The sequence below is a fragment of the Pan paniscus genome, chromosome 12 (assembly GCF_029289425.2).
Source record: "Pan paniscus chromosome 12, NHGRI_mPanPan1-v2.0_pri, whole genome shotgun sequence".
NCBI lineage: Eukaryota > Metazoa > Chordata > Mammalia > Primates > Hominidae > Pan > Pan paniscus.
The window spans coordinates 37473953-37546041 of NC_073261.2; positions in this window are offsets into that span (position 1 = coordinate 37473953).

Consider the following 72089-nt stretch of genomic DNA (forward strand, 5'->3'; position numbering starts at 1 on the left):
CCATTCCATTCCGTTCGGATTGACTCCATTCCATTCCATTCCATTGAATTCCATTCCCTTCAATTTCATTCCATTCCATTCCATTTCATTCCATTCCATTCCATTCCATTCCATTCGGGTTTATTCCATTCCATTCCATTCCATTCCATTCCATTCCATTCCATTCCATTCCATTCCATTCTATTCCATTACATACGTGTTGATTCCATTCCATTCCATTCCATTCCATTCCATTCCATTCGTGTTGATTCCATTCCATTCCATTCCATTCCATTCCATTCGTGTTGATTCCACTCCATTCCATTCCGTACCTTGCCATTTCGTTCGGGGTGATTCCATTCCATTCCATTTTATTCCGTTCCATTCCATTGCATTCGGTTTGATTCCATTCCATTCCATTTCTTTCCGTTCCATTCCATTCCATTCGGGTTGATTCCATTCCATGCCATTCAATTCCGTTCCATTCCATTGCATTCTGTTTGATTCCATTCCTTTCTTTTCCATTCCGTTCCATTCCATTCGATTTGGGTTAATTCCATTCCATTCCATTCCATTGCATTCCATTCCATACTCGTTGATACCATTCCATTCCATTCCATTCCGTACAATTCCACTCCATTCGGGTTGATTGTATTCCATTCCATTCCATTCTGTTCCATTACATTTCATTCGGGTTGATTCCATTCCATTCCGTTCCATTCCATTCCATTTGTGTTGATTCCATTTCACTCCTTTTCATTCCGTTACATTCCATTCCATTCGGGTTAATTCCATTCCATTCCATTCCATTCCATTCCACTCCACTCCATTCCATTCCATTCCATTCCATTCGTGTTGATTCCATTCCACTCCTTTCCATTCCATTCCATTCCATTCGGGTTGATTCCATTGCATTCCATTTCATTCCATTCCATTCCACTCGGGTTGATTCCATTCCATTCCTTTAAATTACATTACATTCAAAAATTTTTCATTCCATTCCACTCGGTTTGGTTCCATGCCAATCCATTCCATTCCATTCCATTCCATTACATTCGGGTTTATTCCATTCCATTCCATTCCATTCAATTCTATTCCATTCCGTTCTGGTTGATTAGATTCCATTCCATTCCATTCCATTGTATTCCATTCCATTTCATTCCATTCTATTCCATTCCATTCCATTCCATTCCATTCCATTCCTTTTCGTTCTATTCCACAAGCGGTGATTCCTTTATGTTACATTGCATTCATTCCATTCCATTCGGGTTAATTCCATTCCATTCTTTTCCATTCCATTCCATTCCTTTCCATTCCACTCCTTTCCATTCCATTCCATTCCTTTCCATTCCAGTCCTTTCCTCTCGGGTTTATTACATTGCATTCCATTCCATTCCATTCGGGCTGATTCCATTCCATTCCATTACATTGCATTCCATTCTGTTCCACTCCATTCCATTGCATTCCATTCCATTCCATTCCATTCCATTCCCCTCCATTCCATTCCATTCGGGATGATTCCTTTCCTTTCCATTCCATTCCATTCCATTCCATTCGGGCTGATTACTTTCCATTGCATTCCAATGCATTCCATTCCGTACCACTCCATTCCATTGCATTTCATTCCATTCCATTCCATTCCATTCCATTCCATTCCATTCCAATCCATTCCATTCCATTTGCGTTAACTCCATTCTTTTCCATTCCATTCCCTTCCATGCGGTCTGATTGCATTCCATTCCATTTCATTCCCTTCGGATTGGTTCCATTCCATTCCATTCCATTGCATTCCATTCCGTTACATTCCATTCCATTGCATTCCATTCAATTCCATTACATTCCTTTCCATTCCATTCCATTCCATTCCATTCGGGTTGATTCCATTCCAATCCTTTCCATTCCATTATATTCCATTCCATTCCATTCCATTCCATTCAGGTTGATTCCATTCCATTCCATCCCATTCCGGTTGACTCCAATCCATCCCATTCCCTTCCATTCCATTCGGGTTGATTCCATTCCATTCCATTCCATTCCATTCCATTCCATTCCATTCCATTCCATTCCATTTGTGTTGATTCCATGCCATTGCATTCCATTCCATTCCATTCTGGTTGATTGCGTTGCATTCCATTCCATTACATTAAATTACATTCGGTTGATTCTATTCCATTGCATTCCATTCCATTGCATTGCATTCCATTGCATTCCATTCCATTCCATTCTATTAGGTTTGACCCCATTCCATTCCATTCCATTGCATTCCATTCCATTACATTCCATTCGGGTTGATTCCATTCCATAACATTCAATTCCATTCCTTTCCATTCCATTCCAATGCAGTTGATTCCATTCCATAACTTTCCATTAAATTCCATTCCTTTCCATTCCATTCCAATGCAGTTGATTCCATTCCATACCTTTCCATTAAATTCCATTCCGTTCCATTCGATTCCATTCGTGTTGACTCCATTACATACCATTCCATTCCATTCCATTCGGGTTGATGCCGTTCCATTCCATTCCATTCAATTCCATTCGGGTTTATTCCTTTCCATTCCATTTCATTTCTTTCCATTCCGTTCAATTCTGTTTGATTCCATTCCTTTCCATTGCATTCCATTGCATTCCATTACGGTTGACTCCATTCCATTCCATACCATTCCATTCCATTTCATTCCATTTCATTCCATTCCATTCCATTCGGGTTGATTCCATTCCATCCAATGCCATTCCATTCCATTCGGGTTGATTCCATTCCATTCCATTCCATTGCATTCCATTCCCTTCAATGTCATTCCATTGCATTGCATTCCATTCCATTCCATTCCATTCCATTCCATTCGGGTTGATTCCATTCCAATCCTTTCCATTCCATTATATTCCATTCCATTCCATTCCATTCCATTCAGGTTGATTCCATTCCATTCCATCCCATTCCGGTTGACTCCAATCCATTCCATTCCCTTCCATTCCATTCGGGTTGATTCCATTCCATTCCATTCCATTCCATTCCATTCCATTCCATTCCATTTGTGTTGATTCCATGCGATTGCATTCCATTCCATTCCATTCTGGTTGATTCCGTTGCATTCCATTCCATTACATTAAATTACATTCGGTTGATTCTATTCCATTGCATTCCATTCCATTGCATTGCATTCCATTCCATTCCATTCTATTAGGGTTGACCCCATTCCATTCCATTCCATTGCATTCCATTCCATTACATTCCATTCGGGTAGATTCCATTCCATAACATTCAATTCCATTCCTTTCCATTCCATTCCAATGCAGTTGATTCCATTCCATAACTTTCCATTAAATTCCATTCCTTTCCATTCCATTCCAATGCAGTTGATTCCATTCCATACCTTTCCATTAAATTCCATTCCGTTCCATTCGATTCCATTCGTGTTGACTCCATTACATACCATTCCATTCCATTCCCTTCGGGTTGCTGCCGTTCCATTCCATTCCATTCAATTCCATTCGGGTTTATTCCTTTCCATTCCATTTCATTTCTTTCCATTCCATTCAATTCTGTTTGATTCCATTCCTTTCCATTGCATTCCATTGCATTCCATTACGGTTGACTCCATTCCATTCCATACCATTCCATTCCATTTCATTTCATTCCATTTCATTCCATTCCATTCCATTCGGGTTGATTCCATTCCATCCAATGCCATTCCATTCCATTCGGGTTGATTCCATTCCATTCCATTCCATTGCATTCCATTCCCTTCAATGTCATTCCATTGCATTGCATTCCATTCCATTCCATTCCATTCGGGTTGATTCCATTCCAATCCTTTCCATTCCATTATATTCCATTCCATTCCATTCCATTCCATTCAGGTTGATTCCATTCCATTCCATCCCATTCCGGTTGACTCCATTCCATTCCATTCCCTTCCATTCCATTCGGGTTGATTCCATTCCATTCCATTCCATTCCATTCCATTCCATTCCATTCCAATTGTGTTGATTCCATGCCATTGCATTCCATTCCATTCCATTCTGGTTGATTCCGTTGCCTTCCATTCCATTCCATTCCTTTCCTTTCCATTCCATTCCATTTGGGTTGATTCCATTCCATAACATTCAATTCCATTCCTTTCCATTCCATTCCAATCGTGTTGATTCCATTCCATACCTTTCCATTAAATTCCATTCCGTTCCATTCGATTCCATTCGTGATGACTCCATTGCATACCATTCCATTCCATTCCATTCGGGTTGATGCCATTCCATTCCATTCCATTCGGGTTTATTCCTTTCCATTCCATTCCATTTCTTTCCATTCCATTCCATTCTGTTTGATTCCATTCCTTTCCATTCCATTCCATTGCATTTCACTACGGTTGACTCCATTCCATTCCATACCATTCCATTCCATTCCATTCCATTTCATTCCATTCCATTCCATTCCATTCCATTCCATTCGGGTTGATTCAATTCCATCCAATGCCATTCCATTCCGTTCGGATTGACTCCATTCCATTCCATTCCATTGAATTCCATTCCCTTCAATTTCATTCCATTCCATTCCATTTCATTCCATTCCATTCCATTCCATTCCATTCGGGTTTATTCCATTCCATTCCATTCCATTCCATTCCATTCCATTCCATTCCATTCCATTCCATTCTATTCCATTACATACGTGTTGATTCCATTCCATTCCATTCCATTCCATTCCATTCCATTCGTGTTGATTCCATTCCATTCCATTCCATTCCATTCCATTCGTGTTGATTCCACTCCATTCCATTCCGTACCTTGCCATTTCGTTCGGGGTGATTCCATTCCATTCCATTTTATTCCGTTCCATTCCATTGCATTCGGTTTGATTCCATTCCATTCCATTTCTTTCCGTTCCATTCCATTCCATTCGGGTTGATTCCATTCCATGCCATTCAATTCCGTTCCATTCCATTGCATTCTGTTTGATTCCATTCCTTTCTTTTCCATTCCGTTCCATTCCATTCGATTTGGGTTAATTCCATTCCATTCCATTCCATTGCATTCCATTCCATACTCGTTGATACCATTCCATTCCATTCCATTCCGTACAATTCCACTCCATTCGGGTTGATTGTATTCCATTCCATTCCATTCTGTTCCATTACATTTCATTCGGGTTGATTCCATTCCATTCCGTTCCATTCCATTCCATTTGTGTTGATTCCATTTCACTCCTTTTCATTCCGTTACATTCCATTCCATTCGGGTTAATTCCATTCCATTCCATTCCATTCCATTCCACTCCACTCCATTCCATTCCATTCCATTCCATTCGTGTTGATTCCATTCCACTCCTTTCCATTCCATTCCATTCCATTCGGGTTGATTCCATTGCATTCCATTTCATTCCATTCCATTCCACTCGGGTTGATTCCATTCCATTCCTTTAAATTACATTACATTCAAAAATTTTTCATTCCATTCCACTCGGTTTGGTTCCATGCCAATCCATTCCATTCCATTCCATTCCATTACATTCGTGTTTATTCCATTCCATTCCATTCCATTCAATTCTATTCCATTCCGTTCTGGTTGATTAGATTCCATTCCATTCCATTCCATTGTATTCCATTCCATTTCATTCCATTCTATTCCATTCCATTCCATTCCATTCCATTCCTTTCCTTTTCGTTCTATTCCACAAGCGGTGATTCCTTTATGTTACATTGCATTCATTCCATTCCACTCGGGTTAATTCCATTCCATTCTTTTCCATTCCATTCCATTCCTTTCCATTCCACTCCTTTCCATTCCATTCCATTCCTTTCCATTCCAGTCCTTTCCTCTCGGGTTTATTACATTGCATTCCATTCCATTCCATTCGGGCTGATTCCATTCCATTCCATTACATTGCATTCCATTCTGTTCCACTCCATTCCATTGCATTCCATTCCATTCCATTCCATTCCATTCCCCTCCATTCCATTCCATTCGGGATGATTCCTTTCCTTTCCATTCCATTCCATTCCATTCCATTCGGGCTGATTACTTTCCATTGCATTCCAATGCATTCCATTCCGTACCACTCCATTCCATTGCATTTCATTCCATTCCATTCCATTCCATTCCATTCCATTCCAATCCATTCCATTCCATTTGCGTTAACTCCATTCTTTTCCATTCCATTCCCTTCCATGCGGTCTGATTGCATTCCATTCCATTTCATTCCCTTCGGATTGGTTCCATTCCATTCCATTCCATTGCATTCCATTCCGTTACATTCCATTCCATTGCATTCCATTCAATTCCATTACATTCCTTTCCATTCCATTCCATTCCATTCCATTCGGGTTGATTCCATTCCAATCCTTTCCATTCCATTATATTCCATTCCATTCCATTCCATTCCATTCAGGTTGATTCCATTCCATTCCATCCCATTCCGGTTGACTCCAATCCATCCCATTCCCTTCCATTCCATTCGGGTTGATTCCATTCCATTCCATTCCATTCCATTCCATTCCATTCCATTCCATTCCATTCCATTTGTGTTGATTCCATGCCATTGCATTCCATTCCATTCCATTCTGGTTGATTGCGTTGCATTCCATTCCATTACATTAAATTACATTCGGTTGATTCTATTCCATTGCATTCCATTCCATTGCATTGCATTCCATTGCATTCCATTCCATTCCATTCTATTAGGGTTGACCCCATTCCATTCCATTCCATTGCATTCCATTCCATTACATTCCATTCGGGTTGATTCCATTCCATAACATTCAATTCCATTCCTTTCCATTCCATTCCAATGCAGTTGATTCCATTCCATAACTTTCCATTAAATTCCATTCCTTTCCATTCCATTCCAATGCAGTTGATTCCATTCCATACCTTTCCATTAAATTCCATTCCGTTCCATTCGATTCCATTCGTGTTGACTCCATTACATACCATTCCATTCCATTCCATTCGGGTTGATGCCGTTCCATTCCATTCCATTCAATTCCATTCGGGTTTATTCCTTTCCATTCCATTTCATTTCTTTCCATTCCATTCAATTCTGTTTGATTCCATTCCTTTCCATTGCATTCCATTGCATTCCATTACGGTTGACTCCATTCCATTCCATACCATTCCATTCCATTTCATTCCATTTCATTCCATTCCATTCCATTCGGGTTGATTCCATTCCATCCAATGCCATTCCATTCCATTCGGGTTGATTCCATTCCATTCCATTCCATTGCATTCCATTCCCTTCAATGTCATTCCATTGCATTGCATTCCATTCCATTCCATTCCATTCCATTCGGGTTGATTCCATTCCAATCCTTTCCATTCCATTATATTCCATTCCATTCCATTCCATTCCATTCAGGTTGATTCCATTCCATTCCATCCCATTCCGGTTGACTCCAATCCATTCCATTCCCTTCCATTCCATTCGGGTTGATTCCATTCCATTCCATTCCATTCCATTCCATTCCATTCCATTCCATTTGTGTTGATTCCATGCGATTGCATTCCATTCCATTCCATTCTGGTTGATTCCGTTGCATTCCATTCCATTACATTAAATTACATTCGGTTGATTCTATTCCATTGCATTCCATTCCATTGCATTGCATTCCATTCCATTCCATTCTATTAGGGTTGACCCCATTCCATTCCATTCCATTGCATTCCATTCCATTACATTCCATTCGGGTTGATTCCATTCCATAACATTCAATTCCATTCCTTTCCATTCCATTCCAATGCAGTTGATTCCATTCCATAACTTTCCATTAAATTCCATTCCTTTCCATTCCATTCCAATGCAGTTGATTCCATTCCATACCTTTCCATTATATTCCATTCCGTTCCATTCGATTCCATTCGTGTTGACTCCATTACATACCATTCCATTCCATTCCCTTCGGGTTGATGCCGTTCCATTCCATTCCATTCAATTCCATTCGGGTTTATTCCTTTCCATTCCATTTCATTTCTTTCCATTCCATTCAATTCTGTTTGATTCCATTCCTTTCCATTGCATTCCATTGCATTCCATTACGGTTGACTCCATTCCATTCCATACCATTCCATTCCATTTCATTTCATTCCATTTCATTCCATTCCATTCCATTCGGGTTGATTCCATTCCATCCAATGCCATTCCATTCCATTCGGGTTGATTCCATTCCATTCCATTCCATTGCATTCCATTCCCTTCAATGTCATTCCATTGCATTGCATTCCATTCCATTCCATTCCATTCGGGTTGATTCCATTCCAATCCTTTCCATTCCATTATATTCCATTCCATTCCATTCCATTCCATTCAGGTTGATTCCATTCCATTCCATCCCATTCCGGTTGACTCCATTCCATTCCATTCCCTTCCATTCCATTCGGGTTGATTCCATTCCATTCCATTCCATTCCATTCCATTCCATTCCATTCCATTCCAATTGTGTTGATTCCATGCCATTGCATTCCATTCCATTCCATTCTGGTTGATTCCGTTGCCTTCCATTCCATTCCATTCCTTTCCTTTCCATTCCATTCCATTTGGGTTGATTCCATTCCATAACATTCAATTCCATTCCTTTCCATTCCATTCCAATCGTGTTGATTCCATTCCATACCTTTCCATTAAATTCCATTCCGTTCCATTCGATTCCATTCGTGATGACTCCATTGCATACCATTCCATTCCATTCCATTCGGGTTGATCCCATTCCATTCCATTCCATTCGGGTTTATTCCTTTCCATTCCATTCCATTTCTTTCCATTCCATTCCATTCTGTTTGATTCCATTCCTTTCCATTCCATTCCATTGCATTTCACTACGGTTGACTCCGTTCCATTCCATACCATTCCATTCCATTCCATTCCATTTCATTCCATTCCATTCCATTCCATTCCATTCGGGTTGATTCAATTCCATCCAATGCCATTCCATTCCGTTCGGATTGACTCCATTCCATTCCATTCCATTGAATTCCATTCCCTTCAATTTCATTCCATTCCATTCCATTTCATTCCATTCCATTCCATTCCATTCCATTTCATTCCATTCCATTCCATTCCATTCCATTCGGGTTTATTCCATTCTATTCCATTCCATTCCATTCCATTCCATTCCATTCTATTCCATTACATACGTGTTGATTCCATTCCATTCCATTCCATTCCATTCCATTCCATTCGTGTTGATTCCATTCCATTCTATTCCATTCCATTCCATTCCATTCGTGTTGCTTCCACTCCATTCCATTCCGTACCATGCCATTTCGTTCGGGTTGATTCCATTCCATTCCATTTTATTCCGTTCCATTCCATTGCATTCGGTTTGATTCCATTCCATTCCATTTCTTTCCGTTCCATTCCATTCCATTCGGGTTGATTCCATTCCATGCCATTCAATTCCGTTCCATTCCATTGCATTCTGTTTGATTCCATTCCTTTCTTTTCCATTCCGTTCCATTCCATTCGATTTGGGTTGATTCCATTCCATTCCATTCCATTGCATTCCATTCCATACTTGTTGATACCATTCCATTCCATTCCATTCCGTACAATTCCATTCCATTCGGGTTGATTGTATTCCATTCCATTCCATTCTGTTCCATTCCATTTCATTCGGGTTGATTCCATTCCATTCCGTTCCATTCCATTCCATTTGGGTTGATTCCATTTCACTCCTTTTCATTGCGTTACATTCCATTCCATTCGGGTTAATTCCATTCCATTCCATTCCATTCCATTCCACTCCACTCCATTCCATTCCATTCCATTCCATTCGTGTTGATTCCATTCCACTCCATTCCATTCCATTCCATTCCATTCGGGTTGATTCCATTGCATTCCATTTCATTCCATTCCATTCCACTCGGGTTGATTCCATTCCATTCCTTTAAATTACATTACATTCAAAAATTTTTCATTCCATTCCCCTCGGTTTGGTTCCATGCCAATCCATTCCATTCCATTCCATTCCATTCCATTACATTCGGGTTTATTCCATTCCATTCCATTCCATTCAATTCTATTCCATTCCGTTCGGGTTGATTAGATTCCATTCCATTCCATTCCATTGTATTCCATTCCATTTCATTCCATTCTCTTCCATTCCATTCCATTCCATTCCATTCCATTCCTTTTCGTTCTATTCCACAAGCGGTGATTCCTTTATGTTACATTGCATTCATTCCATTCCACTCGGTTTAATTCCATTCCATTCTTTTCCATTCCATTCCATTACTTTCCATTCCACTCCTTTCCATTCCATTCCATTCCTTTCCATTCCAGTCCTTTCCTCTCGGGTTTATTACATTGCATTCCATTCCATTCCATTCGGGCTGAATCCATTCCATTCCATTACATTGCATTCTATTCTGTTTCACTCCATTCCATTGCATTCCATTCCATTCCATTCCATTCCATTCCCCTCCATTCCATTCCATTCGTGATGATTCCATTCCTTTCCATTCCATTCCATTCCATTCCATTCGGGCTGATTACATTCCATTGCCTTCCAATGCACTCCATTCCTTTCCTCTCCATTCCATTGCATTTCATTGCATTCCATTCCATTCCACTCCATTCCATTCCATTCCAATCCATTCCATTCCATTTGTGTTAACTCCATTCTTTTCCATTCCATTCCCTTCCATGCGGTCTGATTGCATTCCATTCCATTTCATTCCATTTCATTCCCTTCGGATTGATTCCATTCCATTCCATTCCATTGTATTCCATTCCGTTACATTCCATTCCATTGCATTCCATTACATTACATTACATTCCTTTCCATTCCATTCCATTCCATTCGGGTTGATTCCATTCCAATCCTTTCCATTCCATTATACTCCATTCCATTCCATTCCATTCCATTCGGGTTGATTTCATTCCATTCCATCCCATTCTGGTTGACTCCATTCCATTCCATTCCCTACCATTCCATTCGGGTTGATTCCATTCCATTCCATTCCATTCCATTCCATTTGTGTTGATTCCATGCCATTGCATTCCATTCCATTCCATTCTGGTTGATTCCGCTGCATTCCATTCCATTCCATTCCTTTCCTTACCATTCCATTCCATTCGGGTTGATTCCGTTCCATTCCATTCCATTCCATTACATTACATTACATTAAATTACATTCGGTTGATTCCATTCCATTGCATTCCATTCCATTGCATTCCATTCCATTGCATTCCATTCCATTCCATTCCATTCCATTCTATTAGGGTTGACCCCATTCCATTCCATTCCATTGCATTCCATTCCATTCCATTCGGGTTGATTCCGTTCCATAACATTCAATTCCATTCCTTTCAATTCTTTCCAATCGTGTTGATTCCATTCCAAACCTTTCCATTAAATTCCATTCCGTTCCATTCGATTCCATTCGGGTTGTCTCCATTACATATCATTCCAATCCATTCCATTCGGGTTAATGCCATTCCATTCCATTCCATTACATTCGGGTTTATTCCTTTCCATTCCATTTCATTTCTTTCCATTCCATTCCATTCTGTTTGATTCCATTCCTTTCCATTCCATTCCACTGCATTACATTAGGGTTGACTCCATTCCATTCCATACCATTCCATTCCATTCCATTCCATTTCATTCCATTTCATTCCATTCCACTCCATTCCAGTTGATTCCATTCCATCCAATGCCATTCCATTCCATTCCGGTTTATTCCATTCCATTCCATTCCATTGCATTCCATTCCCTTCAATTTCATTCCATTGCATTCCATTCCATTCCATTCCATTCCATTCCATTCGGGTTTATTCCATTCCATTCCATTCCATTCCGGCTGATTACATTCCATTGCATTCCATTGCATTCCATTCCGTTCCATTCCTACCCATTGCATTCCATTCCATTCCATTCCATTCCATTCCATTCCATTCCATTCCATTCCATTCCATTCCTTACCATTCCATTCCATTCCATTCGTGTTGATTCCATTCCATTCCTTTCCAGTCCATTCCATTGCTTTCCATTCATTCCATTCGGGTTGATTCCATTCCATTAAATCCCATTCCGGTTGACTCCATTCCATTCCATACCATTCCATTCCATTCCATTGCATTCCATTCCATTCCATTCGGGTTGATTCCATTCCATTCCATGCCATTCCATTCCATTTGGGTTGATTCCATTCCATTCCATTCCATTGTATTACATTCCCTTCAATTGCATTCCATTGCATTCCATTGCATTCCATTCCATTCCATTCCATTACATTCCGTACCATTCCATTCCATTCGTGTTGATTCCATTCCATTCCATTCCATTCGGGTTGTTTCCATTCCATTTCATTCCATTCCATTTCGTTCCATTCCATTTCATTCGGGTTGATTCCATTCGATTCCATTCCGTTCCGTACCATTCCATTCCATTCGTGTTGATTCTATTCCATTCCATTCCAATCCGTTCCATTCCATTCCATTCGGGTTGATTCCGTTCCAATCCATTCCATTCCATGCCGTTCCATTCTGTTTGATTCCATTCCATTCCATTCCATTTCAATCCTTTTCATTCCATTAGTTTCCATTACATTCGGGTTGATTCCATTCAATTACGTTCCATTCCATTCCACTCCATTCCATTCTGATTGATGCCATTCCATTCCGTTTAATTCCAATACATTCCATTCCAATCCGTTCCATTATCTTTGATTCCATTCCATTCCATTCCATTCCAATCCCTTCCATTCCATTTCATTCCGGTTGATTCCACTCAATTCCATTCCATTCCATTCCCTTCCATTCCATTCGGGTTGATTCTATTCCATTCCATTCCATTCCATTCCATTCCATTCCATTAGGTTTGATTCCATTTCATTCCATTCCATTCCTTTCGAGTTGATTCCATGCCATTCCATTCCATTCCATTCCATTCTGGTTTATTCTGTTGCATTCCATTCCATTCCATTCCTTTCCATTCAATTAGGTTTGATTCCATTCCATTCCATTCCATTCCATTCCATTCCATTACATTCCATCCGGTTGATTCCAATGCTTTGCATTCCATTCCATTCCATTCCATTCCATTTTATTCCATTCCATTGCAATCCATTCCATTCCATTCCATTGCATTCCATTCCATTCGGGTTGATTCCATTCCATTCCATTCCATTCCTTTCCATTTCATTCGGGTTGATTCCATTCCGTTCCATTCAATTCCATTCCATTCCATTCGAGTTGATTCCATTCTATTCCACTCCAATTCATTCCATTCCATTCCATTCCATTCCTTTGGGGTTGATACCATTCCATTCCATTCCAATCCTTTCCATTCCATTTGAGTTGATTCCATTCCATTCCATTCCATTCCATTCCATTCCATTCCATTCGTGTTGATTCCAGTCCATTCCATTCCATTCCATCCCATTCCATTCGGGTTGATTCCATTCCATTCCACTGTACTCCATTCCATTCCATTCCATTCCATTCCATTCCATTCCATTCCATTCCATTCCATTCCATTCCATTCGTGTTGATTCCATTCCACTCCATTCCATTCCATTCCATTCCTTTCGGGTTGATTCCACTGCATACCATTTCATTCCATTCCATTCCACTCGGGTTGATTCCATTCCATTCCTTTAAATTACATTACATTCCAAAACCTTTCATTCCATTCCACTCCGTTTGGTTCCATGCCATTCCATTCCATTCCATTCCATTACGTTACATTCGGGTTGATGCCATTCCATTCCATTCCATTCCATTCCATTCCATTCCATTCCATTCCATTCGGGTTTATTCCTTTCCATTCCATTTCATTTCATTCCAGTCCATTCCATTCTGTTTGATTTTATTCCTTTCCATTTCATTCGATTGCATTCCATTACGGTTGACTCCATTCCATTCCATACCATTCCATTTCTTTCCATTCCATTTAATTCCATTCCATTCCATTCGGGTTGATTGCATTCCTTCCCATGCCGTTCCATTCCATTCTGGTTGATGCCATTCCATTCCATTCCATTGCATTCCATTCCCTTCAATTTCATTCTGTTGCATTCCATTCCATTCCATTCCATTCCATTCCATTCCATTCCATTCCATTACATTACATTACATTACATTACATTACATTACATTACATTCGGTTTCATTCCATTCCATTCCTTTCCATTCCTTTCCATTCTATTCCTTTCCATTCGGGTTGATGCCATTCCATTCCATTCCGTTCCATCCCATTCCATGTGGGTTGATTCCATTCCATTCCACTGCACTCCATTCCTTTCCATTCCATTCCATTCCATTCGTGTTGATTCCATTCCACTCCATTCCATTCCATTCCATTACATTACATTACATTCGGGTTCATTCCATTCCTTTCCATTCCATTCCATTCCATTCCATTCCATTCTATTCCTTTCCATTCGGGTTGATGCCATTCCTTTCCATTCCATTCCTGTTGATTCCATTCCATTCCATTCCATTCTGTACCATGCCAGTTCGTTCGGGTTGATTCCATTCCATTCCATTTTATTGCGTTGCATTCCGTTCCATTCGGATTGATTCCATTCCATTCCATTTCATTCCGTTCCATTCCATTCCATGCGGGTTGATTCCATTCCTTTGCATTCCATTCCGTTCCATTCCATTGCATTCTGTCTGCTTCCATTCCTTTCTTTTCCATTCCGTTCCATTCCATTCAATTTCGGTTGATTCCATTCCATTCCATTAAATTCCATTCTATTCCATTCCATTCCATTCCATTCTTGTTAATACCATTCCATTCCATTCCATTACGTACAATTCCATTCCATACGGGTTGATTTATTCCATTCCATTCCATTCCATACCATGCCATTTCTTTCGGGTTGATTCAATTCCATTCCATTTTGTTCCGTTCCATTCCATTCCATTCGGTTTGATTCCATTCCTTTCTTTTCCATTCCGTTCCATTCCAATCGATTTGTGTTGATTCCATTCCATTCCATTCCATTCCATTCCATTCTTGTTGATACCATTCCATTCCATTCCATTCCGTACAATTCCATTCCATTCGGGTAGATTGTATTCCGTTCCATTCCATTCCGTTCCATTCCATTCGGGTTGATTCCATTCCATTCCCTTCAATTCCGTTCCATTCCATTACATTCGGGTTGATTCCATTTCACTCCTTTTCATTCCATTACATTGCATTCCATTCGGGTTGATTCCATTCCATTCCATTCCATTCCATTCCATTCGAGATGACGCCATTCCATTCCATTTCATTCCATTCCATTTCATTCCATTCTGTTTGATTCCATTCCACTCCATTCCTCTCCATTCCATTCCTTTCCACTCCATTCCAATCGGGTTGATTCCATTCCATTCCATTCCATTCCATTCCATTCCGTTCCATTCCATTCCATTCGGGTTGATTCCATTCCATTACATTCCCTTCCCTTCCATTCCTTTCCATTTCATTCGGGTTGATTCCATTCCATTCCATTCCATTCCATTCGAGTTGATTCCATTCTATTCCACTCCAATTCATTCCATTCCATTCCATTCCTTTGGGGTTGATACCATTCCATTCCATTCCAATCCATTCCATTCCATTTGAGTAGATTCCATTCCATTCCATTCCAATCGTGTTGATTCCAGTCCATTCCATTCCGTTCCATTCCATTCCATTCGGGTTGATTCCATTCCATTCCACTCCACTCCATTCCATTCCATTCCATTCCATTCCATTAGTGTTGATTCCATTCCACTCCATTCCATTCCATTCCATTCCATTAGGGTTGATTCCATTCCATTCCATTTCTTTCCATTCCACTCCACTCGAGTTGATTCCATTCCATTCCTTTAAATTACATTACTTTCCAAAACCTTTCATTCCATTCCACTCGGTTTGGTTCCATTCCATTCCATTCCATTCCATTCCATTCCATTCCATTCCATTCCTTTCAATTCTATTCCATTCCATTCGTGTTGATTAGATTCCATTCCATTCCATTCGATTCTATTCCATTCCATTTCATTCCATTCTATTCCTTTCCATTTGATTCGATTCCATTCCATTCTATTCCACAAGCATTGATTACTTTCTGTTACATTGCATTCATTCCAATCCACTCGGGTTGATTCCATTCCATTCTTTTCCATTCCATTCCATTCCTTTCCATTCCACTCCTTTCCATTCCATTCCATTCCTTTCCATTCCAGTCCATACCTCTCGGGTTGATTCCATTCCACTCCATTCCATTCCATTCCATTCCATTCCATTCCATTCCATTCGGGTTGATTCCATTCCATTCCATTTTATTCCGCTCCATTCCATTCCTTTCGGTTTGATTCCATTCCATTCCATTTCATTCGGTTCCATTCCATTCCCCTCGTGTTCATTCCATTCCATTCCATTCCATTCTTTTCCGCTCTATTGCATTCTGCTTGATTCCATTCCTTTCTTTTCCATTCCGTTCCACTCCATTCGATTTTGTTTGATTCCATTCCATTCCATTCCATTCCATACCATTCCATTCCATTCTTGTAGATACCGTTCCATTCCATTCCATTCCGTACAATTCCATTCCATTCTTGTTGATTGTATTACATTCCATTCCATTCCGTTGCATTCCATTCCATTCGGTTTGATTCCACTCCATTCAATTCCATTCCGTTCCATTCCATTCCGTTCCATTCGGGTTGATTCCATTTCACTCCTTTTCATTCCATTACATTCCATTCCATTCTGGTTGATTCCATTCCATTCGTTTCCATTCCATTCTATTCGGGATGACACCATTCCATTCCATTTCATTTCATTCCATTCCATTCCATTTGTTTGATTCCATTCTACTCCATTCCATTCCATTCCATTCCTTTCCATTCCATTTCTCTCGGGTTGATTCCATGCCATTCCTTTCCATTACTTTACATTCCGAAACCTTTCATTCCATTCCACTCGGTTTGGTTCCATGCCATTCCATTCCTTTACTTTTCATTCCATTCCAATCATTTTGTTTCTTTTCCGTTCCATTCCATTCCATTCAATTCCATTCTATTCCATTCCACTCCATTCCTTTCCGTTGTATTCCACTAGCATTGATTCCTTTCTCTTACATTGCATTCATTCCATTCCACTCGGGTTGATTCCATTCCATTCTTTTCCATTGCATTCCATTGCTTTATATTCCATTCCTTTCCATTCCATTCCATTCCTTTCCATTCCAGTCCATTCCTCTCGGGTTGATTCCATTCCATCTAATCCCATTCCATTCCATTCTGGATGATATCATTTCATTCCATTCCATTGCATTCCATTCCCTTCAATTTCATTCCATTCCATTCCATTCCATACCATTCCATTCGGGCTGATTCCATTCCATTCCATTCCACTCCATTTCATTGCATTCCATTCCATTCGGGTTGATTCCTTTCCATTCCATCCCTTTCCATTCCATTCCAACCCATTCCATTCCATTTGAGTTGATTCAATTCCATTCCATTCCATTCCATTTCATTCGGGTTTATTCCATTTTATTCAATTCCATTTCATTCCATTCCATTCCATTCGGGTTGAATCGATTCCATTCCTTTCGACTCCGTTCCATTCCATTCCATTCGGGTTGATTCCATTCCATTCCATTCCATTACATTACATTACATTACATTACATTACATTCGGGTTGATTCCATTCCATTTCATTCCTTTCCATTCCATTCGGGTTGATTGCATTCCATTCCATTCCATTCCGTTCCATTACATTCCATTCCGGTTAATTCCATTCGATTCCATTCCATTCCATTCCATTCCATTACGTTGCATTCTATTCCACTAGCGTTGATGACTTTCGGTTTCGTTCCATTCCATTCCATTCCACTCGGGTTGATTCCATTCCATTCTTTTCCTTTCCTTTCCATTCCATTCCATTCCATTCCATTCCACTCGTGTTTATTGCATTCCATTCCATTCTTTTCCATTCCATTCCCTTCCATTCCATTCTTTTCCACTCGTGTTCGTTCCTTTCCATTTAAATCCATTCCATTCCATTACTTTCCGTTCTATTCCACTAGCGTTGATGACTTTATGTTTTGTTCCATTTCATTCCAATCCAGTCGGGTTGATTCCATTCCATTCTTTTCCATTCCATTCCATTCCATTCCACTCGTGTTTATTGCATTCCATTCCATTCTTTTCCATTCCATTTTCTTCCATTCCATTCTTTTCCACTCGTGTTCATTCTTTTCCATTAAATTCCATTCCATTCCATTCCACTCGGGTTGATTCCATTCCACTCCATTCCATTCCACTCAGATTGATTCCATTCCATTCCATTGCATTCCGTTGCATTCCATTGCATTCAACACTGTTTGAATCTAATCCATTATATTTCATTGTATTCCATTCCATTCGGGTTGAATCCATTCCATTCCATGCAATTCCTTTCCATTCCATTCCATTAGATTCCTATCCATTCCAATCGGTTTTATTCCATTCCATTCCATTCCTTTCCATTCCATTCCATTCCATTCCAGTAAATTAAATTCCATTCCATTCCATACCATTTTATTCCACTCTGGTTGATTCTATTCCATTCCATTCCACTCCATTCCATTCCATTCCATTCCTTTGCATTCCATTAAATTCCATTGCACTTTGTTCGTTTGCATTCAATTCCATTTCGGTTGATTCCATTCCATTCCATTCCATTGCATTTCACTTGGGATGAATCCATTTCATTCCATAGCATTCCATTGCCCTCCATTCCAATCCATTCCATTTCTTTCCATTCCATTCCATTCCATTCCGTTCCAATCATTTCCATCCCATTCCATTCCATTCCATTACAGTCTGGTATATTCCATTCCGTTCCATTGCTTTCCAAACCATTTCATTTCACTCCCTTCATGTTGAATTCATTCCATTCCTTCCCATACCATTCCATTCCATTCCTTTACATTCCATTCCCCTCGGGATGATTGCATTCCATTCCATTCCATTCCATTGCATTCTATCCCAATCAATTCCATGTCATTCCATTCCATTCAATTCCCTTCCATTCCTTTCCATTCCACTCCATTCCATTCCAATCCTTTCCTCCCTGCTTTATTCCATTCCAATCCATTTCATTCCATTTCTTTCCTCTCCATTCCGGATGATTCCTTTTCATTCCATTCCGTTATATTCCATTCCATTCCGTTCTATTGCTTTCCATTCCATTCCACTCAGTTTGAATCCATTTCATTGCATTCCATTACATTTGATGCCAGTCCATTCCATTCCACTGCATTCCAATCCATTCCGTTTCACTCGCGTTGATTCCTTCCTTTCCATTCCATTCTATTACGTTCCATTGTTTTCCATTCCATTCCATTCCATTCCATTCCATTTCAGTTGATTCAATTCTAACCTACGTTGTTCCATTCCAATCTGCTTGAATCCATTCAATTCCATTCTATTCCATTTCAATCTATTGAATTTCGTTCCATTCTTTCCACTCAGGTTGACTCCATTCCATTCCATTCGATTCCTTTCCATTCCATTGCATTCAGCTGCACTCGGGTTTATTCCATTCCATTCTCTTCCATTCCATTCCTTTCCTTTCCAATGCTTTCGTGTTGATTCCATTTCTTTCCATTCGATTCCATTCCAATCCACTCGGGTTCATGCCATTAAATTCCATTTCATACCATTCCATTCCATTCAATTCCACTCCATTCCATACCATTCATTTTGATTCCATTACATTCCATTCAATACCATTCCATACCTTTCCCTTCCATTCAATTCCATTCCATTCCATACCATTCATTTTGATTCCATTCCATTCCATTCCATTCCATTCCATTCCTTTCCATTCCATTCCATTGCGTTTCATTCCATTCCATTACATTACACTCAGTTTGATTCCATTCCATTCCAATCCATTCCATTCCATTCCACTCCATTCCTTTCCATTCCAGTTAATTCCATTCCAGTCCATTCCATTACATCATATTTCATTAAATTCCACTCGGGTTAAATCCATTCCATTACATTCAATTCAGTTCCTCTCGTGGTGATTTCATTCCATTGCATTCCATTCCATTCCATTCCATTACATTACATTACATTACATTCCACTCGTGTTCATGCAGTCCCATTCCATTCCATTCCTTTCCATTCCATTCCATCCCATTCCATTCAATTCCATTCGACTCGGGTTGTTTCCATACCATTTCATTCCATTCCATTCCATTCCATTCCATTCCATTCCATTCCATTCCAATGCACTCCAGATGATTCGATTCCCTTCAATTCCATTCCAATCGACTTTGGATTTTTCCATTCCTTTCCATTCCATTCCAATTGAATCCATTCCATTCCATTCCACTTGGGTTCATTCCATTCCATTTCATTCCATTCCATTCCATTTCATTCCATTCCAGTACATTTTATTCCAGTTGACTCAATTTGATTCGATTGCATTACATCAAATTTGTTTCTACTTTTGTTGATCCATTCCATTCCACTCCATTCCATTCCATTCCATTTTTTCCACTCAGGTTGATTCCATTCCATTCCATTCCATTCCATTCCATTCCATTCCATTGCATTCCATTCCGTTCCATGCCATTCCACTCGGGTTAATTCCATTCAATTTCATTGCATTCCATTCCATTTCATTGCATTCCATTTCATTCCATTTCAGCTTATTTCTTTCCATTCCATTCAATTACTTTCCATTCTATTCCTTTCTATTCCCTTCCATTCTTTACACTCAGGTTAATTTAATTTCATTGCATTCCATTCCATTCCATTCCATTCCATTCCATTCCATTACAATCGACTTTGTTCCCCTCGCGTTGATTCCATTCCATTCCATTCCATTCAATTCTCTTCAATTCCATTCCATTTCCTTCCACTGGGTTGATTCCTTTCTATTAAATTCCATTCCATTCCATTCCATTCCTTTCCATTCCATTCCATTCCCTTCTGGTTGATTCCAGTCCAGTCCATTCTATTCCAATCCAGTCCATTCAATTCAATTCCATTTCTTTTAACTGAGGTTGATTCCATTCCATTCCACTCCATTCCATTCCATTCCATTCCATTCCATTCCATTGCATTCCATTGCGTTCCATTCCATTCCATTCCACTCGGGTTGATTCCATTACATTCCAGTTAATTTCATTCCATTCCAATCCTTTTCGTTACTATCCACTCGGGTTAATTCCATTTCATTCCATTCCACTCCATTCCAGTACTGTCCATTCCATTCCATTCTATTCCCTTCCTTTCCATTCTATTCCAGTCCATTCCTTGCCATTCCACGCAAGTTGATTCCATTCCATTCCAATCCACTCCAGTCCACTCCATTCCATAAAATTCCATTCCATTCTGTTAAACTCGGGTCGTTTCCATTCCATTAAATTCCTTTCAATTTCATTCCATTCCATATCTTTCCACTCGGTTTGAATAGGAATGGAATGGAATCATCCCGAGTGGAATGCAGTGGAATGCCATGGAATGGAATGGAATCAACCCTAGTGGAATGGAATTGGATGGAACCAAATGGAAATAAATCAACCCGTGTGGAAAGAATGGAATGGAAGGGAATAGAATGGAATGGAATGGAATGGAATCCACCACATCGGATTTGTAAGAAATGGAGTGGAATGCAATGAAATGGAATGGAATGGAATGGAAAAAACCCCAGTGGAATAGAATGCAGTGGAATGGAATGGAATGGAATGGAATGGAATGGAATGGAATGGAATAGAATCAACTCCAATGGAATGGAATGGAACGGAATGGAGTCAACAATTGTGGAATTGAAAGGAACGGAATGGAATGGACTGGAATGGAATCAACAGGAATGGAAGGGAATTGATTGGAATGGAATGGGTAGGAATGGAAAGGAATCAACCAGAATTGAATGGAACATAATGGAGTGGAGTGGAATGGAATGGCATCGAATCACGCCGAGTGGAACGGAATGGAAAGGAATGGAATGGAATGGAATCAACGTGAGTGGAATGCAATGGAATGGAATGGAATGGAATACAATGGAATGGAATAAAAGCGAGTTGAATGGAATGGAATGGAATCGAATGAAATGAAATGGAATGGAATGGAGTGGAATCAACGTGAGTGGAATGGAATGGAATGAAATGGAACGGAACGGAATGGAATGGAATGGAATGAACCTGACTGGAATGTAATGGAACAGAGAGGAATGGAATGGAATCAACGCGAGGGATATGGAATGCAGTGGAATGGAAAGGAATGCAGTGGAATGGAAAGGAATTCAATGGAATGGAATGGAATAAACGCGAATGGAATGGAATGGAATGGAATGCAATGGAATAGAATGGAATAGAATGGAATCAACCCGAGTGGAAAGGAATGGAATGAAATGGAATACAAAGGATTGGAATCGAAGGGAATGGAATGGAATCAACCCGAATGGAATGGAATGGAATGGAATGCAATGGAATGGAATGAAATGGAATGCAGTCAAGTCGAGGAGAATGGATTGGAATGGAAGGGAGTGTAATAAAATGGAATGGACTGGAATGGAATCAAGCCAAATTGAATGGTAAGGAATGAAGTGGAATGGAATGGAATGGAACAGAATAGAAAGGAATGGAATGGTATGACACGGAATGGAATCGACTGGTATGGAAAGGAATGTAATGGGATGGAATGGAATGGAACGTAATGTAATGGAATGGAATGCAATCAACGCGAGTGAAATGGAATGGAATGGAATGCAATGGAATTATTCGGGGTGAATTGGAATGGAATGGAATGGAATGGAATCAACTGGAGTGGAATGGAATGGAATGGAATGGAATCAAGACGGTTGGAATGGGATGGGATGGAATGGAATGGAATGGTACGGAATGAAATGGAATCAACTGAAATGGAATGGAATGGAATGGAATGCAGTAGAATGGAGTGGAATGGAAACAAGCCGAGTGCAATGAAATGGAATGGAATTGAATTAAATTAATCTTAGTGGAATGGAATGGAATGCATTGCAATGGAATGGAATCAACCCGAGTGGAATGGAATGGAATGGAATGGAATGCAATGGAATGGAATGCAATGGAATGGAATGCAATGGAAAGGAATGAAATCAACACGAGTGGAATGTAATGTACTGGAATTGAACAGAATGGAAACAACCAGAGTGGAATGGAATGGAATGGAATGGAATTAAATGGAATGGAATCAAACCGACAGGAATGGAATGGAATCTAATGGAATGGAACGGAGTGGAATGGAATGGAATGGAAAGGAATGGAATGAACTCGAGTGAAATGGAATAGAATGAAATGAAATTGAGTAGAATCAACATGAGTGGAATGCATTGGAATGCAAAGGAATGGAACGGAATGGAATTGAATAAACCCATGTGTACTGGAATGGAGTGGAATGGGATGAAATCAATACGCGTGGAATCGAATGGAATGGAATGAAACGGAAATGAAAGAACATGAGTGGAATACAATGGAATGAAAGGGAATGGAATGGAATGGAATGGAATGGAATGGAATTAACGAGATTGGAAATGTATGGAATGGAATGGACTGCAATGGAATGGAATGGAATGGAATGGAATGGAATGCAATAAAACCGAGTGGAATGGAATGGAATGGAATGGAATGGAAAGGAAAGGAAAAGAATGGAATGGAATCAACCCGAGTGTAATGGAATGGAATGGAACGAAACCGAAAGTCATCAACGCTAGTGGAATACAACGGAACGTAATGGAATGGAATGGAATGGAAAGGAATGGAATCGAATGGAATTAACCGGAATGGAATATATTGGAACGGAATGGAATGGAATGGAATGCAATCAACCAGAGTGGAATGGAATAGAATGAAAAAAGATGGAATGGAATGGAATAGAATGGAATGGAATGAACGCGATTGGAAAGGACTTCAATGGAATGACATAGAAAGGAATGGAAAGGGATGAAATGGAATGGAATCAACCTGAGTACATTGGAAAGGAATCTAATGGAAAGGATTGTAATGGAATGGAATGGAATGGAAAGGAATGAACACAAGTGGAATGGAATGGAAAGGAATGGATTCCACCCTAGTGAAATGAAATTGAATGAAGCGAAATCAACTGGAATGGAAAGTAATGGAATGAAATACAATGGAATGGAATGGAATAGAATAGCATCAACACGAATGGAATGAAATGGAATGGAATCAATGCGCGGGAAATGGAATGCAATGGAATGGAAAGGAAGGGAATGGAATGAAATGGAATAAACGTGAATGGAATGGAAAGCAATGGAATGGAATGGATTGGAATCAAACCGAGTGGAACGGAATGGATTGGAATGGATTGGAATAGAATGGAATCAAACTAATTGGAATGGAATGGAATGGAATAGAATGGAATTTAATGGAATGGAATGGAATGGAATGGAATAGAATGGAATAAAACCGAGTTGAATGGAATGGAAAGAAAAGGAATGGAATGGAATGGAAGGGAAGTGAATGGAATGGAATTTTCCCGAATGGAAGTGAAGGGAAAGTAATGTTATGTAACGGATTGTAATTGAATTAAATGGAATGGAAATGAGAGGAATAGAATCAACCGGAGTGGAATGGAGTGGAATGGAATGTAATGGAGTGGAACGGAACGGAATGGAATCAACCCGAGTGACATGGAATGGAACGCAATGGAATGGAATGGAATGGAGTGGAATGAAATGGAATAGAATGGAATGGAATAGAAAGAATCTGAGTGGAATGTAATGGAGTGGAATTGAATGGAATGGAGTAGAATGGAATGAAATGGAATTAAATGGAATCAACCCGAGTGAAATGGAATGGAAAGGAATGGAACGGAAAGTAATGGTATGGAATGGAAAGGAATGGAATGGAATAGAACGGAATGGAATGGAATAGAATCAACCTGTGTGGAGTGAAATGGAATAGAATGGAATGGAATGGAATGCAATGGAATGGAATGGAATGAAATGGAATCAACCCGTGTGGAATGGAATGGATTGGAATGGAATGCAAAGGAAAGGAAGATAATTGAATCAACCCGAGTGGAATGGAATGGAATGGAATGGAATGGAATGGAATGGAATGGAATGGAAAAACCCGAGTTGAATGGAATGGACTGGCATAGAATGGAATGAACTCGAGGGGAATGGAATGGAGTGGAATGGAACGGAAAGGAATGGAATCAACCAGAGTGGAATGGAATGGAATGGCGTGGAATCAACCCAAGTGGAATAAAATGAAATTGAATGGAATGGAATAGAATGGAATGGAATGGAATGAAATGGAATGGAGTGGAAGGGAATCAAAACCAATGCAGTGGAATGGAATGTAATGGATTGGAGTCAACAATAGTGGAAAGGAAAGGAATTGAATGGAATGGAATGGAATGGAATGCAATGGAAAGTAATGGAATAGAATCAATTCGAATGGAGTGGAATGGCATCGAATGGAATGGCTTGGAATGGAATGAAATAGAATGGAATGGAAAGGAGTGGATTCCAATGTAAAGGAATGGAATCAAACCGAGTGGAATGGAATAGAATGGAATGGAATTGAATGGTATCAACACGTGTGGAATGAAATGGAGTGGAATGGAATATAATGAAATGGAATGGAATGGAATTAACGCGAATGGAAAGGAATGGAATGGAATGGAATCAACCCGAGGGAAATGTAATGGAAAGGAAATGAAAGGAATTGAATCAAGCCGAGAGGAATTGAATGGAATGGGCTGGAATGGATTACAATGAAATGGAATCAACCCGAGTGGAATGGAAAGGTTTGGAATGGAATGGAATAGTATCAACGCGTGTGGAATGAAACGGAATGGAATGGAATATAATGAAATGGAATGGAATGGAATTAACGTGATTGGAAAGGAATGGAATGGAATGCAATCAACCCGAGGGAAATGTAATGGAACGGAAAGGAAAGGAATGAAATCAAGCCGAGTCGAATTGAATCGAAAGTAGTGGAAAGGAACGTAATGAAAAGGAATCAACCCGAGTGGAATGGAATGGATTGCAATGGAATGGAAAGGAAAGCAATGTAATTGGGTCAACCAGAGTAGAATTGAATCGAATGGAATGGAAAGGAATGGAATGCAATGGAATGGAATAGAATGGAATGGAATGGAATGGAATGGAATGGAATGGAATGGAATGGAAAGGAATCAACGCGAATGGAATGGAATGGAATGGAATGGAATAGTATGGAGTGGAATCAAACCAAGTGGAATGGAATGGAATGGAATGGAATGGAATGGAAAGTAATGGAGTGGAATGGAATCAATCCCAGTGCAATGGAATGGAATGAAATCAACCGGAGTGGAATGGAATGTAATGTAGTGGAATGGAATTGAAAGGAACGGAATGGAATGGAATGGAATGCAATCAACCCGAGTGGAATTGAGAGGAATGGAATGGAATGGAATGGAATGTTATGGAATGGAATGGAATGGAATGGAATGCAATGGAATGGAATCAACCTGAGTGGATTGGAATAGAATGGGATGGAATGGAACGGAATAGAATGGAAACAAAACGATTGGGAACGAATGGAGTGGAACGGAATGAAATGGAATGGAATGGAATGGAATAGTATGGAATACAACGGATTGGAATGGAATAGAATCAACCTGAATGGAATGGAATGGAATGGAATGGAATGGAATGGAATGGAATGGAATGGAATGGAATGCAATGGAATGCAATGGAATGGAATGGAATGGAATCCACCCGAGTGGAATGGAATGGAATGGAATGGAAAGCAATAGAATGGAATCTAATGCAATGGAATGGAATGCAATAGAATGGAATCGAATGCAATGGAATGGAATGGAAAGGAATGGAGTCAACACGTGTGGAATGTAATCTATTGGAATGGAACAGAATTGAAACAACAAGAATGGAATGGAATGGAATGGAATGGATTAAATGGAATGGAATCAACCCGAGTGCAATGGACTGAAATGGAAAGAATGGAATGGAATAGATTCAAACCGAAGGAATGGAATGGAATCTAATGGAATGGAATGCAATAGAATGGAATGGAATGGAATGGAATGGAATGGAATCAACATTAGTAGAAAGGATTGGAATGAAATGGAATGGTATATAATCTGCCCGAATGGAATGCATTGGAATGCAAAGGAATGGAATGGAATGGAATGGAAACAATCTGGGTGCAATGGAATGGAATGGAATGGAATGAACTGGAATCAATCCAAGTGGAATGGAATGGAATGCCATGAAATGGAAAGGAATCAACCCTAGTGGAATACCATGGAATGGAAGGCAATGGAATGGAATGGAATGGAACGGAATGGAATCAAGCAGAGTGTAATGGTAAGGAATGGAATGGAATGGAATGCAATAGAATGGAATGGAATGGAATGGATTGGAATGCAATAAACCCGAGTGAAACCGAATGGAATTGAAAAGAATGGAATGGAATGGAATGGAATGGAATGGAAAAGAATGGATTGCAATGGAATAGAATGGAATGGAATCAACCCGAGTGTAATGGAATGGAATGCAATGACATAGAAAGGAATGGAAATGAATGAAATGCAATGGAATCATCCCGAGTGCAATGGAATGGAATCTAATGGAATGCAAGGGAATGAAATGGAATGGAATGGAATGAAATGGTAACAACACGAGTGCAATTGAATGGAATAGAGTGGAACGCAATGGAATGAAACCGAGTGGAATGGAATGGAATGGAATGGAATGGAATGGAATGGAATGGAATCAACCCGATTGGAATGGAATGGTATGAAATGGAATAAACTGGAATGAGAAATAATGGGATGGAATGCAATGGAAAGAAAAGGAATAGAAACAACACGAGTGGATTGGAATGGAATGGATTGGGATGTAATAGAATCAAAACGAGGGGAATGGATTGGAATGGAATGGAATGGAATGGAATGGAATGGAAAAACCCGAGTGGAATGGAATGGAATGGTATTGAATGGAATCGATTGGTTTGGAACGGAATGGAATGGAATCAATTCGACTGGCATGGAATGGAATGCAATGGAACGGAATGGAATGGAGTCGAATGGAATGGAATGAACGGAATAGAAAGGAATAGAAAGAACCTGAATGGAATGGGATGGAGGGGAATGGAATGGAATGGAATGGAATGGAATGGAATGGAATCAACCCGACTGGAATGGAATGGAATGCAATGGAATGGAAAGAATGTAATGGAATAGAACGGAATGGAATGGAATAGAATCTACATGAGTGAAATGGAATGTAATGGAATGGAATGGAATGGAATGGAGTGGAGTGGAATGGAATGGAATAGAATGAAAAGGAATTAACCCATGAGGAATTGAATGGATTGGAATGGAATGGAAAGGAAAGGAAGAAAATTAAGTAAACCCGTGTGAAATGGAATGGAATGGAATGCAAAGGAATAGAATGGAATGGAATGGAAAAAACCGGAGTTGAATGGAATGGAATGGAATAGAATGGAATGGAATCAAACCAAGTGGGGTGCAATGGAATGCAATGGAATGGAAAGGAATGGAATGGAATGGAATCGAATTAACCCGAGTTGAATGGAATGTAATGGAATGGAATGAAATTGAAAGGAACGGAATGGAATGGATTGAAATGAAATAGAATAGAATCAACCCGAGTGGCATGGAAGGAAGTGGAATGGAATGAAATGGAATGGAAAGGAATGCAATGGAATAGAATGGAATGGAATGGTATAGAATCAACCGGAATGGAACGGAATGGAATGGAATAGAATGGAATGGAATGGAATGGAAAGGAATGGAATCAACACGAGTGGAATGTATTGTATTGGAATGGAACAGAATGGAATCAACCAGAATGGAATGGAATGGAATAGAATGGAATTACATGGAATGGAATCAACCCGAGTGGAAAGGACTGGAATGGAAAGGAATGGAATGAAATGAAATCTAACCGACTGGAATGGAATGGAATCTAATGGAATGGAATGGAATGAAATGGAATGGAAAGAACATGAGTGGAATGGAATGGATTGAAATGGAATGGAGTAGAATCAGCATGTGTGGAATGCATTGGAATGCAAAGGAATGGAATGAAATGGAATGGAATCAAGCCGTTTGGAATCGAATGTAGTGGAATGGAATGGGATGGAATCAACACGAGTGGAATGGAATGGAATGGAATGAAACGGAAAGGAATCAACCCGAGTGGAATACAATGGAATGGAAGGGAAGGGAATGGAACGGAATGGAATTTAATGAACCATATTGGATACGTATGGAATGGAATGGAATGGAATGGAATGGAATCGAAATTAATGTAATGGAATAGAATGGAATCAACCCGAGTGGAATGGAATGCAATGAAATGGAATGGAAGGGAATGGAATGGCATCAACGCGAGTGGAGTGGTATGGAATGGGATCGAATGGAATGGAATGGAAAGGAATGCAATGGAATAGAACGGAATGGAATGGAATAGAATTAACCAGAGTGGAAAGGAATGGAATGGAATGGAAAGGAATGGAATGGAATGGAATGGAAAGAAATGGAATCAACCCGAGTGGAAGGGAATGAATAGGAATGGAATGGAATGGAAAGGAAGAGAATTGATTCAACCGGAGTTGAATTGAATGGAATGGAATGGAAAGGAATGGAATGGAATGGAATGCAAAGAAATAGAATGGAATGGAATGAAATGGAAACAACCCGAGTTGAATGGAATGGAATGGAATGGAATAGACAGGAATGGAATCAAACCAAGTGGAGTGGAATGGAATGCAAAGGAATGGAATGGAATCAACCCGAGTGGAATGGATGGAATAGAATGGAATTAACCCGACTGGAATGGAATGAAATGGAATGGAATGAAATTGAAAGGAACCGAATGGAATGGAACACAATGGAAAGAAATAAAATAGAATCAACCCAAGTGGCATGGAATGAAGTAGAATGGAATGAAATGGAATGGAATGGAATGGAGTGGAATGCAATAGAAAGGAATGGAATGGTACAGAATCAACCGGAATGGAATGGAATGGAATAGAATGGAATGGAATGGATTGGATTGGAATCCACACGAGTGGAATGGAATGGATTGGAATGGAATGCAAAGGCATGGAATGGAATGGAATGGAATGGAATGGAATGGAATGGAAAGGAATGGAATCAACACGAGTGGAATGTAATGTATTGGAGTGGAACAGAATGGAAACAACAACAGTGGAATGGAATGGAATGGAATGGAAGCAAATGGAATGGAATCAAAACTAGGGGAATGGACTGGAATGGAAAGGAATGGAATGGAAGGGAATCAAACCGACTGGAATGGAATGGAATCTAATGGAATGGAATGGAATATAATGGAATGAAATGGAATGGAATGGAATGAACACGAGTGGAAAGGAATGGAATGAAATGGAACGGAATAGAATCAACCTGATTGGAATGCATTGGAATGCAAAGGAATGGAATGAAATGGAATGGAATCAAACCGTGTGGAATGGAATGTAATGGAATGGAATGGGATGGAATCAACAGGAGTGGAATGGAATGGAATGGAAAGAAACGGAAAGGAACAAACCCTAGAGGAATACAATGGAGTGGAAGGGAAGGGAATGGAAAGGAAGGGAATTTAATCAACCAGATTGGAAAGGTATGGAATGGAATGGAATGGAATGGAATGGAATAGAATGGAATGGAATGCAATTAATCCGAGTGGAATGGAATGGAATGGAAAAGGATGGAATGGACTGGAATAGAATGGAACAGAATGAACCCGAGTGGAATGGAATGCAATGCAATGACATAGAAAGGAATTGAAAGGAATGAAATGGAATGGAATAAACTCGAGTACAACGGAATGGAATCCAATGGAAAGGAATGTAATGGAATGGAATGGCAAGGAATGGAATGAACCCGAGTGGAATGGAATGGAGTGGAATGGAATGGAATGGAATGGAATGGAATGGAATGGAATGGAATGGAATGGAATCAAACCTAGTGGAATGGAATGGAATGAAATGAAATCAACTAGAACGGAAAGAATTGCAATGAAATGCAATGGAATGAAATGGAATAGAATCAACACCAGTGGAATGGAATGGAATGGAATGGAATCAACGCGAGGTAAATGGAATGCAATGGAATGGAAAAGAATGCAATGGAATGGAATGGAATAAATGCGATTGGAAAGGAATGGATTCGAATGGAATGGAATGGAATAAAAGCGATTGGAATGGAATGGATTCGAATGGAATGGAATGGAATGGAATGGAATAGAATCAACTGGAATGGAATGGAAAGGAATGGATTGGAATGGAATGGAATGGAATGGAGAGAACCCGATTGCAACGGAATGGAATGGAATGGAATGGAATGGAATGGAATGGAATGGAATGGATAGAACCCGAGTGCATAGGAATGGAATGGAGTGGAATGGAATGGAATGGATCAGAATCGTTTGGAAAGGAATGGAATGGAATCAAACCGAGTGGAATGGAATGGAACGGAATGGAATGGAATGGAAAGAGATGGAACCAACCCGATTGGAATAGAATGGATTGGAATGGAATGGAAGGGAAAGGAATGGAATTCAATCAAACTGAGTGGAATGCAATGGAATGGAATGGAATGGAATGGAATGAGACGGAATGGAATGCAATGGAATGGAATGGAATGCAATCAAAGCTAGTGAAACGAAATTGAATGGAATGAAATTGAATGGAATCAACAGGAGTGGAATGGAATGCAATGGAATGGAATGGAAAGGAATGCAATGGAATGGAATGGAATGCCATGCAATGAAATCGAATGGAATGGAATGCAATGGAATGGAATGGAATCACCTGGAATTTAATTGAAAGGAATGGAAGGGAATGGAAAGGAATGGAATGGAAAGAATGGAATGGCAAGAATCTACTGGAATGGAATGGAATGGAATGGAGTGGAACGGAATGGAATGGAGTGGAACGAAACGGAATGGAAATAACATGAGTGTTGTGGAATGGAATGCAATGGAATGGAACGGAATGGAATGGAATGGAATGGAATGGAATGGAATGGAATGGAATGGAATCAACATGAGTGGAATGAAAGGGATTGGAATGGAATGGAATGGAAAGGAAGGGAATTGATTCAACCTGAGCGGAATGGAATGAAATGGAACGGAATGGGAAGGGATATAATGGAATGGAAAGGAATCAACCCGAGGGCAATGGAATGGAATGGAATGGAATGGAATGGAATGGAATGGAATGGAATCAAACCAAGAGGTATGGAATGGAATGGAATGGAATGGAATGGAATGGAATGGAATGGAATGCAATGGAATGGAATGGAATGGATTGGAATGGATTGGAACCAACCCGAGTAGAATGGAGTGGAATGGAATGGAATGGAATGGAATGGAATGGAATGGAATGGAATGGAATCAACACGAGTGGAATGAAATGGAATTCAATGGAATGGAATGGAATGGAATAAAATGGAATGAAATGGATTCAACCCGAGTGAAATGGAATGGAATGCAATACAGTACAATGGTATGGAAGTGTATGGAATCAACCCGAGTGGAATGGAAAGGAATGGAATGCAATGGAACGGAAATGAATGGATTGGAATGGATAGGCATGGAAGGGAATGGAATGGTATTCAAAGGAATGGAATGGAATGGAATGGAATGGAATGGAATGGAATGGAGTGGAATGGATTGGAATGCAATGGAATGGAATGGAGTGGAATGGAATGTATTGGAATCAAACCTAGTGGAATGGAATGGAATGGAATGGAATAGAATGGAATGGAATGGTATCAACACGAGTGAAATCGAGTGGATTAGAATGGAATGGAATGGAATGGAAAGGAATGGAATGGTAAGAACCCGTGAGGAACGGAATGGAATGGAATGGATTTAACGCGATTGGAATGCAACGGAATGGATTGGAATGGAATGGAATGGAATGGAATGGATTGGAATGGAATGGAATGGAATGGAATGAGACGAAATGGAATGGAATGGAATGGAATGGAATGCAATCAACGCTAGTGAAACGGAATTGAATGGAATGAAATGGAATGGAATCAACCGGAGTGGAATGGAATGCAATGGAATGGAATGGAAGGGAATGCAATGGGAAGGAATGGAATGCAATGCAATGAAATCGAAAGGAATGGAAGGGAATGGAATGGAATGGAAAGAAGGGAATGGCAAGAATCTACTGGAATGGAACGGAATGGAATGGAGTGGAATGAAATGAAATGCAAACAACATGAATGTTATGGAATGGAATGCAATGGATTGGAAAGGAATGGAACGGAATGGAATGGAATGGAATGGAATGGAATGCAATCGAATCAACAGGAATGGAATGGAATGGAATTGCATTCAAAGGAATGGAATGGAATGGCATGGAATGGAATGGAATGGAATGGAATAATCAGGAGTGGAATGAAAAGGAAAGGATTGGATTAGCATAGAATTGAATCAACTGGAGAAGAATGGAATTGAATGGAATAGAATGGAAGGAAATGGAATGGAATGGAATGGATTCAACACGACTGGAATGGAAGGGAATGGAACGGAATGGAATGGAATGGAATGGAATGGAATGAAATGGAAGGGAATGGAAGACAAAGGAACGGAATAGATTGGAATGGAAGGCAATCAGCGCGAGTGAAATGGAATGGAATGGAATGGAAGACAAAGGAATGGAATAGATTGGAATGGAATGCAATCAGCGCGAGTGAAATGGAATGGAATGGAATGGAAGGGAATGGAATAAACCGGAGTAGAATGGAAAGGAATGGAATGGAATCGAATTGAGTGGAATTGCATCAACGCAAGTGGAATGGAATGGAATGGAAGGCATGGAATGGAATGGAATCAAATGGAAGGGAATGGATAGGAATGTAATAGAACCAACCTGAGTGGAATGAAAAGGAATGGAATGGAATGGAATGGACTGCAATGGAATGGAATGGAATGGAATGGAATTAAAGCGAATGGAATGCAACGGAACAGAATGCAATGGCATGGAAAGGCATAGAATGGAATGAAATGGAATGAAAAGCAATCAATACGAATGGAATGGAATGGTAAGGTATTGAATGGAATGGAATGAAGTCAACACGAGTGGAATGGAATGGAATGGAATGCAATGGAATGGAATGGAAAGAAATGGAATGGAATGCAAAGGAATGGGATGGGATGGAAAGAATGAAATGGAATGGAATGGAATGGAATGGAATGGAATGGAATAGAATCAACCCGAGTGAAAAGGACTGAAATGGCATGGAATGGAATGAAATGGAATCGAATGGAATGGAGTGGAATGGAATCAACCCCAGTGAAATGGAATGGAATGGAATGGAATACAATGGACCGCAATGGAATGGAATGGAATGGAATGGAATGGAATGGAATGGAATGGAATGGAATGGATTGGATTGGAATCCACCCAAGTCGAAAGGCTTGGAATGGAATGGAATGCAATCAACTGGAATGGAATGAATTGAAATGGAATACAATCAAACCGAGTGTAATGGCATGGAATGGAATGCAATGCAATGGAATGGAATGGAATCAACCCGAGTGTAATGTAATGGAATATTATGGAATGCAATGGAATTCAATTGAATCAACTGGAATGGGATGTAATGGAATGGAATGAAATGGAATGGAATGGAATCAACCAGAGTGGAATGCATTGGAATGGACTCAAATGGAATGGAATGGAATGGAATGGCATGGATATGAATGGAATCAACCCAAGTGGAATAGAATGGAATGGTGAGGAATGGAAATGAATGGAATGGAATGCAATGGAACGGAATGGAATGGAATGGAATGGAATAGAATGGAATGGAATAAAACCGAGTGGAATGGAATGGAAAGGAATGGAATGGAATAGAATCAACCAGTGTGGAATGAAAGGAAATGGAATGGAAGGGAATGCAATGGAGTGCAATGGAGTGGAATAGAAGGCAATGAAATCAAACCGAATGGAATGGAAAGGAATGGAAAGGAATGGAATGAAATGGAAAGTAATGGAATAAAATGGAATTGAATGGAAAGGAATTAACCGGAATGGAATGCAATTGAATGGATTGGAAAGGAATTCAATGGAATGGAAGGGAGTGGAAGGCAACAGAATAGAATCAACCACATTGGAAATAAATGGAATGGAATGGAATGGAATAGAATCGAATGGAAAGCAATGGAATGGAATGGAATGGAGCAGAATGCAGTGGGAAGGAATAGAATGGAAAGGAATCAAAATTGATGGAATGGAATGGAAAGGAATGGAATGGAATGGAATGGAATGGAATCAACACGGATGGAATGGAATGGAATGGAATGGAATGGAATGGAATGGAATGGAATGGAAGTGAATGGAATTCAATGGAATTGAATGGAATGGAATCAACCCGAATGGAATGGAATGGAATGAAATGGAATGGAATGGAATGAACCCAAATGGAAAGCAATGGAATGGAATGGAATGGAATGGAATCAACCCAAATGGAAAGCAATGTAAAGGAATGGAATGGAATCGAATGGAATGGAATGGAATCAACCCGAATGGGATGGAATGCAACGGAGTGGAATCAACATGAAAGGAATGGAATGGAATGGAATGGAATGGAATGGAACGGAATGGGAAGGAATGGAATTAACCCGAATGGAATGGAATGGAATGGAGTGGAATGGAATGGAATGGAATGGAATGGAATAGAGTCAACATGAGTGGAATGGAATGGAAGGGAAAGGAATGAAATGGAATGGAATGGAATGGCATGGCATGAAGTCAACTGGAATGGAATGGAATGGAATAGAAAGTAATTAAAATAAATGGAAAGGAATCAACCGGAGTGGAATGAATTGGAATAGAATGGAGTGGAATGGTAGGGAAGGGAATGGAATGGAATAGAATCGAATCAACCCTAGTTTAAAGGAATTCAATGGAATGGAACGGAATGGAATGGAATGGAATCAACCCGATTGGAATGGAATGGAATGGAATATAATGGAATGGAACGGAATCAAACAGAATGGAATGGAATGGAAAGCCATGGAATGGAATGGAATGGAATGAAATGGCATGGAATGGAATGAAATGGAATGGAATGAAATCTACACGAATGGAATGGAATGGAATGGAATGGAATGGAATGGAATGGAATGGAATGGAATGAAATTAAGTGGAATGGAATGGAATGGAATGAAATGGAATGGAAAGGAATAAGATGGAATCATCCCGATTGGAATGGAATGGAATAGAATGGAATGGAATGGAATGCAATGGAATGGAAAGGAATTGAATGTAATCAAACTGAGTCGAATGGAAGGGAGTGGAACGGAATGAAATGGCATGAAAAGGATTGGAATGGAATCAACGAATGGAATGGAATGGAATGGAATGGTATGGAATAGAATCCAACCGAGTTGAATGGAGTGGAATGGAAAAGATTGGAATGGAAAGGAATGATTCAACCAGGGTTTAATGCAATGGAATGGAATAGAATGGAAGGAAATGAAATCAACTGGAATGGAATGGAATGGAATGAAATGAAATGGAATGGAATGAAATGGAAAGGAATGGAATGAAATGGAATGGCATGGAATGCACTGGAATGGAATGAAATTATCCCGATTGGAATGGAATGGAATATAAGGGAATGCAATGGAATGGAATGCAATGGAATGGAATGGAAGGGAATACAATGAAATGGAATGGAATAGAATGGAATCAACCCGAGTGGAATGGAACGGAATGGGATGGAATAGAATGGAATGGAATGGAATGGAATCAACCCGAGTGGAATTGAATGGAATGGAATGGAATGCAATGGAATAAATTGAACCAGAGTGGAAAGGAATGGAATGGAATGGAATGGAACGGAATGGAATGGAATGGAATGCAATGGAACAAATTCAACCAGAGTGGAATGGAATGGAATGGAATGGAATGGAATGGAAAGGAATGGAATGGAATGGAATGGAATGGAATGGAAAGGAATGGAATGGAATGGAATCAACAACAGTGGAATGGAATGTAAAGTAATGGAATGGAATGGAATGGAATTCGATGGAATGGAATGGAATGGCATCAACCCGAGTGGAATGGAAAAGAACGGCATGGAACGGAGTTGAATGGAATGGAAACAACAGGAATTAAATGGAATGGAATGGATAGGAATCAAACAGAGTGAAATGCAATGCAATGTAATGGAATAGAATGGAATGGAATGGAATGGTTTTGAATGGAATGGAATCAATAAGAGTGTAATGGAATGGAATGGAGTGGAATGGGAAAAACCCGAGAGGAATGGAATGGAATGCGATGGAATGGAATCAACCATTGTGGAATGAATTGGAATGGAATGGAATGATATGGAATTGAACAGAATGCAATGGAATGGAACGGAATGCAATGGAATGGAATGGAATGGAATCAACCCGAGTTTAATGGATTGGAACGGAATGGAATGGAATGGAATGGAATGGAATGCAATAGAATGGATTTGAATGGAAAGGAATCTACAAAAGTGCAATTGAATGGCATGGAATGGAATGGAATAGTATCAACCCGAGTGGAATGGAAAGGAAGGGCAAGGAATGGAATTGAATGGAATGGAATCAACCCGAGTGGAATGGAATGGAAAGAAATGGAATGGATTGGAATGGAATGGAATAAAATGCATTGAAATGGAATTGAATGGAATCAACTGAGTGGAATGTAATGGACTGGAATGTAATGGAATGCACGTAATGGAAAGGAATTGAATGGAATGGAATGGAATATACCCGACTAGAATGGACTGGAGTAGAATTGAATGGAATGGATTGGAATGGAATGGAATGGAATTTAATGGAATGGAGTGGATTCAACACGATTGGAATGGAATGTAGTGGAATGGAATAGAATGGAATCAACACGAGTGGAACGGAATTGAATGGAATGAAATGGAAAGGAATGGGATGCAATGCAATGAAATGGAATGGAATGGAATCAATCCGAGTGGAATGGCACGGAATGGTATTGAAATTAATGGAACGGATTGGAAGCCACCTGAGAGGAATGGAATGGAATGGAATGGAATGGAATGGAATGGAATGGAATGGAAAAAAATGGAATGGAATGGAGTGGAGTAGAATGGAATCAACACGAGTGGAATGGAATGCAATGGAATGGAATGGAATGGGGTGGAATAGAATCAACCAGAGTAGAATAGAATGGAATGGAAAGGAATGGAATGGAATGGAATGGAATGGAATGGAATGGAATGGAACCAACAACAGTGGAATGGAATGGAATGGAATGGAATGGAATGGAAGGGAATGGAATGGAATCAAACCGAGTGGCATGGAAAGGAATGGCATGGAATGGAATTGAATGGAATGGAATGAACCCGAGGGTAATGGAATGGAATGAAATGGAATGGAATAGAATCAACCCAAGTGGAACTAAAGGGAAAAGAATGGAATGGAATGGAGTGCAATGGAATGAAATGGAATGGAAAGGAATCAACCCGAATGGAATGGAATGTAGTGCAATGGAATGAAATGCAATGGAAAGGAATCAACCCGAATGGAATGGAATGGGATGGAACGGAATGGAATGTAATGGAATGGAATGGAATGGAATGGAATGGAATGCAATGGAATAGAATCAACCCGAGTGTAATGGAATGGAATGGAAAGGAATGGAAAGAATGGAATGCAACGGCACGGAATGGAATGGAATGGAATGGAATTAACCTCAGTGGAATGGAATGCAATGAAACAGAATGGAATGGAATGGAATGCAATGGAATTCAATGGAATGGATTGGAATCAACCCGAATGGAATGGAATGGAATGGAATGGAATGGAATGGAATATAATGGAATGGAATCAACCCAATTTGAATGGAATGGAATGGAATAGAATCAACCTGAGTGGATTGAAAGGGAATGAAATAGAAGGGAATGCAATGGATTGCAATGGAATGTAATGTAATGGAATGGAATCAACCCGAATGGAATGGAAAGGAATGGAATGCACTGGAATTTAATGCAAATGAATGGAATGTAATGGAAAGGAATGGAATGGAATAGAATAGAATAAACCTGACTGGAACGGAATGGAATGGAATTGAATGGGATTGAATTAACATTATTGGAAAGGAATGCAATGGAAAGGAACGGAATGGAATGGAATGGAATCACCCCGAGTGGAATGTAACAGAATATAAAATAATGGAATGAAATGGAAAGAACCACAATGGAATCGAGTAGAATAGTATGAAATGAAATGGAATGGAATCAACACGATTGCAATTGAATAGAATGGACTGGAATGCAATGCAATGGAATGGAATGAAAGTAAGTGGAATAGAATGGAATATAATGGAATGGAATGGAATGGAATAGGATGGAATCATCCCGATTGGAATGGAATGAATTGGAATAGAATGGTATGGAATGGAATGGAATGGAAAGGAATAGAATGGAATGGAATGTAATCAACAAGTGGGGAATGCAATGGAGTGGGATAGAATGGAATTGAATGGAATGAAATAAAGTGGAATGCAATGGAATGGAATGGAATGGAATGGAATCAACCCGAGTGGAATGGAATGGAATGGCCCCGAATGGAATGGAATGCAATGGAATGGAATTAAGTGGAAGGGAATGGAATGGAATGAAGTGGAATGGAATGGAATGGAACCAACAGGAGTGGAATGGAATGGAATGGAATGCAAAGGAAAAGAATGGAATCTACCCGAGTGGAATGGAATGGAATGGAATTAAATCAAATGGCATGGATGGCAGTGGAATGGAATGGAATGGAAAACATCCGACAGGAATGTAATGGAATGGATTGGAATTGAATGGAATGCAACGGAATCAACTGCAATGGAATTAATTGCAATGGAATAGAATCAAACCGAGGGTAATTGTATGGAATGGAATGGAATGCAATGGAATGGAAAGCAATCAACCCGAGGGTAATGTAATGGAATGGTATGGAATGCAATGGAATGCAATTGAATCAACTGGAATGGAATGGAATGCAAAGCAATGAAATGGAATGGAATGGAATCAACCCGAATGCAATGGAAAGGAATAGAATGGAATGGAATGGAATGGAATGGATTGGAATGGAATCAACCCAAGTGGAATGGAATGGAATGGAGTGGAATGGAAAGGAATGGAATGGAAAGGAATGGAATGGAATGGAATGGAATGGCATAGAGTGGAATGGAATCAACCCGAATGGAATGGAATGGAATGGAATAGAATAAACCGGTGTGGAATGACTGGGAAGGGAATGGAAGGGAATGAAATGTAGTGCAATGCAATGGAATGGAACGCAATGCAATCAACCCGAATGGAATGGAATGGAATACAACCAGTTGGAATGGAAAGGAATGGAATGGAGTCAACACGAATGGATTGGAATGGAATGGAATGGAATGGATTGGAATGGAATGGAGTGGAATGGAATGGAGTGGAATGCAATCAACTGGGATGGAAAGAATTGGAATGGAATAGAATCAACCTGAGTGGAATGGAAGGGAATGGAATGGAATGGAATGGAATGGAATGGAATGGAGTGGAATGGAATGGAATGAAATCAACTTGAGTGGAATGGAATGGAATGGTATGGAATGGAATGGAGTGGAATGAAATCAACTTGAGTGGAATGGAAAGGAATGGTATGGAATGCAATGGAATGGAACTGAATCAACTGGAATGGAATGGCAAGGAATGGTATGGAATGAAATGGAATGGAAGGGAACCAACCCGAGTGGAATGGAATGGAGTGGAATGGAATGGAACGGAACGGAACAGAATGGAAAGGAATGGAATGGAATGGAATGGAATGGAATGGATTGGAATGGATTGGAATGGAATCAACTAGTGGAATTTAATGGAATGCAATGGAATGGAATGGAAAGGAATGGAATGGAATGGAAAGGAATGGAATGGAATGGAATGGAATAAACCCAGGTGGAATGAAATGGAATGGAATGGAATGGAATGGAATGGAATGGAATAAACATGAACGAATTGGAATGGAATGGAATGGGACGTAATGGAATGGAATGGAATCAACCCGAGTCGAATGGAATGGAATGGAATGGAATGGAAAGGAATGGAATGGAATGGAATCAACTGGAATGGAATGAATTGGAATGGAATACAATCAACCCGAGTGTAATGGAATGGAATGGAAAGGAATGGAATGGAATGGAAAGGAATTGAATGGAATGGAATCAACATGAGTGGAATGTAACGGAATAGTATGGAATCCCATGGAATGGAATTGAAACACCTGGAATGGAAGGGAATGGAATTGAATGCAATGGAACGGAACGGAACCGAACGGAACGGAACGGAACGGAATGGAATGGAATGGAATGGAATAGAATGGATTGGAATGGAATCCACCCAAGTGGAATGGAATGGAATGGAATGGAATGGAATGGAATGGAAAGGAAAGGAATGGAATGGAATGGAATGGAATGGAAAGGAATGGAATGGAATGGAATGGAATGGAATGGAATGGAATGGAATGGTATGGAATGAAATGGAATGGAATGCAGTGGAATGGAATGGAATGGAAGGGAGTGGAATAGAATGGAATCAACCCTACTGGAATAGAATGGAATGGAATGCAATGGAATGGAATGGAATGGAACGGAATGGAATGGATTGGAATGTAATGCAATGGAAATGAATGGAAGGGAATGGAATCAACCCGAGTGGAATGGAATGGAATGGAAAATAATGGAATGGAATCAACACGAATGGAATGGAATGGAATGGAATGGAATTTAATGCAATGGAATGGAATTTAAACGAACGGAATGCAACGGAATCCACTCGACTGGAATAGAATGGTATGGAAAGAAATAGAATTGATTGGAAAGGAATGCATAGGAATCAACCGGAGTGTAATGGAATGCGAAGGAATGGAATATAATGGAATGGAATAGAATAGAATGGAATGAATTGGAATGGAATGGAATGGAATGGAATGAACCCGAGTGGAATCAAACGGAATGCAATGGAACGGAATGGACTGGAATTAACTGCAATGGAATGGAATTTAATGGAATGGAATCAACCAGAGTGGAATACAATAGAATGGAATGGAACGGAATCAACACGTGTGTAATGGAATGGAGTTGAAAGGTATGGAATAGAATCGAATGGAATGGAAAGGAATAGAATGGAATGTAATGGAATAGAATCAATCCGAAAGGAATGGACTGGATTGGAATGGAATGGAATGGAATGCAACGGAATGGAATGGACTAAACCCAAGTAGAATATAATTGAATGGAATGGAATGGAAAGGAATGGAATGGAATGGAATGAACACGAGTGGAATGTAACGGAATGGAATGGAATGGAATCAAACCAAGGGGAATGGAATTAAAAGGAATCAACTGGAATGGAATGTAATGGATTGCAATGAAATGAAATGGAATGGAATCAACCCGAGTGGAATGGAATGGAATGTAATGGAATGGAATAGAGTGGAATGAAATGGAATTTAATGGAATGGAATGGAATGGAATGGAATTTAATGGAATGGAATGGAATTGAATGGAACGGAATGGAATCAACCCGAGTGGAATGGGATGGAATGGAATTCAATGGAATGGAATGGAATGGAATGGAATGGAATGGAATTCAATTTAATGGAATGGGATGGAATAGAATGGAATGGTATGGATTGGAAAGGAATGGAATGGAATGGAACGGAATGGATTGGAATCAACCTGAGTGTAATGGAACGTAATTTAATGGAATGGAATGGAATGGAATCAACTGGAATGGAAAGCATTGGAATGCAATGGAATGAAATGGAATGGAGTGAAATCAACACGATTTGAATGGAATGCAATGGAATGGAATGGAATGGAATGGAATGAAATCAACCCGATTTGAATGGAATATAATGGAATGGAATGGGATAGAATGGAATGGAATGGAATGGAATGGAATGGAATGGAATGGAATGGAATGGAATGGAATGGAATCAACTCGAATGGAATGCAAGGGAATGGAATGGAATGGAATGGAATGGAATGGAATGGAATGAAATCAACCCGAGTGGAATTGAATGGAATGGAATGCAATGGAATAGAATGCATTGGAATGGAATGGAATAGAATGGAATGGAAAGGAAAGGAATCAAATTGAGTGGAATGGAATGGAATGGAATCGAATCGAATATAATGGAATGGAATGGAATCAACCCGGGTGTAATGGAATGAAACGGAATGGAATGGAATGGAACGGAATGGATTGGAAAAAACCTGAGTGTAATGGAAGGGAATTTAACGGAATGGAATGGAATGAAATCAACTGGAATGGAATGGAATGGGATGAAATCAACCCGATTATACTAGAATGGAATGGAATGGAATGGAATGGAATTAACATGAGTGGAATGCAATGGAATGGAATGGAAAGGAATGGAATGGAATGAAAAGGAATCGAATGGAATGGAGTCAACACGAGTGGAATGGAATGGAAGGGAAAGGAATGAAATGGAATGGAATGGAATGGAATGGCCTGGCATGAAGTCAACTGGAATGGAATGGAATATAATGGAAAGTAATGAAAATAAAAGAATGGAATCAACCCGAGTGGAATGGATTGGAATAGAGTGGAATGGAATGGAACGGATTGGAATGGAATGGAATAGCATCGAATCAACCCTAGTTTAAAAGAATTCACTGGAATTGAACGGAATGGAATGGAATGGAATCAACCCGATTGGAATGGAATGGAATGTAATATAATGGAATGGAATGGAATCAACCAGAATGGAATGGAATGGAAAGGCATGGACTGGAATGGAATGGAATGGCATGGAATGGAATGAAATGGAATGGAATGAAATCTACACGATAGGAATGGAATGGAATGGAATGGAATTAAGTGGAATGGAATGGAATGGAATGGAATAAAATGGAATCATCCCGATTGGAATGGAATGGATTGGAATAGAATGGAATGGAATGCAATGCAATGGAATGGAATGGAATGGAATGCAAAGGAATGGAATGGAATCAACCTGAGTCGAATGGAATGGAATGGAAAGGAATGGAATGGCATGAAAAGGATTGGAATGGAATCAACGAATGTAATGGAAAGGAATGGAATGGAATGGTATGGAATAGAATCCACCCGAGTGGAATGGAGTGGAATGGCAACGATTGGAATGGAATGTAATCATTCAACCAGAGTTTAATGGAATGGAACGGAATAGAATGGAAGGGAATGGAATCAACCGTAATGGAATGGAAAGGAATGGAATGCAATGGAATGGAATGAAATTATCCCGATTGGAATGGAATGGAATATAATGGAATGCTACGGAATGGAATGGAATGGAATATAATGGAATCCTACGGAAAGGAATGGAATGGAATCAACCAGAGAGAAATGGAATGGAATGGAATGGAATGGAATGGAAGGGAAGGGAATATAATGAAATGGAATGGAATGGAATGGAATCAACCCGACTGGAATGGAATAGAATGGGATGGAACGGAAAGGAAGGGAATGGAATGGAATCAACCTGAGTGGAATGGAATGGAAAGGAATGGAATGGAAAGGAATGGAATGGAATGGAAAGGAATGGAATGAAATGGAATTAATTCAACCAGAGTGGAATGGAATGGAATGGAAAGGAATGGAATGGAATGGAAAGGAATGGAATGGATGGGAATGGAATGGAATCAACAAATGTGGAATGGAATGTAAAGTAATGAAATGGAATGGAATGGAATGGAATGGAATGCAATGGAATGGAATGGAATGGAATGGAATGGAATGGAATGGAATAGAATGCAATGCAATGCAATGGAATGGAATGGAATGGAATGGAATGGAATGGAATGCAATGGAATGGAATGGAATGGAATGGAATGGAATGCAATGGAATGGAATGGAATGGAATGCAATGGAATGGAATGGAATGGAATGCAATGGAATGCAATGGAATGGAATGCAATGGAATGGAAAGGAATCAACCCGAGTAGAATGGAAAGGAATGGCATTTAATGGAATTGAATGGAATGGAAACAACCGGAATTAAGTGGAATGGAATGGATAGGAATCAAACAGAGTGAAGTGGAATGGAATGGATAGGAATCAAACAGATTGAAATGGAATGCAATGTAATGGAATAGAATGGAATGGAATGGTTTTGAATGGAAAGGAATCAACAAGAGTGTAATGGAATGGAATAGAGTGGAATGGAAACAACCCGAGAGGAATGGAATGGAATGCAATGGAATGGAATCAAACTGTGTGGAATGGACTGGAATGGAATGGAATGGCATGGAATGGAATGGAATGGAATGGAATGGAATGGAATGGAATGGAATTAACACGAATGGAATGGAATGGAATGGAATGGAATGGAATGGAATGGAATGGGGCGAATTCCATTCCATTCCATTCCATTCCGTTCCATTCCATTGCATTCGGGATGATTCCATTCCGTTCTTTAAATTCCGTTCCATTAAATTCGATTTGGTTTGATTCCATTCCATTAGATTCCATTCCGTTCCATTCTATTGCATTTGGGTTGATTCCATTCCATTCTTTTCCATTCCGTTCCATTCAATTCGATTCGGATTGATTCCATTCCATTCCATTCCATTCCATTCGTATTGATATCATTCCTTTCAGTAACATTCCATTTTATTCGGGTTGATTCTATACCATTCCATTCCATTCCGTTCCATTCCATTCCATTCGGGTTTATTCTATTGCATTTCAATCCATTCCGTTCCACTTGGGTTGATTCCATTCCATTCTTTTCCATTCCAATCCATTCCATCCCATTCCATTCCATTGGATTTGATTCCATTCCATTCCATTCCATTATATTCCGTTCCATTCCATTCCATTCGAGTTGATTCCACTCCATTCCATTCCATTTCTCTCCCTTGCATTCCATTTGGGATGATTTCATTTCATTCCATGCCATTCCGTTCCATTCCATTCCATTCGGTTTGATTCCATTCAATTCCATTGCATTCCATTCCATTGCATTCCATTCCATTCGTGTTGATACCATTCCATTTCATTCCATTCCGGACCATTCCATTCCATTCGGGATGAGTCTATTCCATGCCATTCCTTCCCATTCCATTCGGGTTGATTCCATTGCATTCCATTCCATTCCGTTCCATTACATTCCATTCGGGTTGATTCCATTTCACTCCCTTCCTTTCCATTCCATTCCATTCCATTCGGGTTGATTCCATTCCATTCAATTCCATTCCATTCCATTCGTGCTGATACCCTTCCATTCCATTCCTTTCCCTAACATTCCATTCCATTCGGGTTGATTCCATTAAAATCCATTCTGTTCCGTACGATTCTATTCCATTCGTGTTGATTCTATTCCATTCCATTCCGTTCCATTCCATTCCATTCGGGTTGATTCCATTTCACGCCTTTTCATTTAATTACATTCCATTCAATTCTGGTTTATTCCATTCCATTCCATTCCATTCCATTCGTGATGAGGCCATTCCATTCCATTTCATTCCATTCCATTGCATTCCATTCTTCTTGATTCCATTCCATTCCATTCCATTCCATTCCATTCCATTCGAGTTGAATCCTTTCCATTCCAATCCATTTCATTCCATTCCATTGCATTCCATTCGGGTTGATACCATTCCATTCCACTCCATTACATTCCATTCCAATCCATTCCATTCCATTTGATTTGATTCCATTCCATTCCATTCCATTCCATTCCGTTCCATTCCATTCCATTCGAGTTGAATCCATTCCATTCCATTCCATTCCACTCCATTGCATTCCATTCGGTTTGATTTCATTCCATTCCATTCCATTCCGTTCCATTCCATTCCATTCGGGTTGATTCTATTCCATTCCGTTCCATTCCATTGCATTCCATTCCATTCGTGTTGACACCATTCCATTGCATTCCATTCCGGACCATTCCATTCAATTCAGGATGAGTCTATTTCATTCCATTCCATTCCATTCCAATCCATTCCATTTGGGTTAATTCCATTAAATTCCATTCGGGTTAATTCCATTAAATTTCATTACCTTCCGTTCCATTACATTCCATTCGGGTTGGTTCCTTTTCACTTCTTTCCATTCCATTCCATTCCATTCCATGCGGATTGATTCCATCCATTCCATTCCATTCCATTCCATTCCATTCCATTACATTCGTGCTGATACCATTCCATTCCATTCCGTACCATTCCATTCCATTCGGGTTGATTCCATTCCGTTCCACTCCATTCCACTCCATTCCATTCCATTCGGGTTGATTCCATTCCATTCCATTCCATTCCATTCCATTCCATTCCATTCCATTCGGGATGATTCCATTCCATACCATTCCATTCCATTCCATTCCATTCAATTCCATTCCATTGAATTCCATTCGGGTTGATTCCATTCCATAACATTCCATTCCATTCCATTCCATTCCGTTCCATTCCATTCCATTCGGGATGTCTCCATTCCATACCATACAATTCCATTCCATTCTTGTTGATGCCATTTCATTCCATTCCATTCCTTTCCTTTCCATTCCATTTCATTCCATTCAATTCCATTCGTGTTTATTCCATTCCATTCCATTTCATTTCTTTCCATTCCAATCCATTCTGTTTGATTCCATTCCATTCCATTCCATTTCATTCCATTCTCTTCCATTCCTTTCGGGTTGATTCCATTCCATTCCATTTCATTCCATTCCATTCCATTCCATTCGTGTTGATTCCATTCCATTCCATTCCATTCCATTCTGTACCATTCCATTCCGTTCGGGTTGATTCCCTACCGTTCCATTTTATTCCGTTCCATTTCATTCCATTCGAGTTGATTCCATTCCATTCCATTCCATTCCATTCCATTCCATTCCATTCCATTCAGGTTGATTCCATTCCATTCCATTCCATTCCATTCCTTTGCATTCTGGTTCATTCCATTTTATTCTTTTCCATTCCGTTACATTCCATTCCATTCGGGTTTATTCCATTCCATTCCATTCCGTTGCATTCCATTCCATTCGGGATGACGCCATTCCATTCCATTTCATTCCATTCCACTGCATTCCATTCTATTTCATTTCGTTCCATTGCATTCCATTCTTCTTGAATCCATTCAATTCCATTCCATTCCGTTCCATTCCATTCCATTCGAGTTGATTACATTCCATTCCACTCCATTTCATTCCATTCCATGCCATTCCATTCCTTTCGGGTTGATACCATTCCATTCCATTCTATTCCATTCCAATCCATTCCATTCCATTTGAGTTGATTCCATTCCATTCCATGCCATTCCATTACATTCCATTCCATTCCAATCGTGTTGTTCCATTCCATTCCATTCCATTCCGTTCCGTTCCATTCCATTCGTGTTGATCCCATTCCATTCCGTTTCATTCCATTCCATTCAGGTTGATTCCATTCCATTCCATTCCGTTCCATTCCATTGCTTTCGGGATGTTTCCATTCCATCCTTTTCCATTCCGTTACATTCAATTCGATTCGGGTTGATTGCATTCTACTCGATTCCATTCCGTTCCATTCCATTGCATTTGGGTTGATTCCATTTCATTCTTTTCCATTCCGATCCACTCCATTCGATTCGGGTTGATTCCATTCCATTCCATTCCGTACCATTCCATTCCATTCGGGTTGTTTCTATTCCATTCCATTCCATTCCGTTCCATTCCATTCCTTTCGGATTGAATCCATTCCATTCCATTCCATTCCGCTCCATTCCATTCCATTCGGGTTGATTCCTTTTCACACCTTTTCATTCAATTACGTTCCATTCCATTCGGGTTGATTCCATTCCATTCCATTCCATTCCATTCCATTCCATTCGGGATGTCGCCATTCCATTCCATTTCATTCCATTCCATTCCATTCCATTCTGCTTTATTGCATTCCACTCGATTCCACTCCATTCCATTCCTTTCCATTCCATTACATTCGCATTGAACACATTGAATTCCACTCAATTCCATTCAATTCCATTCCCTTCCATTCCATTCTGGTTGATTCCATTCCATTCCATTCCATCCCATTCCATTCCTTTCCATTCCATTCGAGTTGATTCCATTCCATTCCACTGCGTTTCATTCCATTCCAATCCATTCCATTCCATTAGATTTGACTCCACTCCATTCCATTCCATTCCATTGCGTTCGATTCCGTTCCATTCGGATTCATTCCATTCCATTCCATTCCATGCGCTCCATTGCATTCCATTCGGGTTGATTTCACTCCATTCCATTCCATTCCATTCAATTCGGGTTGATTCTATTCAATTCCATTCCATTCCATTCCATTCCTTTCGTGTTGATGGCTTTCCACTCCATTCCATTCCGTACCATTCCATTCCATTCGGGATGATTCTATTCCATTCCATTCCATTCCATTCCATTCCATTCCATTCCATTCCATTCGGGTTGATTGCATTCCATTCCAATCCATTCCATTCCATTCCATTACATTCGAGTTGATACCATTCCATTCCATTCCATTCCATACGATTCCATTCCATTCGGGTGGATTCTATTCCATTCAATTCCATTCCGTTCCATTCCATTCGGGTTGATTCCATTCCATTCCATTTCATTCCATTCCATTCCATTCCATTTCATTCCATTCGGGTTGATTCCAATTCACTCCTTTTCATTCCATTACATTCCATTCCATTGGGGTTGATTCCATTCCATGCTATTCCATTCCATTCCCTTCCATTCCAGTCGGGTTGTTTCCATTCCATTCCATTCCGTTCCATTCCGTTCCATTCCATTCCATTCATGTTGATCCCATTCCATTCCGTTCCATTCCATTCCATTCGGGTTGATTCCATTCCATTCCATTCCACTCCATTTCATTGCATTCGGGATGATTCCGTTCCATCCTTTTCCATTCCGTTACATTCAATTCGATTCGGGTTGATTCCATTCTATTCGATTCCATTCCATTCCATTCCATTGCATTTGGGTTGATTCCATTTCATTCTTTTCCATTCCGATCCATTCCATTCGATTCGGGTTGATTCCATTCCATTCCATTCCGTACCGTTCCATTCCATTCGGGTTGATTCTATTCCATTCCATTCAATTCCGTTCCATTCCAATCCTTTCGTGTTGATTCCATTCCATTCCATTCCATTCTGTTCCATTCCATTCCATTCGGGTTGACTCCTTTTCACTCCTTTTCATTCCATTACGTTCCATTCCATTCGGGTTGATTCCATTCCATTCCATTCCATTCCGTTCCATTCCATTCCATTCGGGTTGATTCCTTTTCACACCTTTTCATTAAATTACGTTCCATTCCATTCGGGTTGATTCCATTCCATTCCATTGCATTCCATTCCATTCCATTCCATTCGGGATGACGCCATTCCATTCCATTTCATTCCATTCCATTCCATTCCATTCTGCTTGATTGCATTCCACTCCATTGCACTCCATTCCATTCCTTTCCATTCCATTCCTTTCACATTGAACACATTCAATTCCACTCAATTCCATTCAATTCCATTCCCTTCCATTCCATTCTGGTTGATTCCATTCCATTCCATTCCATTCCATTCCATTCCATTCCATTCCTTTCCATTCCATTCGAGTTGATTCCATTCCATTCCACTGCATTTCATTCCATTCGAATCCATTCCATTCCATTAGATTTGACTCCACTCCATTGCATTCCATTCCATTCCGTTCGACTCCGTTCCATTCGGATTGATTCCATTCCATTCCATTCCATTGCGCTCCATTGCGTTCCATTCGGGTTGATTTCACTACATTCCATTCCATTCCATTCCATTCGGGTTGATTCCATTCCATTCCATTCCATTCCATTCCATTCCTTTCGTGTTGATGGCTTTCCAATCCATTCCATTCCGTACCATTCCATTCCATTCGGGATGATTCTATTCCATTCCATTCAATTCCATTCCGTTCCATTCCATTCCATTCGAGTTGATACCGTTCCATTCCATTCCATTCCATACGATTCCATTCCATTCGGGTGTATTCTATTCCATTCAATTCCATTCCGTTCCATTCCATTCGTGATGACGCCATTCCATTCCATTTCATTCCATTCCATTCAATTCCATTCTGCTTGATTCCATTCCAGTCCGTTCCATTCCATTCCATTCCTTTCCATTCCATTCCATTCCATTCGGGTTGATTCCATTCCATTCCATTCCATTCCATTCGTGTTGATTCCATTCAATTCCATTCCATTCCGTATCATTCTTTTCCATTCGGGTTGATTCCATTCCATTCCGTTCCATTCCATTCCATTCCATTCGTGTTGATTCCATTCCATTCCATTCCATGCCGTTCCATTCCATTCCATTCCATTCGTGTTGATTCCATTCCATTCCATTCCATTCCATTCCATTCCATTCAATTCGGGTTGATTCCATTTCACTCATTTTCATTCCATTACATTCCATTGCATTCGGGTTTTTTACATTCCATTCCATTCCATTGCATTCCATTCCATTCCATTCGGGGTGATTCCATTCAATTCCATTCCCTTCCATTCCATTCTGGTTGATTCCATTCCATTCCATTCCATTCCACTCCATTCGAGTTGATTCCATTCCATAACACTCCGTTTCATTCCATTTCATCCCATTCCATTCCGGTTGATACCATTCCATTCCATTGCATTCCATTCCATTTCATTCCAATCCATTCCATTCCATTTGATTTGATTCCATTCCATTCCATTCCATTAAATTCTGTTCGATTCCATTCCATTCGGATTGATTCCATTCCATTCCATTCCATTCCGCTCCATTGCATTCCATTCGGGTTGATTCCATTCCATTCCATACCATTCCCTTCCATTCTATTCGGGTTGATTCCATTCCATTCCATTCCATTCCGTTCCATTACATTCCATTCGTGTTGATACCATTCCATTCCATTGCATTCCGTACCATTCCATTGCATTCGGGATGATTCTATTCCATTCCATTCCATTCCGTTCCATTCCATTCGGGTTGATTCCATTCCATTCCATTCCATTCCGTTCCATCACATTCCATTCGGGTTGATTCTATTTGACGCCTTTCCATTCCATTACATTCCATTCCATACGGGTTGATTCCATTCCATTCCTTTCCATTGCATTCCATTCCATTCCATTCGGGATGATGCCATTCCATTCCATTTCGTTCCATTCCATTTCATTCGATTCTGCTTGATTCCATTCCATTCCATTCCATTCAATTCCATTCCATTCGAGTTGATTCCATTCCATTCCACTCCATTTCATACCATTCCATTCCATTCCAATCCATTCCATTCCATTTCAGTTGAATCCATTCCATTCCATGCCATACGATTCCATTCCATTCCATTCGGTTTGATTCCATTCCATTCCATTCCATTCCGTTCCATTCCACTCCATTCGGGTTGATTCCGTTCAATTCCATTCCATTCCATTACATTCCCTTCCATTCCATTCCATTCGAGTTGATTCCATTCCATTCCATTCCGTTCCATTCCATTGCATTCTGGATGATTCCATTCCATTCTTTTCCATTACGTTCCATTTCATTCCTTTTGGGTTGATTCCATTCCATTCGATTCAATTCCGTTCCGTTCCATTCCATTCGGCTTGATTCCATTTCACTCCTTTTCATTCCATTACGATCCATTCCATTCGGGTTGATTCCATTCCATTCCATTCCATTCCATTCCATTCGGGATGACGCCATTCCTTTCCATTTCACTCCATTCCGTTCCATTCCATTGTTCTTGTTTCCATTCCACTCAATTCCACTACATTCCATTCCTTTCCATTCCATTCCATTCGGGTTGATTCCATTCAATTCCATTCCATTCCATACTATTCCATTCCATTCCATTTGGTTTGATTCTATTCCATACCATTCCATTCCTTTCCATTCCATTCCATTCCATTCGGGTTGATTCCATTCCATTCCATTCCACTCCGTTCCATTCCATTCCATTCGGGTTGATTCCATTTCACTCCTCTTCATTCCATTACATTCCATTCCATTCGGGTTTATTCCATTCCATTCCATTCCATTGCATTCCATTCCATTCCATTCCATTCGGGATGATGCCATTCCATTCCATTTCATTCCATTCCATTGCATTCCGTTTTGCTTGATTCCATTCCATTCCATTCCATTCAGTTCCATTCCATTCGAGATGATTCCATTCCATTCCACTCCGTTTCATTCAATTCCATTGCCTTCCATTCCATTCTGGTTGATACCATTCCATTCCATTCCATTCCATTCCAATCCATTCCATTCCATTTCAGTTGAATCCATTCAATTCCATGCCATTCCATTCAGGTTGATTCCATTCCATTCCATTCAATTGCGTTCCATTCCATTCCATTCGGGTTGATTCAATTCCATTCCATTCCATTCCGTTCCATTCCATTCCTTTCCATTCGGGTTGATTCAATTCCATTCCATTCTGTTCCATTCCATTGCATTCTGGATGATTCCATTCCATTCTTTTCCATTCCGTTCCATTCCATTCCTTTGGGGTTGATTCCATTCCATTCCATTCCATTCCATTCCATTCCATTCCATTCCATTTCAGATGAATCCATTCCATTCCATGCCATTCCAATCCATTCCATTCCATTCCATTCCATTCCATTCCATTCCATTCGGGTTGATTCCATTCCATTCCATTCCATTCCATTCCACACCATTCGGGTTGATTCCATGCCATTCCATTCCATTCCATTCCGTTCCATTCCATTCCATTTGGGTTGATTCGATTCCATTCGGGTGGATTCCATTTCACTCCTTTTCATTCCATTACAATCCATTCCATTCGGGATGATTCCATTCCATTCCATTCCATTCCGTTCCATTCCATTCCATTCGGGATGACGAAATCCCATTCCATTTCATTCCATTCCATTCCATTCCTTTCTGCTTGATTCCTTTCTACTCCATTCCACTCCATTCCATTCCGTTCCATTCCATTCCATTCGGGTTGATTCCATTAAATTCCATTCAATTCCATTCAATTCCATTCCCTACCATTCCATTCTGGTTGATTCCATTCCATTCCATTCCATTCCGTTCCATTCCATTCCATTCCATACCATTCGTGTTGATACCATTCCATTACATTCCATTCCATACCATTCCATTCCATTCGGGTTGATTCTATTCCATTCCATTCCATTCCGTTCCATTCAATTCCATTCCATTCGGGTTGATTCCATTCCATACCATTCCATTCCGTTCCATTCCACTCCATTCGGGTTGATTCCATTTCACTCCTTTTCGTTCCATTGCATTCCATTCAATTCGGGTTTACTCCATTCCATTCCATTCCATTGCATTCCATTCCATTCCATTCAGGATGATGCCATTCCATTCCATTTCATTCCATTCCATTGCATTCCGTTTTGCTTGATTCCATTCCATTCCATTCCATTCCATTCCATTCGAGATGATTTCATTCCATTCCACTCCGTTTCATTCAATTCCATTGCCTTCCCTTCCATTCTGGTTGATACCATTCCATTCCATTCCATTCCATTCCATTCCATTTCAATCCATTTCATTCCACTTCAGTTGAATCCATTCCATTCCATGCCATTCCATTCGGGTTGATTCCATTCCATTTCATTCAATTCCGTTCCATTCTATTCCAATCGGGTTGTTTCCATTCCATTCCATTCCATTCCATTCCATTTCGTTCAATTCCGTTCTGTTCAGTTCCATTCCATTCTATTCCGTTCCATTCCATTCCATTCGGGTTGATTCCATTTCACTCCTTTTCATTCCATTACATTCCATTCCATTCGGGTTGATTCCATTCCATTCCATTCCATTCCATTCCATTCCATTCCATTCGTGATGATGCCGTTCCATTCCATTTCATTCCATTCCATTCCATTCAGCTTGATTCCATTCCACTCCGTTCCACTCCATTCCATTCCTATCCATTCCAATCCATTCGGGTTGTTTCCATTCAATTCCATTCAATTCCAATCAATTCCATTCCCTTCCATTCCATTCTTTTTGATTCCATTCCATTCCATTCCATTCCATTCCATTCCCTTCCATTCCATTCTTGTTGATTCCATTCAATTCCATTCCATTCCACTCGAGTTGATTCCATTCCCTTCCACTCCGTTTGATACCATTCCATTCCATTCCATTCCAATCCATTCCATTCCATTTGATTTGATTCCATTTCATTCCATTCCTTTCCATTCTGTTCGATTCCATTCCATTCGGGTTAGTTCCATTCCATTTCATTCCAGTCTGCTCCATTGCATTCCATTCGGGTTGATTTCATTGCATTCCATTCCATTCCGTTCCATTCCATTCCATTAGGGATGATTCCATTCCCTTCCATTCCAATCCATTCCATTCCGTTCCATTCCATTCCATTCGTTTTGATACAATTACATTCCATTACATACCATTCCATTCCATTCGGGATGATTCTATTGCATTCCATTCCGTTCCATTCCATTCGATTTGATTCCATTCCATTCCATTCCATTCTATTCCGTTCGTTTCCATTGCATTCTGGTTGATTCCATTCCATTCCATTCCATTCCAATCCATTCGTGTTGATTCCATTCCACTACGTAACATTCCATTCAATTCGGGATGATTTTATTCCATTCCATTCCATTCCATTCCATTCGGGTTGATTCCATTCCATTCCAATCCATTCCGTTCCATTACATTCCATTCAGGTTGATTTCATTTCACTCCTTTCCATTCCATTCCATTCCATTCCATTCCATTCCATTCCATTCCATTCCATTCGGGTTGATTCGATTCCATTCCATTCCATTCCATTCCATTCCATTCCATTCCAGTCGTGCTGATACAATTCCATTACATTCCATTCCATGGCATTCCATTACATTCGGGTTGATTCCATTCCGTTCCATTTCATTCCAATCGGGTTGATTCCATTCCATTCCATTCCATTCCGTTCCATTCTATTCCAATCGGGTTGTTTCCATTCCATTCCATTCCATTCCATTCCATTCCGTTCAATTCCGTTCTGTTCAGTTCCATTCCATTCTATTCCGTTCCATTCCATTCCATTCAGGTTGATTCCATTCCCTTGAATTCCAATCCATTCCATTCCATTGCATTCCAATCCATTCGGTTTCATTCTATTCCATTCTTTTCCATTCCATTCCATTCCATTCCATTCGGGTTGATTCCATTCCATTCCATTATACTACATTATATTACATTACATTACATTACACTACATTCGGGTTGATTCCACTCCATTCCATTCCATTATACTACATTATATTACATTACATTACATTACACTACATTCGGGTTGATTCCACTCCATTCCATTCCATTCCATTCCGTTCGTGTTGATACCATTAAATTCCATTCCATTCCGTACCATTCTATTCCATTCGGGTTGATTCTATTCCATTCCATTCCATTCGATTCCATTCCATTCCGATTGATTCCATTTCATTCCATTCCATTCCGCTCCACTGCATTCCATACGGGTTGATTTCATTCCACTCCACTCCATTCGTTGCATTCCGTTCCACTCGGGTTGATTCCATTCCGTTCCATTCCATTCCATTCCATTCGTGTTGACACCATTCCATTCCATTCCATTCCGTTCCATTCCATTCCATTCGGGAAGATTCTATTACATTCCATTCCATTCCATTCGGGTTGATTGCATTCCATTCCATTCCATTCCATTCCATTCGAGTTGATACAGTTCCATTCCATTCCATTCCATACGATTCCATTCCATTCGGGTTGACTCTATTCCATTCAATTCCACTCCGTTCCGTTCCATTCCATTCTGGATGATTCCATTCAATTCCATTCCAATCCATTCCATTTCATTCCATTCCATTCGAGTTGATTGTATTCCATTCCATTCCGTGTCATTCCATGCCATTCCATTCCATTCCATTGCAATCCATTCCATTCCATTTCAGTTGAATCCATTCCATTCCATGCCATTCCATTCAGGTTGATTCCATTCCATTCCATTCAATTCCGTTCCATTCCATTCCATTCGGGTTTCCATTCCATTCCATTCCGTTCCATTCCATTCCATTCGGGTTGATTCCATTCCATTCCATTCCGTTCCATTCCATTGCATTCTGGATGATTCCATTCCATTCTTTTCCATTCCATTCCATTCCATTCCTTTCGGGTTGATTCCATTCCATTCCATTCCATTCCATTCCAATCCATTCCATTCCATTTCTGTTGAATCCATTCCATTCCATGCCATTCCATTCCATTACATTCCATTCCATTCCATTCGTGTTGATTCCATTCCATTCCATTCCATTCCGTTCCATTCCACTCCACTCGGGTTGATTCCATGCCATTCCATTCCATTCCATTCCGTTCCATTCCTTTCCATTCGGGTTGACTCCATTCCGTTCCATTCCATTGCATTCTGGATGATTCCATTCCATTCTTTTCCATTCCGTTCCAATCCATTGCTTTCGGGTTGATTCCATTCCATTCCATTACATTCCGTTCCATTCCATTCCATTCGGGTTGATTCCATTTCACTCCTTTTCATTCCATTACAATCCATTCCATTCGGGTTGATTCCATTCCATTCCATTCCATTCCGTTCCATACGATTCCATTCGGGATGACAATATTCCGTTCCATTTCATTCCATTTCATTCCTTTCCATTCTGCTTGATTCCATTCCACTCCATTCCACTCCATTCCATTCCTTTCCATTCCATTCCATTCGGGCTGATTCCATTCAATTCCATTCAATTCCATTCAATTCCATTCCCTTCCATTCCATTCTGGTTGATTCCATTCCATTCCATTCCATTCCATTCCATTCCTTTCCACACCATTCGTGTTGATACCATTCCATTCCATTCCATTCCATACCATTCCATTCCATTCCACTCCATTCCATTCCAATCCATTCCATTCCATTTCATTTGATTCCATTCCATTCCATTCCGTTCAATTCCATTCCATTCGGGTTGATTCCATTCCATTCCTTTTCATTCCATTCATGTTTATACCATTCCATTCCATTACTTACCATTCCCTTCCATTCGGTATGATTCTATTCCATTCCATTCCATTCCAATCCATTCGGTTTGATTCCATTCCATTCCATTCCGTTCAATTCCGTTCCATTCCGTTCCATTCCATTCCATTCCGTTCCATTCCATTCCATTTATGTTGATTCCATTCCATTCCATTCCATTCCATTCCATTCCAATCCATTCGTGTTGATTCGATTTCATTCTTTTCCATTCCATTCCATTCGGGTTGATTCCATTCCATTCCATTCCATTACGTTACATTACATTCGGGTTGATTCCACTCCATTCCATTCCATTCCATTCCATTCCATTCGTGTTGATACCATTAAAATCCATTCTGTTCCGTACGATTCTATTCCATTCGTGTTGATTCTATTCCATTCCATTCCGTTCCATTCCATTCCATTCGGGTTGATTCCATTCCATTGCATTCCATTCCATGCCATTCGGGATGACGCCATTCCTTTCCATTCCATTCCATTCCATTAAATTCCATTCCATTCCATTCCATTCTGCTTGACTCCATTCCACTCCATTCCATTCCTTTCCATTCCATTCCATTCCGGTTGATTCCACTCAATTCCATTAAATTCCATTCAATTCCATACCCTTCCTTTCCATTCTGGTTGATTCCATTCCATTCCATTCCATTATATTCCATTCCATTCCATTCGAGTTGATTCCATTTCATTCCACTGCGTTTCATTCCATTCCATTCCATTCCATTCATGTTGATACCATTCCATTCCATTCCAATCCATTCCATTCCATTTGATTTGATTCCATTCCATTCCATTCCATTCCGCTCCATTGCATTCCATTCGGGTTGATGTCATTCCACTCCATTCCATTCCGTTCCATTCCATTACATTCGGGTTGATTCCATTCCTTTCCATTCCATTCCATTCCATTCCATTCGTGTTGATAGCATTCCATTCCATTCCATTCCGTACCATTCCATTCCATTCGGGATGATTCTATTCCATTCCATTCCATTCCTTTCCATTCCATTCCATTCCATTCGGGTTGATACAATTCCATTCCATTCTATTCCATACGATTGCATTCCATTCAGGTTGATTCTATTCCATTCAATTCCTTTCCGTTCCATTCCATTCCATTCCATTCTGGTTGATTCCATTCCATTCCATTCCATTCCATTCCATTCCATTCCATTCGAGTTGATTCCTTTCCATTCCACTCCGTTTCATTCCATTCCATTGCATTCCATTCCATTCCATTCCAATCCATTCCATTCCATTTGATTTGATTCCATTCCATTCCATTCCATTCCGTTCTATTCCATTCCATTCGGGTTGATTCCATTCCATTCCATTCCATTCCGCTCCATTGCTTTCCATTCGGGTTGATTCCATTCCATTCCATTCCACTCCGTTCGGTTCCATTGCATTCTGGTTGATTCCATTCCATTCTTTACCTTTCTGTTCCATTCCATTCGATTCGGGTTGATTCCATTGCATTCCATTCCATTTGATTCCATTGCATTCCATTCGCGTTGATACCATTCCATTCCATTCCGTACCATTCCATTCCATTTGGGTTGATTCTATTCCAATCCATTCCATTCCATTCCATTCCATTCGGGTTGATTCCATTCCATTCCATTCCATTCTGTTCCATTCCATTGCATTCGGGTTGACTCCATTTCACTCCTTTTCATTCCGTTACATTCCATTCTATTCGGGTTGATTCCATTCCATTCCATTCCATTCCTTTCCTTTCAATTCTGTTCCATTCGGGATGACGCCATTCAATTCTTTTCATTCCATTCCATTCTATTCCATTCAGCTTCAGTCCATTCCACCCCATTCCATTCCATTCCATTCCTTTCCATTCCATTCCATTCCGGTTGATTCCAATATATTCCATTCCATTCCATTCCATTCCATTCCATTCCGTTCCTTTCCATTCCATTCCATTCCATTCCATTCGGGTTGATTCCATTCCATTCCATTCCATTCCATTCCATTCCATTCCATTCCATTCCTTTCCATTCCATTCAATTCCTTTCCATTTCATTCGGGTTGATTCCATTCCATTCCATTCCATTCCATTCCATTCCATTCCTTTCCATTCCAGTCCACTCCATTCCATTCCATTAAATTCCATTCAATTCCATTCGGGATGATTTCATTCCATTCCATTCCATTCCATTCCATTCCATTCCATTCCATTCCATTCCATTCCATTCCATTCGGGTTGATTCCATTCCATTCCATTTCATTCCATTCCATTCCACTCAGATTGATTCCTTTACATTCCTTTCCATTTCATTACATTCAAAAACATTTCATTCCATTCCACTCGGTTTGGTTCCATTCCATTACATTCCTTTCCATTTCATTCCATTTCATTCGGGTTGTTTCTCTTCCGTTCCTCTCCATTCCATTCCATTCCTTTCCTTTCCGTTCTATTCAACTAGCGTTGATTCCTTTCTATTTCACTGCACTCATTCCATTCCACTCGGGTTGACTCCATTCCATTCTTTTCTATTCCATTCCATTCCTTTCCATTCAATTCCTTTCCATTCCATTCCATAACTTTCCATTACAGTCCGTTCCTCTCGGGTTGATTCCATTCCATTCCATTCCATTCCATTCCATTCCATTCCATTCCGGCTGATTACATTCCATTGCATTCCAATGCATTCCATTCCGTTCCACTCCATTCCATTGCATTTCATTCCCTTCCATTCCATTCCATTCCCTTCCATTCCAATCCATTCCATTCCATTTGAATAAACTCCTTTCTTTTCCATTCCATTCCCTTCCATTTGTTCTGATTCCATTCGGTCTGATTCCATTCCATTCCATTCCATTCCATTCCATTCCATTCCATTCGGATTGATTCCATTCCATTCCATTCCATTGCATTCCATTCCGTTCCATTCCGTTCCATTGCATTCCATTCCATTACATTACATTACATTCCTTTCCATTCAATTCCATTCCATTCGGGTTGATTCCATTCCAATCCTTTCCATTCCATTATATTCCATTCCATTCCATTCCATTCCATTCAGGTTGATTCCATTCCATTCCATCCCATTCCAGTTGACTCCATTTCATTCCATTCCCTTCCATTTCATTCGGGTTGATTCCATTCCATTCCATTCCATTCCATTCCATTCCATTCCATTCCATTCCAATTGTGTTGATTCCATACCATTGCATTCCATTCCATTCCATTCTGGTTGATTCCGTTGCATTCCATTCGATTCCATTCCTTTCCTTTCCATTCCATTCCATTCGGGTTGATTCCATTCCAAAACATTCAATTCCATTCCTTTCCATTCCATTCGGGTTGATTCCATTCCATTCCATTTCATTCCATTCCATTCCACTCGGGTTGATTCCTTTACATTCCTTTCCATTACATTACATTCAAAAACGTTTCATTCCATTCCACTCGGTTTGTTTCCATTCCATTACATTCCTTTCCATTTCATTCCATTTCATTCGGGTTGTTTCTCTTCCGTTCCACTCCATTCCATTCCATTCCATTCCGTTCCATTCCATTCCTTTCCTTTCCGTTCTATTCCACTAGCGTTGATTCCTTTCTATTTCACTGCACTCATTCCATTCCACTCGGGTTGACTCCATTCCATTCTTTTCTATTCCATTCCATTCCTTTCCATTCCATTCCTTTCCATTCCATTCCATACCTTTCCATTACAGTCCATTCCTCTCGGGTTGATTCCATTCCATTCCATTCCATTCCATTCCATTCCATTCCATTCCATTCGGGCTGATTACATTCCATTGCATTCCAATGCATTCCATTCCGTTCCACTGCATTCCATTGCATTTCATTCCCTTCCATTCCAATCCATGCCATTCCATTTGTGTAAACTCCATTCTTTTCCATTCCATTCCCTTCCATTTGGTCTGATTCCATTCGGTCTGATTCCATTCCATTCAATTCCATTCCATTCCATTCCATTCGGATTGATTCCATTCCATTCCACTCCATTGCATTCCATTCCGTTCCATTCCATTCCATTGCATTCCATTCCATTACATTACATTACAATCCTTTCCATTCCATTCCATTCCATTCGGGTTGATTCCATTCCAATCCTTTCCATTCCATTATATTCCATTCCATTCCATTCCATTCCATTCAGGTTGATTCCATTCCATTCCATCCCATTCCGGTTGACTCCATCCCATTCCATTCCCTTCCATTCCATTCGGGTTGATTCCATTCCATTCCATTCCATTCCATTCCATTCCATTCCATTCCAATTGTGTTGATTCCATGCCATTCCATTCCATTCCATTCCATTCTGGTTGATTCCATTGCATTCCATTCCATTCCATTCCTTTCCTTTCCATTCCATTCCATTCGGGTTGATTCCATTCCATAACATTCAATTCCATTCCTTTCCATTGCATTGCAATCGTGTTGATTCCATTCCATACCTTTCCATTAAATTCCATTCCGTTCCATTCGATTCCATTCGTGTTGACTCCATTACATACCATTCCATTCCATTCCATTCGGGTTGATGCCATTCCATTCCATTCCATTTGGGTTTATTCCTTTCCATTCCATTCCATTTCTTTCCATTCCATTCCATTATGTTTGATTCCATTCCTTTCCATTCCATTCCATTGCATTTCACTACGGTTGACTCCATTCCATTCCATACCATTCCATTCCATTCCATTCCATTTCATTCCATTCCATTCCATTCCATTCCATTCGGGTTAATTCCATTCCATCCAATGCCATTCCATTCCCTTCGGATTGATTCCATTCCATTCCATTCCATTGCATTCCATTCCCTTCAAATTCATTCCATTGCATTCCATTTCATTCCATTCCATTCCATTCCATTCCATTCGAGTTGATTCCATTCCATTCCACTCCATTTCATTCCATTCCATTCCATTCCATTTGGGTTGATACCATTCCATTCCATTCCATTCCATTCCAATACATTCCATTCATCAGAGTTGATTTCATTCCATTCCATTCCATTCCAATACATTCCATTCATTAGAGTTGATTTCATTCCATTCCATTCGATTCCATTCCATTCCATTCCATTCGGCTTGATTCCACTCCATTCCATTCCATTCCATTCGGTTTGATTCCATTCCATTCCATTTCATTCCATTCCATTCCACTCGGGTTGATTCCATTCCATTTCTTTCCATTACATTACATTCCAAAATCTTTCATTCCATTCCACTCGATTTGTTTCCATACCATTCCATTCCTTTCCATTTCATTCCATTCCACTCGGATTGTTTCTCTTCCATTCCATTCCATTCCATTCCATTCCATTCCATTCCATTCCTTTCCGTGCTATTCCACAAGTGTTGATTCCTTTCTGTTACATTGCATTCACTCCATTCCACTCATGTTGATTCCATTCCATTCTTTTCCATTCCATTACATTCCTTTCCATTCCATTCCTTTCCATTCCATTTCATTCATTTCCATTCCTGTCCATTCGTCTCGGGTTGATTCCATTCCATTCCACTCCACTCCATTCGGGCTGATTCCATTCCATTCCATTACATTACATTACATTACATTCCACCCCATTCCATTGCATTGCATTTCATTCCATTACATTGCTTTCCAGTCCCTTCAATTCCTTTCCATTAGGGTTGATTCCATTCCATTCCATTCCATTCTATTCCATTCCATTCGGGTTGATTCCATTCAATTCCATTCCATTCGTGTTGATTCCATTCCATTCCATTCCATTCCATTCCATTCGGGTTGATTCCATTCCATTCCGTTCCAGTCCGTTCCATCACATTCCATTCCATTCTGTTGATTCAATTTCATTCCATTCCATTGCATTCCATTCCATTCCATTTCATTGCATTCCATTCCATTGCATTCCATTCCATTCCATTTCATTCCATTCCATTCCATTCCATTCCATTCCATTTCATTCCATTCCATTCCATTCCATTTCATTCCATTCCATTCCATTCCATTCCATTCCATTCCATTCCATTCCATTCCATTTCATTCCATTCCATGCCATTCCATTCCATTTCATTCCATTCCATTCCATTCCATTCCATTCTATTAGGGTTGATTCCATTCCATTGCATTAAATTCCATTCCATTCCATTCCATTCCATTCCATTCCACTCGGGAAGATTCCATTCCATACCATTCCATTCCATTCCATTGCATTCCATTCCATTCCATTCGTGTTGATTCCATTCCATACCATTCCATTCCATTCCATTCCATTCCATTCCATTCCATTCTATTCCATTCGTGTTGACTCTATTGCATACCGTGGCATTCCATTCATTTCGGGTTGCTGCCAATCCATTCCATTCCATTCCTTTCCATTCCATTCCATTCCTTTCGGGATTATTCCATTCCATTCCTTTTCATTTCTTTCCATTCATTCCATTCTGTTTGATTCCATTCCTTTCCATTCCATTCCATTCCATTCCATTCGGGTTGATTCCATTCCATTCCGTTCCAATCCATTTCATTGCATTCCATTCCGGTTGCCTCCATTCCTTTCCATACCATTCCATTCCACTCCATTCCCTTCCATTGCATTCAATTCCATTCGGGTCGGGTTGATTCCATTCCATTCCATGCCATTCGATTTCATTCCATTCCATTCGTGTTGATACCATTCCATTCCGTACCATTTCATTTCATTCGTGTTTATTCTATTCCATTCCATTCCATTCCGTTTCATTCCATTCTATTCGGGTTGATTCCATTCCATTCCATTCCATTCCATTCCATTCCATTCCATTCCATTCCATTCCATTCCGTTCCGTTCCCTTCCATTCCATTCCTTTCCATTCTATTCCATTCAGGTTGATTCCATTCCATTACATTCCATTCCATTTCTACCCTTTCCATTCCATTCTATTCGGGTTGATTCCATTCAATTCCATTCCATTTCATTCCCTTCCATTCCATTCGGGTTGATTCCATTCCAGTCTATTCCATTCCATTCCATTTCATTCCATTCCATTCCATTCCATTCCATTGAATTCCATTCCATTCCTTTCGGGTTGTTTCCATGTCTTTCTATTCTATTGCATTCCATTCCATTCGGGTTGATTTCGCTGTATTCCACTCCATTCCATTCCTTTCTATTCCATCCCATTCCACTCGGGTTGATTGCATTCCATTCCACTCCATTCCATTACATTCCATTCCATTTTGTTGATACCATTTCATTCCATTCCATTGCATTCCATTCCATTCGATTCCATTGCATTCAATTCCATTGCATTCCATTCCATTCCATTCCATTGCATTCCATTCCATTGCATTCCATTGCATTTCATTGCATTCCATTCCATTTCATTCCATTCCTTTCCATTCCATTCCATTAGGGTTTTCTCCATTCCATTCCATTCCATTCCATTAGGGTTGACTCCATTCGATTCCATTCCATTCCATTCCATTCCATTCCATTCCATTCGTGTTGATTCCATTCCATACCATTCCATTCCATTCCATTCCGTTCCATTCTATTGAATTCGAGTTGACACCATTCCATACCATACCATTCCATTCATTTCGGGTTGATGCCAATGCATTCCATTCCATTCCTTTCCATTCCATTCCATTCCATTCCATTCCATTCCATTCCATTCCTTTCGGGATTATTCCATTCCATTCCTTTCCATTCCATTCCATTCCATTCCATTCCATTCCATTCCTTTCGGGATAATTCCACTCCATTCCATTTCATTTCTTTACATTCCAGTCCATTCAATTTGATTCCATTCCTTTCCAATCCATCCCATTCCATTCCATTCGGGTTGATTCCATTCCATTCCATCCCATTCCATTCCGTTTCATTGCATTCCATTCCGGTTGACTCCATTCCATTCCATGCCACTCCATTCCATTCCACTACATTCAATTCCATTCGGGTCGGGTTGATTCCATTCCATTTCATGCCATTCCCTTCCATTCTGGTTGATTCAATACCTTTCCATTACATTGCATTCCATTCCCTTCAATTTCATTCTTAGCGTTCCATTCCGTTCCATTCCATTCTATTCCATTCAATTCGGGTTGATTCCATTCCATTCCATTAAATTCCATTCCATTCCATTCCATTCGTGTTGATTCCATTCCATTCCATTTCATTCTGTACCATTAAATTCCGTTCAGGTTGATTCCTTTCCATTCCATTTTATTCCGTTCCATTCCATTCCATTCGGGTTGATTCCATTCCATTCCATTCCATTTCATTCCGTTCCATTCCATTCCATTCGGGTTGATTCCATTCCATTCCATTCCACTCCGTTCGGTTCCATTGCATTCTGGTTGATTCCATTCCATTCTTTACCTTTCCGTTCCATTCCATTCGATTCGGGTTGATTCCATTGCATTCCATTCCATTCGATTCCATTCCATTCCATTCGCGTTGATACCATTCCATTCCATTCCGTACCATTCCATTCCATTCGGGTTGATTCTATTCCAATCCATTCCATTCCATTCCATTCCATTCGGGTTGATTCCATTCCATTCCATTCCATTCTGTTCCATTCCATTGCATTCGGGTTGACTCCATTTCACTCCTTTTCATTCCATTACATTCCATTCTATTCGGGTTGATTCCATTCCATTCCTTTCCATTCCTTTCCTTTCAATTCCGTTCCATTCGGGATGACGCCATTCAATTCTTTTCATTCCATTCCATTCTATTCCATTCAGCTTCAGTCCATTCCACCCCATTCCATTCCATTCCATTCCTTTCCATTCCATTCCATTCTGGTTGATTCCAATATATTCCATTCCATTCCATTCCATTCCGTTCCTTTCCATTCCATTCCATTCCATTCCATTCGGGTTGATTCCATTCCATTCCAATCCATTCCATTCCATACCATTCCATTCCATTCCTTTCCATTTCATTCGGGTTCATTCCATTCCATTCCATTCAATTCCATTCCATTCCATTCCATTCCATTCCAGTCCACTCCATTCCATTCCATTAAATTCCATTCCATTCCATTCGGGATGATTTCATTCCATTCCATTCCATTCCATTCCATTCCATTCCATTCGGGTTGATTCCATTCCATTCCATTTCATTCCATTCCATTCCACTCAGATTGATTCCTTTACATTCCTTTCCATTTCATTACATTCAAAAACGTTTCATTCCATTCCACTCGGTTTGGTTCCATTCCATTACATTCCTTTCCATTTCATTCCATTTCATTCGGGTTGTTTCTCTTCCGTTCCACTCCATTCCATTCCATTCCATTCCATTCCATTCCATTCCATTCCTTTCCTTTCCGTTCTATTCCACTAGCGTTGATTCCTTTCTATTTCACTGCACTCATTCCATTCCACTCGGGTTGACTCCATTCCATTCTTTTCTATTCCATTCCATTCCTTTCCATTCCATTCCTTTCCATTCCATTCCATAACTTTCCATTACATTCCATTCCTCTCGGGTTGATTCCATTCCATTCCATTCCATTCCGGCTGATTACATTCCATTGCATTCCAATGCATTCCATTCCGTTCCACTCCATTCCATTGCATTTCATTCCCTTCCATTCCATTCCATTCCCTTCCATTCCAATCCATTCCATTCCATTTGAATAAACTCCATTCTTTTCCATTCCATTCCCTTCCATTTGGTCTGATTCCATTCGGTCTGATTCCATTCCATTCCATTCCATTCCATTCCATTCCATTCCATTCCATTCGGATTGATTCTATTCCATTCCATTCCATTGCATTCCATTCCGTTCCATTCCATTCCATTGCATTCCATTCCATTTCATTACATTACATTCCTTTCCATTCCATTCCATTCCATTCGGGTTGATTCCATTCCAATCCTTTCCATTCCATTATATTCCATTCCATTCCATTCAGGTTGATTCCATTCCATTCCATCCCATTCCAGTTGACTCCATTTCATTCCATTCCCTTCCATTTCATTCGGATTGATTCCATTCCATTCCATTCCATTCCATTCCATTCCATTCCAATTGTGTTGATTCCATGCCATTGCATTCCATTCCATTCCATTCTGGTTGATTCCGTTGCACTCCATTCGATTCCATTCCTATCCTTTCCATTCCATTCCATTCGGGTTGATTCCATTCCATAACATTCAATTCCATTCCTTTCCATTCCATTCGGGTTGATTCCATTCCATTCCATTTCATTCCATTCCATTCCACTCGGGTTGATTCCTTTACATTCCTTTCCATTACATTACATTCAAAAACGTTTCATTCCATTCTACTCGGTTTGTTTCCATTCCATTACATTCCTTTCCATTTCATTCCATTTCATTCGGGTTGTTTCTCTTCCGTTCCACTCCATTCCATTCCATTCCATTCCGTTCCATTCCATTCCTTTCCTTTCCGTTCTATTCCACTAGCGTTGATTCCTTTCTATTTCACTGCACTCATTCCATTCCACTCGGGTTGACTCCATTCCATTCTTTTCTATTCCATTCCATTCCTTTCCATTCCATTCCTTTCCATTCCATTCCATACCTTTCCATTACAGTCCATTCCTCCCGGGTTGATTCCATTCCATTCCATTCCATTCCATTCCATTCCATTCCATTCCATTCGGGCTGATTACATTCCATTGCATTCCAATGCATTCCATTCCGTTCCACTGCATTCCATTGCATTTCATTCCCTTCCATTCCATTCCATTCCCTTCCATTCCAATCCATTCCATTCCATTTGTGTAAACTCCATTCTTTTCCAATCCATTCCCTTCCATTTGGTCTGATTCCATTCGGACTGATTTCATTCCATTCAATCCCATTCCATTCCATTCCATTCGGATTGATTCCATTCCATTCCACTCCATTGCATTCCATTCCGTTCCATTCCATTCCATTGCATTCCATTCTATTACATTACATTACAATCCTTTCCATTCCATTCCATTCCATTCGGGTTGATTCCATTCCAATCCTTTCCATTCCATTATATTCCATTCCATTCCATTCCATTCCATTCAGGTTGATTCCATTCCATTCCATCCCATTCCGGTTGACTCCATCCCATTCCATTCCCTTCCATTCCATTCGGGTTGATTCCATTCCATTCCATTCCATTCCATTCCATTCCATTCCATTCCAATTGTGTTGATTCCATGCCATTCCATTCCATTCCATTCCATTCTGGTTGATTCCATTGCATTCCATTCCATTCCATTCCATTCCATTCCATTCCATTACATTACATTCGGATTTATTCCATTCCATTCAATTCTATTCCATTCCATTCCTTTCCATTCCATTCTATTCCATTCCATTTGGGTTGATTCCATTCCATTCCATTCCATTCCCTTCCATTCAACTCTGGTTGATTCCATTCCATTCCATTCCATTCCATTCCATTCCATTCCGTTCCGTTCCATTCCGTTCCATTCCATTCCATTCCATTATGGTTGATTCCATTCCATTCCATTCCATTCCATTCCATTCCATTCCATTGCATTCTTTTCCATTTAATTCGGGTTGATTCCATTCCATTCCATTCAATTCCATTCCAGTCCATTCGAGTTCATTCCATTCCATTCCACTCCATTTCATTCCATTTCATTCCATTCCATTGGGGTTGATACCATTTCATTCCATTCCAATCCATTCCATTTCATTTCAGTTGATTCCATTCCATTCCATTTCATTCCATACAATTCGGGTAGATTCAAGTCCATTCCATTACATTACATTATATTACATTCGGATTGATTCCATTCCATTCCACTACACTCCATTCCTTTCCGTTACATTCCATGCCATTCAGATTGATTCCATTCCATTCCACTCCATTCCATTCCATTCCATTCCATTGGGGTTGATACCATTCCATTCCATTCCATTCCATTTCATTCCATTCCAATCCATTCCATTCCATTTCAGTTGATTCCATTCCATTCCATTTCATTCCATACAATTCGGGTTGATTCAAGTCCATTCCATTACATTACATTATATTACATTCGGATTGATTCCATTCCATTCCACTACACTCCATTCCTTTCCATTACATTCCATGCCATTCAGATTGATTCCATTCCATTCCACTCCATTCCATTCCATTCCATTCCATTCCACTCCACTCCATTCCATTCCATTCCATTCCATTCCATTCCATTCCATTCCATTCCATTCCATTCCATTCGGGTTGATTCCATTCCACTCCATTCCATTCCATTCGGGTTGATTCCATTCCATTCCATTTCATTCCATTCCATTCTACTCTGGTTGATTCCATTCCTTTCCTTTCCATTACATTACATTCCAAAGCCCTTCATTCCGTTCCACTCGGTATGGTTCCATACCATTTTTTTCCTTTCTATTTCATTCCATTCCACTGGGGTTGTCTCTCTTCCGTTCCATTCCATCCATTCCATTCCATTCCGTTCAATTTCATGTCATTCCATTCCATTCCATTCCATTCCATTCCATTCTATTCCATTCCATTCCATTCCTTTCCGTTCTATTCCGCAAGCGTTGATTCCTTTCTGTTACATTGCATTCATTGCATTCCACTCGGATTGATTCCATTCCATTCTTTTCCATAACATTCCATTCCTTTCCATTCCATTCCTTTCCATTCCATTCCAATCATTTCCATTCCAGTCCTTTCCTCTCGGGTTGATTCCATTCCATTCCATTCCATTCCATTCCATTCTTGCTGATTCCATTCCATTCCATTCCTTTGCATTCCATTCCGTTCTACTCCATTCCATTGCATTGAATTCCATTCCATTCCTTTGCATTCCATTCCGTTCCACTCCATTCCATTGCATTCCATTCCATTCCATTCCATTCCATTCCATTCCATTACATTCCGTTACATTCCATTCCATTCGGGTTGATACCATTTCTCTCCTTTTAATTCCATTACATTCCATTCCATTCGGGTTGATTCCATTCCATGCCATTCCATTCCATTCCATTACATTCGTGATGACGCCATTCCATTCCATTTCATTCCATTCCATTCCACTCCATTCTGTTTGATTCCATTCCACTCCATTCAATTCGATTCCATTCCATTCTGTTTGATTCCATTCCACTCCATTCCATTCCATTCCATTCCATACCATTCCATTCCATACGGGTTGATTCTATTCCATTCCATTCCATTCCATTCCATTCCATTCCATTCCATTCGTGTTCATTCCATTCCATTCCATTCCTTTCCATTCCATTCCATTCCTTTCCATTCCATTCCATTAAGGTTGATTCCATTCCATTCCATTCCTTTCCATTTCAATCCTTTCCATTCCATTCTATTCGGGTTGATTCCATTCAATTCCATTCCATTTCATTCCCTTCCATTCCATTCGGGTTGATTCCATTCCAGTCAATTCCATTCCATTCCATTTCATTCCATTCCATTCCATTCCATTCCATTCTATTAGGGTTGATTGCATTCCATTCCATTCAATTCCATTCCATTCCTTTCTTATTGCTTCCATGTCATTCTATTCTATTGCATTCCATTCCATTCGGGTTGATTTCGCTATATTCCATTCCATTCCATTCCTTTCTATTCCATCCCATTCCACTCGGGTTGATTGCATTCCATTCCACTCCATTCCATTCCATTCCATTCCATTCAGTTGATACCATTTCTTTCCATTCCATTGCATTCCATTCCATTCGATTCCATTGCATTCAATTCCATTGCATTCCATTCCATTCCATTCCATTGCATTCCATTCCATTGCATTCCATTGCATTTCATTGCATTCCATTCCATTTCATTCCATTCCATTCCATTCCATTCCATTAGGGTTTTCTCCATTCCATTCCATTCCATTCCATTAGGGTTGACTCCATTCGATTCCATTCCATTCCATTCCATTCCATTCCATTCCATTCCATTCCATTCCATTCATGTTGATTCCATTCCATACCATTCCATTCCATTGCATTCCATTCCATAGCATTCCATTGCATTTCATTCCATTGCATTCCATTCCATTTCATTCCATTCCATTCCATTCCATT